This window comes from Patiria miniata, unplaced genomic scaffold (assembly GCF_015706575.1).
Source record: "Patiria miniata isolate m_02_andy unplaced genomic scaffold, ASM1570657v1 HiC_scaffold_6, whole genome shotgun sequence".
NCBI lineage: Eukaryota > Metazoa > Echinodermata > Asteroidea > Valvatida > Asterinidae > Patiria > Patiria miniata.
Genome location: NW_024037073.1, coordinates 8,111,855 through 8,183,943, shown reverse-complemented (window position 1 = coordinate 8,183,943; position 72,089 = coordinate 8,111,855). Strand labels below are relative to the sequence as shown.

The following is a 72,089-nucleotide window of genomic DNA, read 5'->3' as shown; positions in this document are numbered from 1 at the left end:
CATATCTTCGAAGTCCAAATAATGATATCAATTACAATGTTCACCTTTGGATCTCTAATGCTGTGACGTCATCAAACCGGAAGTAGGTGTTACCAATACGTCTCAAACCGGAAGTTAGGTGTTATTGATACAAACTATTATATTTCCCATATTTTCATACGTTATTTTAACTTTACAATGAAAAGTTATAGTCTCTGAACTCTATCAGTATTCACTAACCGTTTGTGACTGATGACGTCATCAAACCAGAAATAACTTTTTGGTGCACATAGAATGTTTACTGAAATTTATCACACCGTTTAAGATATCTTTTTGAAATATTGATTGTACTTGAAGGGATTTAATTTCGTGATCCTTTTTTGTACATATATTCCTAAGTTAACTGGGCAGTGTATAATAAAAAAGGCTCTCCGCCCTACCACTCTGCGTTTGTAACTCAAACTCTAGTTCTTTTTTTTTCTTTTTTTCCGGACAATACTTCTCCGCAGGTTTTCTCCTAAACCGTATATGGTATGAACTTGTAACTTTCAATATATATCGACCCTCATCCGATGTGGTGCATATTACTCTGACGTCATGATGACGTCATCTGGTGTCAAATTACAAGCGATTTTAGGTGAAAAAGGGTCCAATTACTTTCACTTATAACTTTTGAACAGCATAATCAGTGATTTTTATATTTTGTAATCAAATAGACCATGAATTGATTAACATTTCTTTTTGTGTACGTGAACTCACTTGACCCTTTCTTCCGGGTCAACCGGAAGGTTAAACTTAGGTGAATTCAAAATGAAGACTTTAGCCTAAAATCAAAACAAAGCAAAACTTCTTCCATACGGTTTACGGTATGATCATAAAACCCAGTGTAAACTTGTACCACGTTACGAAGATACTATATCTTTTGTTACGTCATCATTACGTCACCCTTGTGCTATTTTTTTGAACACGCGTAAAAACATGTTTTTAGAACTTGCAAAATTGTAATTTTTACCCTATTTTTGTCCCTCAAAAAGTCAACTTGCCAGGATTCTCAGAATATTTTCATTCTGGATTTGATCAGAGCCAACATTGGTCTTTCAATATCTGGTGAGAGAAGTTTTTGGGAATCGTCCCTCGCTAGTTTTCCTCTCATATCTTAAATGCAGACAATTACTCTTTCGTGCCATTCTTTCGTTAGCTTGGAGCAGAATTTTATTAGCCCATGCAAAGACAAAGAAAAACATTAAAAATACATTTATTTTTAGATGTTAAGCGTATGTTGCATAAAACTCCAAACTCCATACTGAAGTCTACCTATACGGTTTCTATTTTTGAGCTGCCATATTTTTTTATATGCAGCTCCAGACATGCGCTTCAAAAACTAGACCATGTCTTCCGTGTTTTATGTAGGCCTATGTCTGCCGAGTCAGCAACAAAGTTCATATAGTCTAAGAGTAAACAGCGATCAAACTCTTTTTTTCATTGCTTTAAAAAAATTCCTTTCAGGCATTTTCAGCAAAGATGTGTTAAAGTTTCTGTTTTTCCTTCTGTGTAGAGAATATATAAATATATATATATATATAAATGTATATTATTTAGTTGTATTCAATAGAAAGAGCCAACGAACTGAACCTTTTGTGATATGTGCTCAACAACTCATTCCTCAGATTTCAATTTTTGTTGCTGTTGAGTGATCGGGCCGCTCTCGATCACCCTTTGTTTCTGTAAGATATATTTTTTGTTCATGGTGTAATTGGGTGATCAAGCACAACCCGATCACCGTTTAGTAAACTAAATCACAGCGCTTACATTATTATTACCCCTGATCATTGGGCCTGTTAGGCGCAAGGAAGCTAATTCAAACACAATAACCACCCCTGCTCCGACAGGTAGCCATTTACTCCTCGGTGGACAGAAGCAATGAGTGACAAAGTGCCTTGCCCAAGGGCACACGCACCATAACCCCAGGCGGGACTCGAACCCACAACCTGCCGAATTACCCGCAGACCACGAATTCAATACTCCAAGACACGAGGACGGCCACAGCATTCAACAGATATCAAACTAACCACCGGTTATGTGTTATTTTGCAGCGTGTTTTTATTACTATAATGCAGTTCTATTTGCCCTAAATAAATGTTCTTTTGTTCAGCCTTCGGCCGACATTGCATCTTTTGGACAAAAACCCCCAAAGAAAACAGCCCCCAAAACGGCATGCCATTCACAAATTGAACTATGAAGAAATTCAGACATGACGGTTTTTGCTCGCACGATACCACGATCAGTGGTGTATGGCTCCGCAAAGGAGTTGTCAATCCCCCTCCCCCCGTGTGCTTATCGCGGACAGATCAACTACACGACAAGCTTCCATAGTGTTCTCAAACTTGACCTTGTGTCTTAACTGAGCTGTCTAGGAACAATAAAAAAACATTAACTGGTAAACGCTTGCTGAACTCCTAACATTCCGTTAACGACGTAAATGGAAAGTTTACAATTTGTTTTCCTGAAAATCGAATCGTAGCGAGGATTGTACAACAATTTGTGATATCAACAACATTTGTTGATCAAGCAAAATATTACAAATTTTCATTCTAGTTCATTTTTTTTTCTTTTTGGGAATCGTCCCTCGCTAGTTTTCCTCTCATACCTTAAATGCAGACAATTACTCTTTCGTGCCATTCTTTCGTTAGCTCGGAGCAGAATTTTATTAGCCCATGCAAAGACAAAGAAAAACATTAAAAATCCATTTATTTTTAGATGTTAAGCGTATGTTGCATAAAACTCCAAACTCCATACTGAAGTCTACCTATACGGTTTCTATTTTTGAGCTGCCATATTTTTTTATGTGCAGCTCCAGACATGCGCTTCAAAAACTAGACCATGTCTTCCGTGTTTTATGTAGGCCTATATATCTGCCGAGTCAGGAACACACTTCATGTAGTTTAAGAGTAAACAGCGATCACTGTCCACTTTTTCATTGCTTTTCATAACTTGGTTGACTGTCTGGCTGTTGAAACCAATAATTGATCAATGCAAATTATTATTCAAGAATACAAAGCAGGAAGACAATTCCTTTTACGCATTTTCAGCAAAGATGTATTAAAATTTCAGTATCGTGTTCGTTTTTTTCGTGAGGTTGTAGACTATGCCGTAACTAACAGTTCTTGTCCCCGGACACAAACCCGCTTGACCTTTACTTCCAGTGTTACCGGAAGTGCAATAAAAACCAAATATAACTCAAATGTGGAAGCATTTTACTACAAACAAATATATTTTGCAAGTGTTTAGTGAGAAATGCTAGACACAAAAACAGTGTGATGACGTCATCATCCAAAAGGGCGCCCCCTAGTGGCACATAAAATAGTGTTTGTTTTCTTTATTTTGAAAACCATCCGTTCAAATTTTACCAAATCGCCCCTTGATATTTGTTGATTAACCACAGATAACTTGGCAAGATTTCAAATTCATGACGTCATCAGACCGTAAGTTACTTCTGTGAGAATTTGAAAACGATCATATTTTAAATTTAATTCTATCATTTGATCCATGTCGTATATCTTCGTAGCCCATATAACGATATCCCTTACAATGTTCACGTTTTGCTTCCAAATACTGTGACGTCATCAAACCGGAAGTTAGTTGTTATGAATTCATACAGTTATATTTTCCATATTTTCATACGTTATTTAACTTCACAACGAACATTTATCCACTGCGAACTAAATCGGTATCCACTTCCCGTTTTTGAATTATGACGTCATCAAGCCGGAAATAACTTGTATGAGTACAGAAAATGTTTACTAAAATTTATCACACCGTTAAATATGCATTTTTTGAAAAAAAATAATTGATTGTACTGGAAAGGATTTACTTCGTGATCCTTTGTTCTTACATAAACATATTCATACTCAATTCGGCAGTGTTTAATGAACAAATTGCCTGCCCGACCACTCTGCGTTTGTAACAACAAACGCGAACCTCTGGTTTTACACTTAAGTTGTGGGACTTTATTCGAATTTCTTAGTGTACGTTTCATTTTTGGAGGAGAAGGGATAAAATCCTTAAATTGTTCAGTTTTTTTTCAATGTTCTTTCGATGAATGATGTACATAGAGATTCTCTTCTTTGTTCCAAGGAGGGAATCCCGAGCTCACATAGCATCTCGGAATAACTGTTATAACCACCGCGTCCGGTGATTTATTGTATCGGATGATCAAAGGTCAATTTGTGGTCAAAATTGATCGTTTCTATTGAAAAGTACAAATTCGTTTCCCTAATTCTTCATCCGACTATTAAAAGCCAAACTTGGTCAGTTGCATCATGGGAATTTTCATAAATATATGGTGGACACAAAATTGGGTCAAAAGTTTAATACCTTATGGTCAGTAGGGGTCATAGGAAATATGAACAATGCATAGACGAACCACACAGAAAAAATAGAGAGAAAAGCGTCAGCGTAATAGCAAGAAAGAAATGCTTGATAGTTGTCGACAAAACCCTGTATGCAAAAGACTGATTCATATACAGATCAAAGTGACTGGTTTATTAATTGTCGTTATCTCTTCGTTTAAAATGGAAAGACATATACATTTCCTGAATTCAATTGATTCTCTTATCGCCATATAGGGATTGACGTTGATAGAAACGCATTTAATGACACATTAAGTTGTCCTGAACATTGGCGTAGCGAGGGGGAGGGGGCAAGGGGGGCACTTGCCTTCCCCAGGAAAAGCAAAAAACAAAAAAAAAGGAGAAAAGGGAGGGAGGGGAAGGGAAGAAGAAAATTGGAAAAAAGGCGAAGGACGAATCATATTCTGTTAATTTAATGTACGACAACATGGACGGTTTTTAACAAAGCGTGGAGTGATGTCTATATAGCACCCCTTTCTTGATTTGTCCACGGCCGGTAATTTCTGCCTTCGCTTCTGATGTGTGCTTTGCCATGCCCCCATCGAGAACAAAATTCTGGCGATGCTCATTGTCCTAAATACTCCCTTCGTCAAACTTGTTTACTTGGTACGAATCGAAAGCCAACAAACAAATGTTGATTTCCAAAACTGTTTGTCTGTATATACGCTTATTTGAGACCGTTGAAACGCAATCAAATGCGCTGGGGCTTATAAACTGTCAATAAGAAACCATATCAGTACATGTACTGCAACCTCTTTAAATAAAATGCACACTATTATTTGTCTAATTGAATGAACAGGTTGTGAAACTTAACTGCACGGGGAAAGCTGTATTTTCTTACTTGGGTGCATTTTAGGGATTCATCGAGAAATCGCATCTAAATAGCATAATTAAAATGTCTTTGAACGGGCACGAGGTTGGAACACATGAAAAGCGATAGAAGAGAAAAAATCGAAAAGAGCGCTCAGTAATATGTCCGAGACGAGAAAGTAAATATGAATTGTAAAAAAAAGGTGAGAATTCCTGGACTTCACATTTTGTTGAAAGTACACGTGGGAGGTGTTTAACTCAGGCCTATACCTTCGCCTGCAGTGTGCTTAGTCAAATCGAAGGGGAAAGTGCACACGGTTCAATAGAAAAACTAATGCTCCCTCTACAATAATTTGCTCTAACAGTGACGAATACCACAGTATTGCTGTACGGGCCACGAAGTCACTTGGTGGTGCGCCTTTGTTACTGCTTTGTTACTTACTACGTTACTGCTTTGTGCAACCGTCATATTATTGCATTATACATATCAACGCTTTGCTTTGTTAATGAGCCTTTGCTGTTCACAGTCAATACAGAAACTGACATTTTATGGCTGCCTGCATCGAAACATGAACCGGATTACGGAAAAAACTAATTAACTAGCCACAAAAACAAGACACGACTTGCCTAGTCTAGCTTGACCTGAAAGTTTTAGATCTGATCATAATATCCTCAACCACTTAGTAATTGATGCAGTCACCTGAAGACAAAAGGCTTACCAATTCGGGTCCAGCAAAAAACAAAACCAAAACCAAGCGGTTATATCTGAGAAAATGTAATGGAGTGGATCGCCCCGTCGGCCCGTATCCGTCGGGTGAGGTGGTGATAGTACTGTGGACAAGCGTGACAAAGCCCTAAAATTATTTTTCAAATTTTTTTTTTAACAATCTGCACAATCGTTGTTTCAAATTTTCAAAATAAATTTGTTTTTGTCGTTTTGTTTTGTTTTAACTGAACACGTACGCACACACTCAGATCACTGAACGTTAACTTTGACTTACCCAGTCCTACAAGGAAAACTGCCGAAAATGCGATGAAAATCATTGCTTTCATGATGCGTTGTGTATGGCTGTGTAAGATCAGGTGACTCGCAAACTATAGGCCTAGGTGGCTGCTCTACAAAATGAATTGAAAGGGTCCCTTTTTATACATTTCAGGGATTCGCATAAATATGGAGCAAAAACTGAATTGATAAAAAGAATACGCTATGACATTTTGAAGAAAAAAATGCAAAGAACCAAATATCATTTCACCGGAACTACACTTTTGAACTATATAAAAGCTTAAGCTCCGTGAAATTACTGATATGTATGCCATTACATGTATTTCTTAACAGCTGTAGGGTTAGGAATGAATAAGTGTATTAAACAAAATATGTATTTTAAATTTCAGGCTGTTTACAAGTGATCCGTAAAATTAAACTAATGCCTTTTTTCAAATCCATATCACCTGTTACATTGTCACGAATCATCTGCAACATTTACCACTGACAATGACCTATTCAATCTCGCATGTCATTTCAAAAGAAGCATTGTGCTGACATTCAGGCCGTCTCTCTTGACTTGGTGCAAAACGTGCTTTTGTCGGACGCTAAATGTTGCAATATCGTCAACTTTTTTCTATGACAGATTTTGGGTTCGCTTACCAGGCTTTACACTTGTAAATGTGGTGATTTTTCCATTGTGAGGTGGTATCTAAGGTTCCAAAAAAAATGAGTTTCAATCGTTCACGCGTCACTTTTTCGCTTAAGATTTCTAGACATTTGAAGTTTGCACAGGGCAATAAAATACTTAACATAACACCCCACGAGGCGATATTTTACATACAATAGATTTCTTTTCGCTAGATTTTGTTGTTTTGATAAAAATGAGCAATTTAAAAGCCGACTAAATAGTATTGTTTTTTTTATCGCTCGCGATACATGGTACCAGACCTCAAAAAAGGTGACTAATTTTCTGAGATCGTAGTTACGTACTCATTATATTTTGAGAGCAGTTTTTGGACGATATTCAAACGCGGTCAATCAAGGGATAACAACAAATCTAGCGAAAATTTGTTCACAAATATGATTAGGCCCACTTGATGTGGGCCCCCACAAGCAATACTGGTTACAAGGTAAAAGACGAAATTCGTCCAATACCCACATCAACAGCTTTATCTCTATAAATTGCCAGAAATCACATGAAATGTTAATAATCCCAAGCGCAGCACTTTAAACTTCCTACTTCAAAAGCCAAATTTGACTCGCATGCTTTCGTTTTTCTATTACATGCATGAAGTCATGAAGCATGAAGTCTGCGCACGGAAATTACGCACATTGATACCGGCGGTGAACTGTATACCCAAAATACCCCAAATTTGGCGAAAGCGATTACATAAGCCGTCATCAGCACCCTTTGATATATTGCCTGGGTACGATCATAAATTTCCCGGGAAAATACATGGGCTACGTCATGTACCCTAGTTTGGCGCTAAGTTCGTTGAACAATAAAATAAAACCTTCCAAATTTTAGGACGACGTACGTAGGCGTTATTTTCTGCAATAGCGCCAACAAGTGTTGATACTTCCGCATTTTCAGAAACGTTCTCAAGCAAACTGACCGTCGTGCTTTAAAATGTCACCCATGATACGGTAGATGAGTGGATGTTGTTAATTCTACTGTGGAAACTCGTGCTGAAACCTCCAGAAATTTAGATGATACAGAAATAAGTAGGGATCGTTCAATGTAGTAACATTGATATAGCGTATTGTGAAATGTCTTCTTTCAAAAAAGTAGTTTAGAAAAACTGACTCACAGATAAAACACTGTGTCCAACCCCACAGAAGGCGCAGATGACTCATTGACGTCTAGACGTCTTGCTCCCAAGTTAATGATTTAGTGATCCCTTTGGTTATGTTTTGATATCTTTACACGAATATTCTGTATATTAAAATCCTTAATCGTTGGCTGGCTGGCTGGCTGGCCGGCTCCCCAACTCACATGTTGATTGATCCCTAACTACCAGGCTGGTTCCCAGACCACAATTTTCTGACTATTTTATTTCTGACAAATCTTAGGTCACGTAACCACAACCTCGGCTTCGTCTCCATTTCAGCTTTGCCTAACTTTGGAGATTCCTGCTCAATAACAGTCAATGTTGTTTTCTTACAGAAATATCGAACTGTATGATATGAAGCAAGCGTTGTTTTTATTTGTTCGGAACATTAAAGGGTCTTAGCCTCTTAATGATAAAGCCACGCCGGAAACGAGGCCGTGCTTTGAAAAAGGGCCATCATGCCGTGGCGACTACCTGACGTAAGATTTTGTCAGAATAGTCAGAAACGTTGGTTTGGAAGCAAGACTACCTAACTACTGGTATAATTTGTGACTAAGGGAATAACAGTGTGAGGAGCCGGTCTTCACTGCGTGATAATGACCGGGTGTGGGGGTGACCACAGCGGTCACCCCTAGCCCAGGTGGACTCCCTTCCTCCCTACGTAACGGAGGGAGTCCAGGGTAAAAAGTGCTCAAAACCGAACGAAAACATTTCTGACCAATAATTTCAATATTTTTACCTTGTTGGAGAAGCTATTTTTTACGTCGTAGTATTCTATGTGTCCTTATCTGTTGGGCTGATGGGTTCAGGAATTCCATATGCGATGCTGACTGACGTCAATCAGGAAAATAAACTCTAAAGCAACGTTAAACTTGTACGTGTTTGTAGACTCTTTTCATCAGTTTCTCACCGCCGAGTCTATTCTAGTCGGCGTACATGTACATGACGTACGTCTGTGCAGCGTGTAGTCTGGTTCCCTAGACCGGACAATTATTCTCGACGCTCATCACGTCTGGTCCGGGGGCCAGACTATGCAGCATGAATATGCAGTGCGCACGCGCGATTTGCTTAGTAACCACTCTCATACGCACGCGCACTTACTTGAAGGCGCGGTCGCTAATCCAATTACCGAGCGTGTTTTCGCGCCAGTTACCAGAAACACGTTTCGGCTTTGGTCATTGGTTGAGCGTTTTCGTGACATCGGTTGGCTGGAGTGACGTCACGGTTCCAACCAAAACTAAACAAATGAGGGCGCCTAGCGTGCGTGCGCGCTTTCGTACGCACGTACATTGTAGTTTGTACATGACGTACGACTCTGGGAATAAACTGATGAAAAGAGACTACAAACACGTACAAGTTTAACGCTGCTTTAGAGTTTATTTTCCTGATTAATGTCAGTCAGCATCACATATGGAATACCTGATCCCAGCAGCCCAATAGGTAAGGATACATAGAACATGTAGGCGTGAAATAAGCTTCTGTAACGAGGTAAAACATAACAAAACTCTGGTAAAAATGTTGGGTGGTTTCATGTAGAGAATTCTTGCCCTGGACGTTAGTCGTATTGCAATGAAGACTTCGTCCAACCTGGGCTACGGTCACCCCCACACCCGGTCATTATCACGCAGTGAAGACCGGATCCTCACACTGTTATTACCATTAATAAATACCCTTTTAACCAAATAAACAGTTCAAATGCTCCAATTTTGTGACTTTCTTTCGGCGATATTTCCAGACTTTTTTGTGTTCATGTTCATGGGCCATATTTTAGCTTAACAGCTATAACGACGTAAACTCAACAGAAACTGCTGCCGTAGCGAAACAAATTACAACAATGTTTTCATATCTTTACCTGATGGAGGAAGCTGAAATCTCGTTTACACATTCCTTGTGTCCGGAATTACAAAGATGTTTGGTTTAGGAAAGGTAAATATGTCGGTGGGTGAAGTGTTCAAAGAAAATAAATCGTAGACCTACGCTTTCGTCGTAAACATCCTCAGTATATACTGCACTGCCGTACGATGTCGTTTCAAAACTTCCTTACGCGCGCGCACGCACGCATCCCTAGCAACTGTGTTGCGTACGCGCGCGTCAGTCTCACGCGATGGGGGTTGAGCGCATTTGCAGTGCTCAATTGTTAAAAGCTACCGCAGGACTGTTACTATATTTTGACCAATCATTGGCTTGCATGGGGCTGAACGGGGCTGGATCAATGCTGGTTCAGGGGCCATTTATTCGCTCGATCTTTGAAGCCGGTCCATTATCACCGTTAATGCCCGGCCACGTGATCGAGTCTCGACCAATCAGAAACCATCAACTCTCGAAGGTATTTATTAATGACGTATGAAAGTATGGAAAATATACGTGTATTTATTCGTAACCACTAACTTCCGGTTTGATGACGTCACAGTATTTGGCAGCAAAAAGTGAACATTGTAATGAATATCGTAACTTGGGCTACGAAGATATACGACATGAATCGAATTTTAGAATATGGTCGTTTTCAAATTGTCACAGAAGTAACTTCCGGTCTGATGACGTCTTGAATTTGAAACCTTGCCAAGTTATTTTTGGTTAATCAAAGAATATCAAGGAGCGATTTGGTAAAATTTGAACGGATGGTTTTCAAATTAAAAGGAGCAAACACTGTGTTATGTGCCGCTAGGGGGCGCCCTTTCGAAAGATGACGTCATCACACTTTGTTTTTGTCTGGCATTCCTCACTAAACACTATCATAATTTATATATGTGTAGTAAAATGCTTCCGCTTTTGAATAACATTCGGTTTTTATTGCACTTCCGGTAATACCGGAAGTGAAGGTCAAGAAATGTTTCTCACGGCATAGTCTACAACCTCACGAAAAAACGAACACGATACTCTATTTAGTTCAAAAGATATAACGCAAACTATTTTGTCAAAATTTGCCCTGAAATCGCTTGTAATTTGATACCTGATGACGTCATGATGACGTAACAAAATTTATAACATCTTCGTAGCATGGTACAAGTTCACATAAGGTTTCTGGGTCATACCGAAAAACCGTTTGGAAGAAATTCTGCTTTGTTTTGATTTCAGGCTAAAGTCTTCATTTTAAATTCACCTAACTTTGTCCTTCCGGTAGACCCGGAAGTAAAGGTCAAGCGAGTTCACGTACACGACAAAAAATGTTTATCAATTCATGGTCTATCCGATTACGAAATACAAACATCATTGATTATTTTGTGCAAGAGTTATAGGTGAAAGTAATTGATCACTTTTTCAGCTGAAATCGCTTTTAATTTGATACCTGATGACGTCATCATGACGTCAGAGTAATATGCACCACTAGGGATGAGGGTCGATATATATTGAAAGTTACAAGTTCATAACATTTACCGTTTAGGAGAAAACCCGCGGAGAAGTATTGTCCGGAAAAAAGAAAGAAGGAAAGAAAGATTTACTAGAGTTTGTTGAGTTACAAACGCAGAGTGGTCGGGCGGACAGCATTTTCATTATACACTGCGCAGTTAAGTTAGGAATAAATGTTTATGTAGAAAAAAGGATCACGAAATTCAATCCCTTCAAGTACAATCAATGTTTCAAAAAGGTATCTTTAACGGTGTGATAAACTTCAGTAAATGTGCACAAAAAAGTTATTTCTGGTTTGATGACGTCATCAGTCAAAAACGGTTAGTGAATACTGATAAAGTTCGGAGAGGATAATTTTTCATTGTTAAGTTAAAATAACGTATGAAATTATGGGAAATATAATTGTTTGTATTAATAACACCTAACTTCCGGTTTGATGACGTATTAATAACGCATAACTTCCGGTTTGATGACGTCACAGCATTAGAGATCCAAAGGTGAACATTGTATTGGATATCATAATTTGGACTTCGAAGACATGACAGGGATCAAATGATAGAATGAAATTGAAACTATGATCCTTTTCAAATTCTCCTTAAAGTAACTCCCGGTCTGATGACGTCATGAATTTGAAACCTTGCCAAGTTATCTGTGGTTAATCAGAGAATATCAAGGGGCGATTTGGTTAAATTTGGACTGATGGTTTGAAAATTAAAGAAAGCAAACAATATTGTATGTGCCGATAGGGGGCGCCCTTTCGGATGTTGACGTCATCACACTGTTTTTTTTCGTCTTGCATTTCTCACTAAACACTTTCATAATATATATGTCTGTAGTAAAATGCTTCCGCTTTTGAGTTATATTCAGTTTTTATTGCACTTCCGGTAACACCGGAAGTAAAGGTCAAGCGGTTTTGCGTCCGGGAACACGAAATGTTTCTCACGGCATAGTCTACAACCTCACGAAAAAACGAACACGATACTCTATTTAGTTCAAAAGATATAACGCAAACTATTTTGTCAAAATTTGCCCTTAAATCGTTTGTAATTTGATACCTGATGACGTCATGATGACGTAACAACATTTATAACATCTTCGTAACATGGTACAAGTTCACACTAGGTTTTATGATCATACCGTGAACCGTTCGGAAGAAATGTTGCTTTGTTTTGATGTCAGGCTAACGTCTTCATTTGGAATTCACCTAACTTTGACCTTCCGGTAGACCCGGAAGAAAAGGTCAAGCGAGTTCACGTACCAGACAAAAAAAGTTTAACGATTAATGGTCTATCTGATGACAGAATACAAACATCATTGAAATTTAGTTCAAGAGTTATAGGTGAAAGTAATTGGTCACATTTTTCAGATAAAATCACTTGTAATTTGACACCCGATGACGTAATCATGACGTCAGAGTAATATGCACCACTTCGGATGAGGGTCGATATATATTGAAAGTTACAAGCTCATACCATATACCGTTTAAGAGAAAACCCGCGGAAACGTGCCGTACGGAGAAAAAAAAGAAAGAAAGAAAGAAAGACTAGAGTTTCGCGTTTGTTGAGTTACAAACGCAGAGTGGTCGGGCGGACAGCCTTTTCATTATACACTACCCAGGAATAAATGTTTATGTAGAAAAAAGGATCACGAAATTAAATCCCTTAAAGTACAATCAATGTTTCAAAAAGGTATCTTTAACGGTGTGATAAATTTCAGTAAACATTCCATGTGCACAAAAAAGTTATTTCTGGTTTGATGACGTCATCAGTAAAAACGGTTAGTGAATTCTGATAAAGTTCGGAGAGGATAATTTTTCATTGTAAAGTTAACATAACGTATACAAATATGGGATATATAATTGTTTGTATGAATAACACCTTACTTCCGGTTTGATGACGTTTTGATAACACCTAACTTACGGTTTGATGACGTCACAGCATTAGAGATCCAAAGGTGAACATTGTAATGGATATTATTATTTGGACTTCGAAGATATGACAGGGATCAAATGATAGAATTAAATTAAAACTATGATCCTTTTCAAATTCTCCTTAAAGTAACTTCCGGTCTGATGACGTCATCAATTTGAAACCTTGCCAAGTTATCTGTGGTTAATCAGAGAATATCAAGTGGCCATTTGGTAAAATTTTGACGGATGGTTTTACAATTAAAGAAGGAAACCTCTATTTTATGTGCCAATAGGGGGCGCCCTTTCGAATGTTGACGTCATCACACTGTTTTTAGCGTCTTGCATTCCTCACTAAACACTTTCATAATATACATGTCTGTAGTAAAATGCTTCCGCTTTTGACTTACATTCAGTTTTTATTGCACTTCCGGTAACACCGGAAGTAAAGGTCAAGCAGTTTTGCGTCCGGGAACACGAAATGTTTCTCACGGCATAGTCTACAACCTCACGAAAAAACGAACACGATACTCTATTTAGTTCAAAAGATATAACGCAAACTATTTTGTCAAAATTTGCCCTTAAATCGCTTGTAATTTGTTACCTGATGACGTCATGAAGACGTAACAAAATTTATAACATCTTCGTAGCATGGTACAAGTTCACATAAGGTTTCTGGGTCATACCGTGAACCGTTCGGAAGAAATGTTGCTTTGTTTTGATGTCAGGCTAACGTCTTCATTTGGAATTCACCTAACTTTGACCTTCCGGTAGACCCGGAAGTAAAGATCAAGCGAGTTCACGTACACGACAAAAACTGTTACGCGAATAATGGTCTACCTGATTACAGAATACAAACATCATTGAATGTTTAGTTCGAGAGTTATAGGTGAAAGTAATTGGTCACTTTTTCAGATAAAATCACTTGTAATTTGACACCTGATGACGTAATCATGACGTCAGAGTAATATGCACCACTTCGGATGAAGGTCAATATATATTGAAAGTTACAAGTTCATACCATATACCGTTTAAGAGAAAACCCGCGGAGAAGTATTGTCCGGAAAAAAAAAGAAAGAAAGAAAGAAAGATAGAAAGATTAATCGTAACAGATCCAAAGAGTGGTCGGGTTGTGCCCGACCACTCAATTAATCGGAACAATTCTAGACAGTGGTCGGGTTATGCCCGACCACTCAATGAGAACGAATCCAGACAGTGGTCGGGTTGTGCCCGACCACTCAACAAAAACAGAGACTAAGCTACTCATTTTGAGATGCTATCACATGTTTCTGTACTTAGGTCCATCCTACAAAGCATTTGGCACCCTTAATGTTTTGCCACCTCGGGTGGTACCAATATCTGGTCTGGCCCATAGACTATTGGCGTGGGTCTCAGTATCGACCAATGGGGCCGGCAAAAACGGCGATATTTATCAATTAATAACTCGTGAAAGAGGCTTTTATGCATTTTTTTTACTGCACACCATAATGGGTGGGAACCTTATTATTATTTGTGAGGGTTGAAAAGATTAAAAGACATTGCTAACACCAGTGTTACAGCTTTCAAATATGCACGTAGCCATGCCTATTTTTCCAATTTCAACGAAAAATAAAGAACATATCACAACGATTTTTAGCACATACTTGGACCATTATAAGGGAAATAAACCCTGAAAGTTGCATGCAGATCTAGATACGGTCTTCCAAACGGGAGAAATTGATTTTCAAATATTTCGCCCGCCAACGTCAACATGCCTGTGTGCATGTAGTTTCATTCAAAATAAAGTGTTACGCAACCTTTAGAAATCGCCATTCGCAACCACACGGCTGGTAAGTGGATACACACCCTCTCCGTGTTAAAAAGAATTGGCTGCGGTTTGGCATAATTACGTTTCGTCTTGGAGTGTATCATAGTGCGTCTACCTCCTCATCTGATGAAGCCTGTGAAGGTAAGTCAAGTTGTAGTTCAGGAGCATATCTAGGTTCGTTTGCATTTCATGCATTTTGTTCGTTTCCTATAAATAATACCACTCTAAAATCCAAACAATATTTAACTAGAAAGGCGAAGCCGCCATGGCTCGCTGTTGAAGGCAGGAAGGAGGCTGAAGGTAGGGTTGGGGATGGGCACGATGGGGATCAGTATTCTCGTTGATGTGCCAGGGTGAAGGGATCAGTTTTTAAATGTCAACATGAAAAGTCAACAGATGACCTAATAAATACATGTTATAGGTTAGTTATGGGGAAGTTTTCCATTTTTAGGGTAATTAGCACCCAATTGTGGAGCCTTTTTGCAGCCCCCACAGTGTCTTCTGGTCGCCATACTTGTATTGCCATGGGAAACTCTTAATGTGTAGTCGCCACAAATGCGGAACAAGAATGGGTATACATGTACATGTAGACACAGCACCATCACCACATGCCCCAAACCTTACCCCATCCCCAACCCGCCCCCTCCCCCTACCCACACCCATCCCATCCTCCCCCACCCATCCCCACCCCATCACCTACACAACCTAACCCCACCCAAACTCCAATCCCTATCTCCTTTCCCTCCCCTGACCCCTACCCTCCCCTACACCCACCTACCCTATCTTCCCCCTATCCGTTCTTACCCACCACTACACATCCCCACCCTAACCCCTACTCGAATCCCAATATCCCACCCTATTACACTCTTCAAGATAACATGAACAATATTCATGCACAACCTTTTCACAACCAACGATTTCGTTAATGGCACTCTGTATTTCCAAACTTCAGTCATTTGACTGATTGTTGGGATTCAGCTATTAATTTCCTGATTTCTCCTGAATGACGACAAGCTAGACGGAACAATTTCACGTGGTGTTTAGAAGCAGTACGATCTTTATGATAATAATTCTATAGATACTTTTGGGATAACTATAGAGTTAAGCTACGGTAGGGGGCACCTGTGCAAATCAAGATTTCCGATCGATGTTAACTAGTTACATAATATTGAATAAAGTTTTCTTAATGGTACATGGGATGCTTTTCTTATCGTTTGTGGCAAAACAATTCCGCAAAGTCATGTCAATAGACCTGTTGACATTGTAACCAAGTGGTTACCACACATGTTTAGAAATCAGAGAAAATGAGCACATTATTGTTGGGGGGGGGGAGGGGTTTGTAAAAAGATTATGTTGCTAGCACCTCGAAATCAAAGGTCGATGTTTTATATGTTGAAAAGGACCCTCTCTTGTACCATCCCTCAATCAGTAGTATGGACATGATTCTTATTCAGCAGGTTATTGTATACGTGACATTGAGTTTCCAGACGATGGATAATTTTCGCAAATGTGAAAGAGTATCGTCAAATGTTAAAAAAGGTCAGGTACTCTCATGTGGTGACCGTAGCACAACAACATAACTGCTAAACCATTTTTTTACAAAAAATCTGCCAAAACATATTGAGATTAGGTTTGGAGAAAAATGAGGTCCTTGGAAGAGTGCACTTTGTGTTTTGATTTGTCAAAACACGATTTTTAGCGTAATTTCTACATTTTCATTAAAATGCTTTCAATGCTGTCCATCCAAGAAAACAACCATTGGCATAAAAAGAAATCACCGCTGGAGGGCGCTATACTAAAATATATATACCAAACTATATCTGACTAGGGCAACATTGTACTTTTTGAGATTCTCTTTTCAGCAAAATCCGCAATAATATAGTACTCAAAGTGAAAAATCACATTTATGTTCAAAAAGAAACCCAAAACAAACTATATTTTGCCCAATGTAGGGAATCGTGCCCGAGCGCGAGCAAGGCCGACTTCATTCGTTTTTTCCCAACTTTTATTCATTTATGCATAGTGTAAAGTGACGTATCCAATTTGCATTATATCTGGGTGATTTACAAAATCCTATGTAAAACATAACTTTGTTGATGACCTTTGTGCTTCCCGCGAGAGGATCGACGGTTTACTTTCATCTTCGTCAACAGGAGAAGGTAGTCCTTAGGTCAATCCATCTCAATTTATTCGGGATAATTATTGTATAAGTTAATTCTTGTCCATTTTAATATTGTTTACATGTCACTGCGAGATTATTACTTCAAAGTTCTTTGGCTGGATGAACATTTATATACATGTAGAGGTGTTAGCCATAGCGTATACATATTGAGACGAGTGATTCGTTTCTCTATGTAATACTTGTGTATTTTTATCGATGTACACTAACTTCTGTCAGCATTTTATCAATTTGTCTGGAATACCAACCACAACGGACAAACGTTGTGCATTATGTAGCGGGCACGCCGTTTAAATGATTAGATTTAATGACGCCAAGGGCAATCAAGACAAACAGAAAGAATCAGGAATCAAATTTTCTCATGAGCTTGCTACCGAACTTGTTTACAAAATGAATTCTGGATTACACAATCGTTCTGGATTTTAACATCTGAATCTCAATTTTAACACACAAAACAAGTGTTACAAAAACATATAAGATTCCATTTCCAGGAGCTCTATAATTGTACCAAAGTTGTCAATAATAAATTATATTCACAAAGTTGGTTTTCCTAAAGTACCGTATATATACTTAGAAGTTGAAAGTGCCTTATATGAAAGTTGCAGTCATAGAGGTCATAGAGGTTATCAAGAATTCTATTTGTTATTCTGACCATGGGAAACTCATGGATTTTCACCAATTGAACACAATGGGATAAACACCATGGGACACCATGAGAACACAATGGGAACACCATGGGACATTTTTGTGAGAATCACTTACAATAACGAGTGTTGTAATTGCACATTTTTGATTTTTTCTGCTGATAAGTGAAGTCAAAGATGCATATACAGTATTTTTCATGTAGAAAATGTGTCATTCAAAGAACTTTGGATAATATTGATTCATTTGTTATTATGGTTGGAAACATGCATGCATTTATGAGAAAATAAATTGGGTACACTGTGATAATATGGTACCACTTGACAAGTGGTGTGGGAGCAATAATGGGAACATTGGTTAAACTGCATAAGCCATGACATCGGAGCTGATGCCTAGGGCGGATTAGCGCCTACGGAACACTGGTGCCTAGAGCGCCCTACGGAACACTCAATCCGGTGTCACGGTCTCACTTCTCCGGCGTGCTTGATTCTACGGGTGAATGCGGCGGATAATTGAGCACGTACATGAGCACGATACATGCTCATGTGTCCGCTGTGCTTACTTTTCCTCGGGCTGTGTTATAGCAAACTCACACCCCAAAGGCGGGAGGTGAGATTGTCGCACCGACGGTGGAAGGTACCCCGCCTGTGGCTGTAGGTCTACAAATTATTGGGATAACTTCTTCGGCTTTTGATGAAGACATGTTATATCCTCTACACTGTATTTAGAACTGTACCAAGAAAAACTATCAGGTGGTAGGGCTAGCAACTTTTCTCTACTCTGGTTCTAATTATCAAGAGAAAAACCTGTGCTCCAACCGTCGGCCAAGGAGTGGAAGACTATGACGCTGATAATCACAGCCAACGATGGCCAGTCCCGAATCCTGACAATCTGGTGTACAAAATGTACGGTGACTTTAACAAAATCTTGCCGGAATACAACATCATTTTTTTGTCCTTCTGCCATTTTCTACATGTGTCTGTTGCGTTCCCCGTTGATAGGGTGTCACATTGTGATTTTATCAATTATAGCCCATTTGGAGTCAAATGACTCCTACAACAGAGTAAATGGCCCCTAACTATTATAAAGAGTAAACTTGTAGACTATACTGTAGAGTCAATTTGACTCCCTTCCTCAGAGTCGTTGGTGGCAGGTTTCGCGATTTTTAAATTTCGTTTTATTGATGGCGCGTAAAGCTCGTTTCTACCGTAGTCTTGGCACTGACTCTCATACAACCAGATCGAAACGGCTGGTCTCCAGCCTACGTAGCTATGCTAGCCGCAATCTTGTTGCTAAGGTTAAGCCTACTTGCTATGCTCGCTCAGTGGAGTCAAGTTCGTTAAAGTTTATAAGTTCAGTTTCACAATAACCATTACAAATCAGGAGTAATCAGAGAAAATTTTTGGCATGCACGGCGCCTCCATTTTTCACAAAATGATGTTTTGCTAGTGTACATAAGCCTATGTTTAGAAAAGAATTTTTTGCTGAAGAAACAAAAGTTTGGTTAGAAAATACGTTATAGGCCTTGGACAACTATTATAATAGCCTGTTGTTACTTTGAAACTGTTCATGACTTGATTCCCATAGACTTTGTACACAACCACATCAGGGGAGGCGCCAATATAATTCTTTGCAAATCAGAGTATGTCATTGTTTACGTCATGTCTACTACATGACGTTGTCAACATTTTTATTACAAATAATAATGTTTTGCAATAGTCCCCATAACTACACTAACATGACTATAATTAGGTCATTTTAAACATTGCCTTGGCTCCACTGAAAAAACACTATGACTCTTTGAACGAATTAGCTTAGCCCCATGGGAGAGTCACCGTAGGCCCATGGGAGAGTCACCTTAGCCCCATGGGAGAGTCACCCTAGCCGCATGGGAGAGTCACCTTAGCCCCGTAGCAGAGTCACCTTAGCCCCATAAGAGTCACCTTAGCCCCATAGGACAGTCACAGCGACTGTTAAAAAAGGTTAAGAGAGGCATTGTGACTCTGGAAAGGAGGTAAAAGTACTAGAAACTCTTAAACAGAGCCTTGGTTAACTCCTAAAATGGAATAATTTCGACATAGATGCTGCATGGCTCCATTTGAAAAGTAAGCCTGGATCTGATTTGGCTAGGATTGTTCTCTTGAAAAACGTCTAAATGGAAAGATTTGAAAAACAAACCCATAAATAACAGGTGCTTTGCCAATAGGAAATGCGCCTGGATTTATGTTTTTTCCCCAAAATCTTTCCATTTAGATACTAAGCGCTCTTTCACGAATACATACATCTCAAAATACGCCTAATAGCAACTTAATTATTCACTTTCCCTGGTATAATTACACTTCAACTCGGAAACCTGTTGTTTATTAAGAAGAACACGCTCATTTCTAAAAGGAGAACGGAGGAAACCAACCATTCCAGCGAAAACCAATACATTTAGGTATGAATAGAAAACCTCTGGCAGGCTTTTGGCAGCCATGGATTTTGTTTTCACGAACAACGGTTCACAGAGTGAAGGGCGGGCTAGGAGAGTATCACTGCACCAACCCGACTCGCCTTTAGATCGTTTGCACTGCACCTATGTTCGAGGTATGTATTTTTCTTCAGGTGTGCTTTTGTTGAGGTATGTGTGTTTGATGTTTCGTTGCAATATGTATTTCATGTTTCGGTCAAATTCGACATTTTGTTGCAATATGCATTTGATGTTTCACTGTACATTTTGATGTTTCACGATGCATTTGATGTTTCGTTCAGAGTCGTGGTCTTTTTATAATTTACTAGACCTAGGAAGTCTGGCTATTCTGCTTGAAGTCTTTTATGAAACGACATGGGATCGCGTCAGGTCAAAGAACCAGATATGGGGCTTTTTTCATGAGTCGGCCATATTGAATTGAAAGTGAGGTAAAATCTTATTTTTTGGAACTTGCGAAGAGAAAGGAAAGCAAGTTAATTCCTAATTAATTCCAGTCTGCTTCAATGAATAATTTTAAATTTGTAATTACAAATTCCCTAATGTTAAAAGCCAGATTAAAAAAACCCAGTAAAAAAGGCTGCCTTGTGCCTGCATAAATAGTGTGGTGCCATCCAATTGAACAATTAATGACATACGTTCTGGAAACTTGACAAAAATGGCCAACTCGTGAATAAGGCCCATACTGCAATAACGGCAAAGTGGGCAATTCTGTATTCGTAATACATGAACATGTACATGTAAATGCTGGTACGTCCATGGAGCTTCCTTAGCCAAGTTCCCACCTGTCCCGTCTAATGATCTGGTTACCGTAACTATTCCAAAACCCGTGGATAATTTGTCTACGTATAAGCTAAACGGCGACAGTGTTGGGTACATGCATTTTCATACACCTTTTTCATACATACACATTTCCACACTGTCTACCGGGAGTGTCTACCGAGAGTGGTTAAAGGTATAGTCCATCATTTGTAATTTGTGCATTTTGTTCGTTTGAAGCAACAAAAGTGCTCAAGATCTAAAGAAGGGTACTAAACAACTAACCTGATGAAGTTTCAGCTCAGCTTTAGCTGTATATTTTGAGAAAAACAACATTCTAGGTTCTCGATTTCAAATCAAAAGTTGCTGAATTATGTTTTGAATTGGGCCTGAATCCAGCGTCCGAGACACGTTCTCACTGAGCCGATTGCAGCTATGCGATGTCACGCACTGATCCGACGAATTGTAGCAACCGAAGGCGCGTGTGCGTCGTGCCAATGCTTGCGCGCGCTTCGCCGAATAACAAAACGAACTACTAATTTGAATTTCATACGGTGCACCGTTGGAAAGGCCTTTTTTTGTTGATTTCTTCAAAATGACAGCTTGCCGGATAGAATAATTTCACAGGGAGTTCATTCCCCTTACTATCTTTCAACCAAGTATGTTTTTCAACAATAATTACGCCAGTTACTTTTTGGATAGCTGCAAATGATGGACTCTGGCTCTAAGATCATGATGTAATACCCTCGACAAAAGAAAAGCATTATTTCTGCAAAATAGTACCATAATGATTGCTTACATCGGCAAATTGGGTACGTTTTGGGCGATCACTTCGTTCCGGGTACAAGTCCGTACCGTTTGCTTTATTTTTACAATATTTTCCCATTCGAACCATAGAGCAATATGTGTTCCTTGCTTTTAAAAACAACAACATTATTTCTGCAAAATTCTACCATTGTGATTGCTTATACAAATTGAGAACGATTTGGACGAGCACTGCGTTAAAGGTACCCAAAAATACCGTTTGCATTCTTACATTATACTCAAACTTGAAGCTTGTGGACAGACAACAAGGTCGTGTGCGTGTTTATGCTGTAAATCGAGGACATACATTTCACAACATCATCGATGAATAGAGGACAGGAACCGAATAGAGGACGACTTCGATTAAAGACGAGTACAAAGCCAATGAGAGCTGTTGCAAAAAGGTTGACTATGAACAAAGGAAGAGGAAAGACGAACAACAGAAAATCCTTGATTTACACCATAAACAAACGTGGGTGTCTGTGAGTAGGCATTATATTCACTGTATGGATTTCCAAACAAAAGAGGTCCACATAAACCAGGTAGAGGCGACGTCGTGTGGACTTGGGCAAGTCCACACAGTGTTTCCCCATTTCTGGAAAACAGGCTTAGAGGCATTTTTAGGTTAGGCTTATCTGTGGCAAAATGAAGAGAAACACTAAAGGGAATCATAGAAAAAAAATTGGGTTGAAAGTGTTTTCACAGTGAGAGTAAAATGAGTTTATTTCAGAGCTTTTTCTTAACTACACGAAAGCAAGGGAATGTCCACACTAGGTATGTAACGTAAACATGCGTGTATGTGCTCGATCGGCCCTCGGAAGCTGCGGGCTAACGAATTCGTGTTCACACTGATATTGTTGGTGAGGTGACTGTTACATTTCTCTTAAGAATTACCAAATTTTATATATATGATATACTTATTTAGACCTTGTGGGCATGGACATTTTTAATGTATGACTAAGGCCATTATGTTGACAACGCTACTTTTATTTTGAGCTTATTTGAAATTGGACCTATTTTGACCATTGACCCCTTAACTGTAGGTCAGACAAGGAGATCAACATGGACATGTTTTATTGTATGACCAAAGCCCACATGTTGACAGCACTACGTTTGTCTTTTGAGCCTGCTTTGAAATTTGAGGTTATTTTTACCTCGACCATATGATGACCTTTGACCCCAGTTTGGTCATGTGACACTTAGGGTTGGGCTACTGATACCTTTGATAAATTTGGTTGAAATCGGTCAAAATATGTAGGAGCAATAGACAATGTCACCGTTTGTTAGTAACGGAGAGAAATGATGATTTTTTTGAGCTGCTATCCTGCAGCTAAAAACATCACACACATATTGAACATATTGTAAAACACTTAATTTTGCAACGTTTGACACGCCATAGTCGCATAGCCTACTCTGCCCCTATGCAAGTACTACTAGCTAGCTTTACACTGGCACTGGCAAGTGGCAAGCCTCTATGAAACTATACGTACTGTACATGCAAATATGACAACTGGCACGTATCGTGCAACTGATAAGATCATAATTACGCCACAACCTTTGTACTAAAGGAACCAAGACATGCAAGATGGCCTCTAGATTTGTCGGGTGCGCTGTGGCTCAGGTTTTCTGGCCAGGGCTGGTCCGTAGATGTTCCCAACACGCGACTGGTCTGGCCAAGTCAACGAGCAGGCTACGCCACTACGCACAGCCATTGTGGCGCTGGGTCAGTACACACCAGCAGCTTTAGGGAAGCCATTGTTAAGATCATACTGTAGCACACAGTTACCCAATGCAGTGTACACTGCCCCACCGCAACCACTGGCTAGGGAAGCACCATCCCTTGGCCATGGCTTCAACACTCTAGCCAATGTAAAGGTCGACTTGGAGAGAAAAGTACTCAATGTTTCCTGGGAAGGTAGCGGTGCCAAGAGTCAAGCTTATCCTTTCGTCTGGCTGCGAGATAACTGTCACTGTCCGCAGTGCTTGCACCCTACGGCACTTGGACGTCAACCAAGTGCGCAGAAGCATCTAAAAGTCGACATTTTGGCGGACGTCGTCGAAATCTCCAACGAAGGGATGAGTGTTATCGTCCAATGGGACGACGGCCACAAGAGTGAATTCCTATCTCATTGGCTGAACTACTTCCGCTTTGACCAATCACCGAATGACAAGTTGCTGAATCCGAAGCCGACTCTTTGGGGCTCTGACGTCAACATCGAATGCTTTGAGTTTGATGACTTGCTAGCGGAAGACCACGCCCTCTACGGCTGGCTGGCTGAGCTGGTTACTCAAGGTTTCGCTGTCGTAAAAAAACGCCCCACTAGAAGCTGGTCAGCTGTACAAGCTGGGAGAACGGGTGTCCTACCTTCGACCAACATTATACGGGTTCGTTTCAAACAAACCAATCTAATATTACAATGTATGCAAACACACGAGGCTAACTTAAAAAAATAACGATACATTCGACCGGTTTATTTGATAAGTGTAAAAGTCAACTCATGAAACCGACAGTGTTTCAAATTAAATGTGCCCTAACCCAATATTCCTTTGTCCTTTTCCCACGAATTTCGGTATGTTTACAAATTAGACCACGAGCAACGAATATTATCTAATTGCGTCAGTACAATTTTGCCTCTAAAGGGGGGGGGGGCTGTGACCGATGTCTCCCATCGTGCGAAGATATTACGATAACGTGTCTCCTTAATGGTACCATTACACAAAATAATAATAATAATATACTCTTTTCGCCCCAATAGGGTGACTTTCCCATAGACTTGTGCACAAACCTAAACTGTCACCTAACCCAAGTTTACCTTATGTTTTTTCCACGAAATTTAGTATTTATACTAATTGGACCATGAGGAATCGATCTAGATGGTTAGCGACAGCAAAATTCCTTGTCCTAAGGGTCGTTTTCATAAAAGGGCGACAGTTATTTTGTCGCCTCAATAAGGTGTATCGCCCTATTGTGGACGGAGTTCGCAAAACCTGTCGCCCTATTACAGTAATAGTAGTAATACTTATAATAATGATAATAATAATAATGGTACCTTATATAGGGAGACATAAAACTCCCCGATAACCCCAATTGAAAATTCTCCCCTTCCCAGAAAGTTTAAATTATATTGTCGACGGACGGATTCGTTAAGCATTTGTCGACACTAAAATTTGTTATAGAAATTGAAGATATATAGGGAGACATTAAAATGTCTCCTGAATGACCAGTGTCATCGTAATGTGAAATAATCCACTACAAAGCAAGTCTCCAAGGCAAAATACCATGATGGTATGCACAAATCTATATCACTTTATCTATATATTCAACCATCTATGGGACCACTAATACAAATTCTTGCTAAAATAGGATAGTATCAAAGCACATAAATGTACACTTTTAAATACCCGAACGAAAAAACCACTGCAATATGAGACTAAGGGTGACGTCTTTTCTTTCACGAGTGTCATATGAAACTTGAGAGGGTTAAGACGGACAATGGCGTTTTTTTACGTATTTTTCTGCAGGGTAACTTGGCACGTGAAGAGCAAGCACGATCCGGGCAGTATTGCCAACACGTCTGGTGCCTTAGTAAGGCACACTGACTATACGTACATATCGCGAATGCCAGGGGTAAGATAATAAATCTTTATCATGCTGCCACCATTTTAGTTATGTTCCCTGTATCCAATATCAGTACTCAATGATAAAGTTGTTTGTGCAAAAAGGAACCAGACTGTTTTTTTTTTCAGTCTTGCTCTGGTTATGTTGATTTGAATGGAAAGAAATACGATGGCCGCAACATGATGATGGTCTATTGTTTGGTCATCCACACCATTTCACACAATTCTCACGTATACCATATTAGCAAATGTCCCAGCCCAGTATCCTCTTATTTGTATCTGACTGACTACTGACTGCCGTGTGAGTTGGGCAGTGCTACCGTTTTGGACTCCCCCTTAACGCCAATGAATGAGCTAAATCCGGCTCACGGTGCATAAGATGCATGTAGGCCTAATCTCTTCCAGTAAATAACAATTCTAAAGAACTGGATCAGAATGTTTACGATCTGGGACACATTTTAATTGCCTGGTCTTGTTTGTATTTTCTTTCCTTTTTGTTTTGTTTTTAATTTCTATGTTCTTTTACTCAAGACGGGAACTAAGGAAGTACAAGGTACTTTGAGTTTTCCAATTTTCAGATGGTAAACATTTTTATCAACTATATTGGTGAGCGAGCCATTTTCTCACTGATGGCAAAAGTACCCTGTTAATTGAAATAAAAATGGTGGGCAGCCTTGTTAGTCAGGCAAATCAAATATAAAGTAAGGCTTTACTTTAAATGACTAACTGGAAGGAAAGTTTGCATAATCTTTGATAGCAACAACTACTTAGTCAGACGCAATGAAGAGGGGCATATCATACAGGGGCAGCATCATCGAGGTTTATTTAGGGGTACATGTAGAGAAAAACAGAAGGTAGTGATCAATCAATTATCAATGGCGTAGTGTGACAAAAACCACGATCTCTATTACGGCATAGTTGAATACAGTCTAGTCTATGAATAATCGTTTGTTCTGCGCTTTTCTTGTCCACCCTTGATTTGAATCTCATCTGTTGCAGTTCGCTACTCTTAACTGGCTTAATGTGTGCCCTGGTGTTCATTGCAGCGATTCAGTAATTTTTTCCACAATATGGAATTTTAATATTGTAATAATGTAAATGTTGAAGTAAGGCAACAAAATAACTTTCAAGGACCTCGGGTTCCCGTTTGTTCGTGCCCCAGAATGGCGACAAAACAGCGCACTCATAAGGACGCTACTATTGCTTTTGCGAAAGCGTCCCCTTAAAGGTTTACCAATCGATGGTTGACAGAAACTATAACCTTCATGAAGCTTAAACAAAAAGGTCATGCCATTCATATGGTACTGTTTGTCTCATATAGGGCGCCCTCAGGCGGCCCAAAATATATAACCCAATACAAAATTCGGCGTTGCTTTGCTTTCTCGCTTCATTTCACCGTTTTGGTTGAGCCTGCACAGATTGTTCACTCTGGTTTGCAAACGTTATTGTCTTAAGATAATTTTGATTACAAAAGAACAGCAATTATTTACAATTTTATGTAAGTACATACACCAATGAAGTAAAGCACAACGATGGAGAATACACAATTTTACACGCTGAGCAATGGGAACACATCAACCCCCACTCACTGCGCGTTATGAAGCAGTACTCTAAGCCCATGGCGCGCCACGCATATAAGTTGCACTGTAAGTTTGTTCACCCTGTTTACGATAGTTCATCTCATGAATATTCAAAATAGGTAATACCAAATATGGACAAAGAGTTTTTTTATGTAAGTACATGACCGCTCGAAAAAAAGTCAGTCACTGCGACCACTCGCGCCACTGAATAGTTAGATTTTAACTATTATTATTATTAATAATAGTAGTTAAAATCTAACTATTCAGTTTTCAGGTAGCGACCACCAAAATGCTGCTTTTGAAATTGTAGCTGCACACATCTTGTCAACCGCCGATTTAAAAAATATACAACCGAAATGATCTGTATACCATTATGTTTTCTAGGTGCTCCTCCTCCATTGCATAGAGCAGGCAGCTGGGGAAGGCGGTGAGAGTCTCTTAGTTGATGGCTTCAAAGTCGCCCTGGATTTGAAGGAAATTGACCCGGAAGCATTTCGGCTCTTGACGACCTACCAGTTTGAGTATACGCACAGGGACACCGACTGCTTTGGTCGCTTTTATATGCATAGTAGGCACCCTGTTATCAAGTAAGTTAGCGCATTTGGAAATACCGCTTTATTGACACTACACCAAATCTGGTATGCAGTAGATGGTACACGCTTTTATGGCATTTCCCTGGCAAGCGACGGAGTCAATCGAACTTTAAAGAGAGTCATAGTTACTAGTTAATGGAACCCAGCGACTCTGTCCAAAAGGACTCCATTTTCAGTGTTCACCTACACCCACGTACGGTCTTCAGCTACTCCTATTCCAGAGTCTTATGATTCCCCTTTTTGGTGCAATTTCAGCTCAGAAAACGTCGTTGATAGAAATGTACGACCGTTCCCGACAGGAACTCAAGTCTACAAGTGAACAGTTGGGGTTTGTGGAAGCTAGCACTAGAAATCTAGCTGTCTCGTTTGAGAATCATGGTGTCTGTGATAACACCCGGTTGTATACCCTTTTTACAGATTGAATGAACTTGGTGACGTTGAGCAAATTGCCATCAGCAACCATAGCCGGGACCCTATGCTGAGAGCCCCCGTTGACCAGATCCAGCCGATTTACCGCGCCTTTGACAAATACTTCAATATGCTTCAGCTGCCAGAAAATCTGCTACAGTACAAACTACAGAGAGGTACAATGATATGCCTGAATTTCACTCATGATTATTTTGAAGACTTGGAGGGGTTGGCTTGGAACTCGGGCCTCTTAAAGATATGTCTTGTTTAAAGGGAAGGCACGGCAACAAATAGCAGCACGTCGCCATAACCGTCTAAGCATTTTTGTTTTGTTTAAATATTACTTAACAAAGGTTTTATTCCCTCCCCCTAAGTATAAATTGTGGGAAATGAAATCGAGACAGCGTCCTTATGCTGCCTTCGGTCGCTAGAGCGGGGTTCAGAGCATTTCAATGTTTACAGGTTACTTACGATTACTTGTTGTTCATCCTTGTTTGCAGGAGACATACTTACAAACGACAACCGTAGAGTCTTGCATGGCCGTAATTCCTTCCAGGTGACGGAGACGAACGCCCGGCATCTTGAGGGAGGCTACGTGGAGTGGGATGAAGTCAACTCGCGACTGCGTGCATTGGCAATGCAGTTACAGAAGAATAATACTGACGAGTGAAACACACATCCTAGAAATATGCCATTTTGTTTTAGCTGTGTAATTACACCATTTAGATGTGAATCTATATAACAATAACAATAAAATTATAATGATTAACACAAATTTTAATATAACCGATAATCATACCCTTTGGGAGATATTCCCATAGACTTGTGCACAAATAATAATCCAACTTTTGGAAATGTTGGTATTTTTAGTAATTGGACCACGAGCAATCGATATAGCCTGTTTGCGACTGTAAAATTTTGCCTCTAAATAAGAGCTGAGGTATAAGGAGACATTGAAATGTCCCCTTAAAGTTCCACACGTCTCCCAAATGTATAACCTCTGAGCAAAAGTGTCTCCCTAATGGTTCTTTTTAAGGTAGTAAAGCTACATAACAAATCGCTCACGACGCAGTGCAATAACAAGTTAGAAACTATCCAAGATTCAAACACTTAAAGCTACACAGTAATTAAATTAAATTCAAAATTCCAAAAATGCCAAGCACATCAGTTAAAAACTATTCATGTATGGATACAAGAGCCCAAGAGCGATGGAAATGTGCAAAACACGATACAAATGTACACTATTAAAATGTACAACACATTAAAAACTAATAATATTCCCAACTAAAAAGATAAGTTTTAAGACGTGATTTAAAAAGAGTCAGGGAGTTCAATTGCGCAAGTTCCTTGGTATTGTTCCATAGCTGTGGCGCCACCCCGCAGAAAGCTCTTTCTCCAGCTGATTTCAGTTTGACTGCTGGGATATTGTGAAGAGTTGTGTCAGGTGATGACCTTTAGTGTATGGTATCAGCAGATCAATTAGGTATGGGGGGGGGGCAATGTTCTGGCATCGGGCCTTTTAGGTGATCATAATTAGCTTGTACTGAATCCTGCGAGTAACAGGCAGCCAGTGTAAAGTTTGAGAACCGGACTGATCGTATAAACCTGGCAAGAGAAAACAATTAGGGTGGTCCAAAATGTAGGCCGAGTTATAAGTTTCGTGCAAAGATGACATAATTGTACCTGAAATATCAACTTTAAAAAAAGTTAAATGCCGTCAGTACACTGAACAATTATCAGAGAAAATTACAAGGTCCATTTGATATGAGATAAAGTCAAAGGTAAAAAAAATTATTTAAAAAAAATCAGTTTACAACCTGTTATAGAGGGTCGGGTTGTGGAATGTGAAACATCTTAACAATTTTACTCATGGATGTAAGATTATTCTTAAAAGTGATTTGTTTGGAGATATTTGGGGATTTGTTCTTCTTATCTGAACTTTGATCGTCTTTTTTCCTGGTACCACCTCAGCTGAAATGGGCAGGGAGGGGTGGGGGTGGACCAAACTGAGGCATTTCGCCCCAACTTGCTCCCCGACTCTAAAACCCATTGCGAACATCCCCGTGACCAAATAAAAGAGGAGTGGACAAAGAAAAGTCAAAAAGTCACAAACCGTGCCTATAAAACAGAAATGATTGTGAGCAATAAATCTAAAGGAACGGACATGCCACATGCACTTGTTATCGGCTCGCGATAACCAGGATTAATTCCATTCCAATGCATTAATGAAATAATAACCCCTGATTATTATTTTATTGATCCGCAGCTTGCGGGGGCTATTATTTCACAGTCAAAATGTATTCCAAGAATAAAACTGAAGATGAATAAACAGTAAAAACTGAACATTTGCCTCTCGTTTGTACTCTTGTCATCTTGTTGGTTGCGATATTAATGGAGACACGAGCCCTATTTACAATGTACTCCGCAGAGGGGTACGCATTTCCACAAAGTTTTTTAGGGTAAAATCTGATGCTTTTGGTGGGCGACGAGTGCGCGATGATTTAATGGCATCCGTGCATGAACATAATACCTTGACAATTACCTTGAAGGCCACCTCCATCTTCACGTCCTGTAGAAGAGCAGTTAAGGAGGCTTCATTTGCCCATTAAAAACTCAAGTTACTTAAATTCTGCTTGAAGCAGAGAAGTGTGGGCATTTGGATGCCACTCTCGGACAATCGGTTCTAGCTATCCACTGCCCTCCGGCTGTAGAAGTGCTTTCTGACATCAAGTCTTGGTCTGGATTTTGCTAGTTTCCTCAGCTAGCTGGTACCTGTAATATTGAGTCTGGATTGATCCTGTCAAAACGGTTTTCTCTCGAACTCTGCCGCCAGATCATGACTGTGATTTGAAAGAGTCCGAGTACTTGGACTATATAGTTTCAATCTACCCTTTCCAGGATAATGAGTCTTAGTCAAAAGGCCTGCAATTAGCCTAAATGACTTTTCCCTTTTTCAAATTGTACGGAGCTCCGGAAGACCGGGCGGATAAATGGCGAAAGTTTTATTGTTTTCTCTCGAGTAGAGTCCGAGTACTTGGACTATATAGTTTCAATCTACCCTTTCCAGGATAATGAGTCTTAGTCAAAAGGCCTGCAATTAGCCTAAATGACTTTTCCCTTTTTCAAATTGTACGGAGCTCCGGAAGACCGGGCGGATAAATGGCGAAAGTTTTATTGTTTTCTCTCGAGTTGAAAAGAGGGTAGCATGTATACCCCGTGCTCTTCATAAAAAATGATATTATTTCTCCGAACTAATTTTCTATTTGTATGTTTTCAGTGGCGTAAATCTGTGTAGGCGAAGTGGGGGGGGGGGGGGGGGGTAGGGGCTAACACTGAAGTGCCTGGATTAATTTTACCCAAGAAAGGATGAAAACTGCAACTACCCTAAATTGGGTTATTCTTTACCCAATTGTTTGGGTTATAATTTCTGTTAAATTAAAACAAAATTTGTGGCCTTTCAAGACCAAATTTAATTTGGTCTTATATGACCATTTTTTGGGTTGAATTTAACAGAAATTATAACCCAAACAATTAGGTCAAGAATAACCTAATTTGGGGTAGTTGCAGTTTTCACCCTTTCTTGGGTAAAATTAACCCAGGCAATTTTTCAGTGTGTTGCAAGGTCAACTGTTTACGTACAGTCCATGCGTGTATAATACTTTTAGGTAAGTATCGAAAGACCAATTCTAGAAAAGAATCTGTATTCGCGTTGGTCTATCATGGAGTGAATCCTGCACGACCGCTTGCTCGAATGTAGGCCCTACTCACTGTCTAGTAGCACCGTCAAAGACGCTCCTACAATTACGACACAAAAACGATCATCGAAGGTATAGTCGTTTAAAGGAAATCCCTTAGTTGAACATGACCGCTTTCTGGCCGAATTTATGAACATGACGAAAGTGACGAAATTGATAAAGGTTCATCTCAAACGGCATTTTTGCTGTGTCACAGTCGGGTGCGTGAGTCAAGAGTAGCCCATCCAGTTCGTTAGTGTGACGTCATCTCAATTCAACCATGCGTACTTCACGTTTATCCAATAGGCGCTGGTAATCAGTGTTGCGCGCGTGTATGACGTTTTTGCTAACGAACCGGATAGCGTTGTTCGTAACTATAGGGAACTTGACTGGCTCAGGTTTTGCGTGATGACCAACCTCGTCCCCAGGATGTAGAGCTGTACGCGCCCACCACAACCCTGGTATTGGATCTTTTGCATGTGCAAGATTTTTGAACATGCATGTGCAATACATTAGCATTTGTTTTGCGTGCGGTGTCGTCGTCAACTCGCGCTCCGTGAGTTATACAAAGCAAGAATTTTTTTCGAAGTTAAAATGTTACAGTGTTATCCCACCAAAATGCAGTATCACGCTCAAGTACACGACGTTTGAAATTCAAGCACAAAACGTTTATAAGCTGAAGCACACGACGTTTGAAAGCTGAAGCACACGACGTTTGTCTGTCCCTTTTAGAACACCATAACATAGTGACCCAGATGCCCCTACCAGCATGGGCGTCGCGAGGGGGGGGGGGGGGGGCAAGGGGGGCTCGAAGAGGCTCGAAGACAAAGTGGTGTAAATTTAATGAGTTGGGGGGGGGGGGAAATGTCCCTGCCCCCGTCTCAAACTGAGAAATCGAGAATTTGTTCAGAAATACAAGATTTTTTTGGGAAAAATATGTTTTGTCCCCCTCTAGAAAAAATCCTGGCGACGCCCATGACTCATATAGACACCTAATGAGAGGCGTCCTCTCTGGGATTCCACTGGTTGTTATACCGTATACTTCGCGTAAATCGATATTAATTTTCAATCACTTCCAATATCAGAGCCTGATTTCCTGAATTTATTTTCCCCATTTGTTACATTACGGTGAATAGTGTTCTAGAGGTTCTAGGGGTGATATCTTGTAGGGTCTGTTAGAAATGAAATTCAAAGAAATGCAGCGGTTCCTATTTTTAATACTAACATGATACACAGGCTTTTTAACAAGAGCTGTTTTGGCGATCTCCGTTACCAAAACAGCAAATTACGCGAGAACTACTTTTCGTACCTTTAACTCCCGAAACAAAGTGCGCGTAGGCTGGACCGTTAAACTTGAATAGCGCCCTCAATCAACTATAAATAACCACCCAACTACTGATCGTCATTGACACTGTACAAATTATGCAATCTATACAATTCTTTCGAATCACAACAGCAACGAACCCTCTTTTTCTATAATCATCCAAATATGAACACACGTAATAAACAGGAGCTCTTTCGGCGAACTACGTTGCCGAAACGGCTAATTATGGGCGAACTACTTTTTGTACGTTTAGCCCACAAACCAAACCTGCGCAGACTCGACCGTCAAACTTTTTTTCCAATCACTAGGGGCCTACAGTACCAAGGAATTCGAACATGCCTCATTGGGCGATACACTTTTGACAGCGAACATTGTTCATGCATTTGGGGTTTGATCCTTCGGAAACAACGCTTCGCGTCGCTCGCGTGAAACCGAAACCTCTCCGTGCAGACGTACACCAAACCGGGGATTGGGGACGACGCGCCGTAACCGGCCCGCCGCCCGCCGCCCGCCGCCCGCCAGCCGGTGCGGTTTCGAAATTTCTTTGGACAGACACTTTGAAGACCTTTTCGTAAAGATGTCACCCCGTGCTGTTTACATACTTTTTTCTAGGCTTACTAGTTTGTGATTTGCATCTTTTGTTTTAAAGAGAAAATGTACTTTTATTCCAATTTACGGCGTCTGTAACCCTCTGAAAAGGCGTTTCATTTTGCACATGTTTTTAAATCTGGGCAAATTTTTATCATGATTTTACCACCATGAGTTTATAGTTTAGTGGCATCCATGACACACATTAAATGTATAACATGCCGGCCAAATCACAATTTGTATGCTTAAATTCTTTGCTATTAGAGCGTTTTTACTGTACCTTATAAATTCTCGACAATAAAGGACAAAATAAGGGGCAAAAGAAAAACAAAAAGTTATGTGGTGTTGACCAAGCATTCAGGGGTCGCGATTGGTTACCGACTCCCATATAGTACTCTTCCTGGGTCTCGGATTCCCCGGCCCACCACACCTCCTTCCCTGTCCATCCATGTAACCCCGGAGGGCCAAGCACCGTTAAGGGAGGAAACGAGGCGACACCCTATGCCTTGCTGCCGAGACAGCAAAAGAGCCCCGTACCTATGAGTAGATGCATAACCTGGACTTCGCAGACAGTCCCAGCCGGCTACTTAACTGATTAAGCTAAGGTCGGTTGGTATTTGACGACGGGAAATTAAGACTCTTAAAGTAAATGACTGAGCGCGTGTATTGAAAACCAAAAATTACACCAACAGGACTCGAACCCCGGACCCCGGGTCTGTGGACGACGAGCCTAACCACAAGGCCATTTGCTTGATTGTCATTGGTGTCGGAACATTATCGTTTTAAATACAGGGCCCATGCCTATAAAACAAGCTGTGTTTTCTTATGGATTCCTCGACCGTGTTCACATGTCTGTTGTACAATGCACACATACGTAATCGTATATACATCATACAATTTTATCATGAGTTTGGTTTAGTGGCATCCATGACACAATATGCGGTCCAATTTGCATGAAATTGGGTCCTAATATTGCTCTTTGCAATAAAGCGCAGGCATCATTTTTCAAAATGGCGATGGGCCATTGGACTGCTTATCGGGCTGACATTCTTTGATGGAATTTTTTCTCCCATTAGTCATTGGATAATTGAACAAAAATTTAACAGAAAATAAAAGATAATAAAATAAGCTTTGATTTAAATGGTGTCTCAAACACCTCTGAGAGTTGTGAGTACTTTTTTTTTAAAAGAATTTACGGCCAAACTCGTAATTATCATTGAGGTCTACGGAAGTCGATTTGTAGGTCTTCACTCATATAGACACATAATGAGAGGCGTCCTCTCTGGAATTCCACTGGTTGTTATACCGTTTACTTCGCGTAAATCGATATATTAATTTTCAATCACTTCAAATATCACAGAGCCATTAATGCTTGATTCTAATAATTATATTACACAATCCCCATTTGTTACCATTTGGTTATTGAGGTTCTGGGTTTTTAACTGTCCTATATAAAACACACGTATTTTCAACACGAGCTGTTTTGGCGAACTACGTTACCAAAACAGCAAATTATGCGCGAACTACTTTTGGCACGTTTAACTCCCAAAACAAACTGCGCGTAGGCTTAACCGTTAAACTTGGATAGCGCCCTAAAAGTAATCACACAACCTTTTTCTGTAATCGTATTATGAACACACGTAATTAACAGCAGCTACGTCGCCAAAACGATAATTAAGTTCGAACTACTTTTCGTACGTTTAACCCCCAAACTAAACCTGCGTAGGCTTGACCGTTACACTTAAATAGTGCCCTCAATGGTCCTGAGACGTAATGACGTCACGCTTTGTTTACCTGTGCGCTTTCCTATGAGAGCCAGCTCTCATAGGAAAGCGCACTTTCAAACAAAGCGTTACGTCATTACGTCTTAGGTCTATTGACTGAGAGTATCGCCACAAATGATCGTCATTGAACAATGTAATCGGTTATAGAATTCTTTCCATTCAATACGGTTCCAAGAAACACGCCTTACTTTCTCTTTCAACGTCGGGCGTTACACCATTAACAGCGCACTCTGTTACGTAATTATTAACGCATTCATTGTTACGCCGAATTGCAGTACTCAGCTTCACTCTCGATGGAGGAAGACCCCTAACTATTCCTCTTTTGTTTCCCTACTTGCAATCAACAATTCGTTTTAGGTCGCGCGACCCTTCAGTCCGGTACTGGTCTCGCGCCCACGTATATACAAGGCTAAATAAAGAACATAGTGGGTTTCTTAAGGGTGGTCCGTGTTTTATTACGGTGTGTCAAACTTTTTTGTTCCCCGAAAAAGTGAGTCCAAAATATTACGCCCCAAATTTAATATAAAAAGCAAGAGGGAAGGCTCTTTATGGCATTGGTGCTGGAAGCGCAATTTTAATGATGTACGCATTGGCTGCGTAAAGGGTTTTGAGTTTGGAGCAATGGCCCCCATTGCCCCACCCCCTCCCCAATGCGTCGTTGCGTATGTGTGTCCCAATTAACCTGTGGCATGTTGACAGAGCCAAGGTCTTAACCGATTTTTTTTTCTTAGTGAGTAAAATTTCAGCAACCTCCAAAATTAATGCATGTATTCTTGAGTTCATCAGCTCGCTATATGCGGTCCAAGTCATTGATTCGTGTTTTACACAAAGCTGCGATAAACGGGGAAAATTTATTGCGGGAAAAAAAAGAGGTCATGATATCCGTTTTTTTTTTTTTTTTTAAATCAGGAATAGTAAGCATGGCGAAGATATGAACCTATAACATCCCTGCCCAGTTTATGAACAGTAGATTTTAGAAGGGGCTTGGAAAAAGTGTTCTTGATGGGGCGTTTCTATTTTGTTTCAATACCGTGTCTCGCTTCCAATGCAACAGACCCGAATACCGTCCAATAATGTACAGGTTGATCGGGTAAAGCGGTGTGTGCCCGGCCATGGGCGTCGCAAGGGGGGGGGGGCAAGGGGGGCGCTTGCCCCCCACCTGGAAAAGCAAAAAAAAAAAAAAAAAAGGAAGAAAAAAAGGATAACAAAGAAAAGAAAAAGAGGCGCGAAGTCACACTGGTGTAAATTTAATGAGTTGCTCATGCATCGTTATGCGAAGTAACATGGACGTCAATGATCCGGTAAGTACACGTATCAGCCCAATCAGGACAGTTTATCAATTACTTTGATGTGTTGTAACTAATATAGGGTGTTTTCTGACGATAGTTTTAACTATATCATTTTTTTAATTTAGCATTCTCTTGTATTGTTTTTCTCTTACATTTTATCACTACCTTTTCATCGTAGACCTCCGCAAGTATTGGACCGACGCGGGTTCCTTGGCATGCCCTCCGCTATATCAGCCACCGATCAACGGACAAAATGCAGAGCGATACTACGGTGCGCTGCCTGACTCTCACCAATGCTAAAACATAGTCAGACGGAAAGTCCTGGTTGTTTGGGGGTTAGTGTGAAATGTATCGCTTTGAAGAAAACATTGCCTTTCGCAAAGAATTGTGTGCTATTGTATCTGTTCCTTATTACCTTCAAAAAGCCATTTCTTTTTCAGTAAGAATCAGATTAAAATAAGAAATACGTTTTCGTATTAAACTATGATACATTGTTGTCGAATTGGTATGTATTTATCACAGGTATCTCGCGTGATATGCCATCATTAACTGCCTGAGCGGCCTAACAGCTGCAGTTACCAGCGTCTCCAGCGACTGTCTTGCAGTTGATTGTAGCGGTACGGGAATGGCAGTGTGACCACACAGAAGAAAGAATTGTCATCCACTGCATGCAAGCAGGGAGTATTCTTGTTTGTAGCAACAATGTAAGCAGATGTCTATTCTGCCTGAATAAAATGAAAACATTAGTTTAGGCCTACACAATAGACCAACAGTGTCAAAGTTAAGTCTCTTCGGTACTGTACTATCCTCTGTATCAATTCAATTTATTCTTGAGCTATAGGCCTAATGGTATGAGGGCCTGACTACAGATCATTCCTAGCACGCTATTACTGTACATTCAGAGAGACCCCTTTAATGGCGAAAGCATTGCGTCAGCTATTGTATATAAACAACATGCACTATGTTATCGCCACTGATCCGTGCACAAAATTATGAGCGTACACGCCATGGCCCATTTTGTTTCCATTTTACATTCAACAACGATGTAGCAGCACAATGCGTGCGTCTTAGACACATTTCCGAATTAATATCAATTAGGTCTCTGTCTTACAGTTCCTAAAATTAAATTAAAATTATCAATGCATGTAGTTCAATACACTTGGACAGATGGAGTCACAGGGCACAAACAAATTCCATCCATTTCCTCTTCCCCTCTGCATTAAAAGCAGGGTATCAGACAAAAGAAATGGGTGAGGTTTACTCTAGACTTCCATATTAATAATTCGAGCATCTTTAAAAGCTTCGTTTTATCATCGTGCCGCCTCCATTAGGCAAGGGGTAATTATTAACTAATGCATCTTCCAATTAAGATATGGAATAGTGCGTATGGTACTTGTGGTTGCACTTAGGTGAAACGGCTGGACAACATGCTTAAACACGGCTGGACAACGGCTTAAACACCGCGAAAAACCTGCTTATCTAACTGTTATAAGAAAAAACTCGGGAGACAAAATTATTCAACGAAATATCTTCTCAAAACGTACATTGATAAACTGGAAAGTGATTTCACCGACAGCAGCTGGCTACGTGTGACTGATGTAACTAGACGGATATAATTATCTGCCATCTGTTGAGGACTGCGGACACCATTTTCTAACATTTCTTTGAGACGCCATATTTGGATGTGAGGTACGAATTAACGCATCTGCTAACCACCGGTGTCAGTCCAAGGGGCAAGGGGCCCGGTAATAACCGGAGCGCGAACCGGTCGTGGCATGATCCTTCTATCGCGCATACAACCATCGCAACGACAAACGGCGAGAAATGACAGAGAGTGAGTGAACGCTGTGATTCTATAAGCCGATGGTCAGGCTTTTGTCATATTGAAACAACATGTCTAACCAGATTTCTTGCAAAGGAGGACCTCTGCATCTAACTGTTGATTGACTGGATCACAAGACCATTGCGTTAGTTCTTTACCTGCTGACAACTGCTTTTGAGCTGATGTTATAAATCACACGCATAGAAAACAACAACACACAATGTCGATGAAAAATGCGACTTCATTGATTAGTCTCGGAGAAGCGCAAACAGATGTTTGGGTTTGCCAGATCATCGCAGCAGAAGGTGTCTTGGGTTTCCTAGGAAACCTCTTGGTTTGCTTCGTCGTTCTGCGCGTCAGGTTTCTCCACACCATGACGAACTATCTCCTGGTGAATTTAGCTGTGGCCGATATGCTGCTATGTCTCTGCACCTTTTTCCATTACCTTTTTGCGTCTAGCAGGTGTACTCTTATCAACATGGTTCCATCAAGCTCTCTTGGGAGGGAACTGTACTGCCGGCTTGTGGCGTCCCAGTCACTGATCTGGGTGTTTTTCAACGCGTCCGCTTACAACCTGTGCGTGGTGACGCTGGAAAGATACATAGCTATTGTACATCCACTCAAATATGCCAGGAAAGTCACAGCTACAAGGATGAAGACACTCGTGACTCTGCTCTGGATGCTTTCTGTCCTGTTGGCTCTGCCTTTTCTATTCACAATCGAAGCCAGCGATGATCTCGACAAAGCCTGTTCTGACATCGAGTACCCCAATCAAGCATTCCCCATTTTGCTTAGTGTGGTATTGGTTTCATTCACCTACATTCTGCCCGTCATAATGATGAGTTGGGCGTACTACAAAATGCAGGTTACTCTCAAAAGACAAGCACAAGCTCTGAACCTACAATGCGCGAGGGCAGCAGCGGTTGATCTCGTGATTGCTAGACAGCATGTCATCAGCATGCTTACGATAGTCCTGGGTGCTCTCATTATTCTCTGGACACCGGATAATGTCTGCGTTATTTTATGCTTGTATCCAACAAGCGACAGCACACTTAATTTCTGTGGTTCAGAGAGTTTCAAGTACATCAGTGGCATAACCAGTTTTCTGATATACCTTAACTCGGTGGTTAACCCCATCATCTACGAGCTGAAGTACAAGAAATTCCGGAAGGGTTTGAGGGCGGTTTTCTGCACTTGTTTGGACGAGCACGGCGGCAGTAACAGCGTGGATGCCGAGATTGCTCGACGCTGAAGAGTTGTCACTGAGTGGTGTTTTCATTTAGGACCTGCTATAGAGTGGAAGTCACGATATTTGCAATTTATACACCCCTAGTGTATTCAGACCTCTGCTTCAGAAACAACTCGTTGACGTTTCTCACGGTATGCTCCGTCGCTGTTCAGGTGACTGTCGGACTATGGGGAAGAAGGGTTTACGGAGAAGGCATGTGTGATGCTTACTGATTTTCAACAAAGAACATCAAGAAACATTAAGACACAATTTGGGCAACAGTTCGGACAAAATGTCGTCGCATTGAAATGTTAAAAATTGCTTTCGTCCTGGGTTCACGAGAGCGAAGAAAATCAGCAGAGCTACTTTCCGCACGAGTGGAAAAAAATACCGTGTGATTCGAGGTACCCGTCCACCAAAGTTTTTATTCTGTACCAAAAAGCCCACTTAGGCCGGCAAGTAATGCCAACGATGATTTTAAGGCCTTTTTTTTAATTAAAGAGCGATTATTCCTGGAGAAAAATTGAGAGAAAATGACCCGAATATTTGGACCCCTGTACATTTTAATGGACCACTTTTGCTTCTTCATTGATGGGAATGCGTGCAAAATTATGAATTTATTAGCAAGAAGGTCGATGGCGTGGTCGCATAATGATATTGTCAGTTTGAACTCCACCTAGCTCCCAAACTATTTATAGGCTATCAGCTTCGGTCCAAACATTGGGCCACCGGTATCAGATGTTCAAAATGAGCAACGCTCATAGCAATTTTTCGTAAGGTATGCCCATCTAGAGTTGGAAAGTATGTGATAGCTTTGCAGTGTGAGCGGTGTCAGTTTTTTGGGTGCTATCACTTTCAAAATGTTTTTTTTTTCAAAATGGCCGTCAATATGCTAGTCTGATATCACCCGTTATCACCCGTTATCCACGGAGCCAAGTCTCCTGTATAGGCCTAACATCTGGGGCCAATTTCATAGAGCTGCTTAAGCATAAAATTTGCTTAAGCACAAAAAAACTTTGCTTAATATAATCAGGTTACTGGCCAAAACTCCATGCGATGTACAGTGCTTGTGACTGGTATTTGGCTGTTGTTTACTTAACATAATAATCGCATGGAGTTTTGGTGGGTAACCTGATTATAATTATTAAGCAAAGGTTTTTTGTGCTTAAGCAAATTTTATGCTTAAGCAACTCTATGAAATTGGCCCCTGATATTATGTAAAACATGCAAATTTATGCCATCTCGCGCCTCAGCTAATAGGAGTCGACTTTACTGAATCCCGATGTCATTTATTCCCAAATCAGGACTAAAACTGTGATTAGTCAATTATAATCAAGTGTTACAACAGCCGCGCGCATACATGTTGCGTAACACAATAGCGCGTGACCAACGCTTTTTTGCTGTGTTTAGCGGGGTTTTTTTCATTAGGAATTGTAGTCTAGTATGTCTAGACGCGACAAAGGTGAATAACCGAAGGCCCGACATTAACATGCGTCTGCTAATTGGTCAAAATCTAGAGTTCAAGATCTTGCGTTATTAATCAGCAAATCTGTTCCAAGTATAGACCGTGGCTTTTGCCACTGTTTATTACATAAACTATACTAATATGCGCGTCACCGAGTTATTATATATGATAACAAGCATGTTTCCCTCGTTTAAAAAAAAATATAGCACACAAAATTAAAAAAGCTGCCACCGCTACAATGCTATTTTCTAACTACAAACCTTGCAAAAAAATCACAATGAGCATTATTCTCCTCATTTGATACCCACCAAACCCCCAGGCTAATTGCCTGTATTTAATCCAGTTATACAGAGAGCCCATGAAAAGGTGTATTCCTGTTAAGAAATAAACAACAGAAGGGGTATAAGAAGCAGCACTGTTTTCACTCATTGTGTTTTCAAAACCAATTCATTCATCTTGCATAATTTGGCCCTGAATCGTGTAATTGAGGATATTTTCGGAAACCCAGCCTAAACCAGCGCCTTAAATTAGCATTTGCACCGCTAGCTGTTTTTGCAAAGTTAGCCTACACATTGACTCAGAAGTGTCAACGTTATTTGGATATAACTCTTGTTTATCCATTATATTCCTACTCAGACACAAACAATGTTTTCAACTGAACATTAACGGTTTGTTTGATCCCTCTGGCTGTAAGCCGGAGGGGGATATTGCGAAAGCGTATTCTTAGGTGTGTCTGCGCGTGTTTATGGTGTAAATCGAGGACACACACGTGCAACATAATCGATGAATTGATGGGGATGTGAAGGAAGTGATTGAGTACGACAATTTGTACTAGTTTTTTGCAATGTTGAAACTTGACAAAAATAAAAAGTTAAAGAAGGATGTTTCATCTGTAATAGGAACTCGGACCCTAAACTCCACAACCACCCCTTGGTTTCAGCAATGACTACTAACGGATATTTCAATGCAACTTTAATTTTACACTGGACCTCCTTGTAAACCTGATTCCAAAAAAAATGGGAGCAAGAAAATATTGATTTATTTTTTAAAATTTCAGTCATGGAATATAGATTTGTACATGTAGACCAAAAATTGAGAGATGGTAGCCAGATATGGATTGGTCTCCTCCCCCCCCCCCCTTCCCTCTTTGTGATTCTCCTTCCAACCCTGCATGTTTGTGTGTCCCCTACATGTTTGTTTCTTGTTCCTCTGTCTTTACCTCTAAAGAAGGCCTGGCAAAGGCTGAAATGTAATGCCACTTTATTTTTGTTTAAGGTCAATACCATTACATATACTATAGAAGATCGATGAACCATATTTGCCTGATCTATCTTCTGTTAATCTGCCCGCCGTCATCATCGTCATTAGCATGGGCGTCGCCAGGATTTTTTCTAGAGGGGGGCAAAAAAAGTTTATGGGCCAAAAAATGCTTGTATTTCTCAACACATTCTCGATTTATCAGTTTTAGAGGGGGGCAGGGACATTTTGCCCCCCCCCAACTCATTAAATTTACACCACTTTGTCTTCGCGCCTCTTTTTTTTTTTTTTTTTTTGCTTTTCGGGGGGGGGGGGGGGCAAGTGCCCCCCCCATGGGCGTCGCCAGGATTTTTTCTAGAGGGGGGCAAAAAAATTTTTTTGCCAAAAAATGCTTGTATTTCTCAACACATTCTCGATTTATCAGTTTTAGAGGGGGGCAGGGACATTTTGCCCCCCCCCCCCCAACTCATTAAATTTACACCACTTTGTCTTCGAGCCTCTTTTTCTTTTTTTTTCTTTTCTTTTTTTTCTTCCTTTTTTTTTTTTTTTTTTGTTTGCTTTTCCAGGGGGGGGGGGGCAAGTGCCCCCCCTTGCCCCCCCCTCGCGACGCCCATGGTCATTAGCCTATTTGAGAATATGGCCGACACAATAGAAGGGCGCTGTCACAAACTGAATGTGGTGGGTGAGATGCACTTTTAGGATTCATGGCTCAGTGCGCACGCCTCTCTGTGTTTTGTACCGTGCCAGCATCGGCTGTGTTTTGTATCGCCCGCATCGGCTGCTTTGCCGGGTGATTTACTTGAATATTTTAGTGATCTACAAGTACGACATATTGCCAATATTTTAATCGTTTATTGTGATGGCCGTAAACAGCATATAGCGATTAATGGAACAAAAGTCTTCTCGACTCATGCAAACGCAATTGACATTTAGGAAGGAGACGAGGCAGGCAATTAGACTCTATTTTTGTGTGACTATGGCAGTAGCTCAATTTGTGTTTATCACAGATGAAAAGGTGAATACATGGCGAGTCAAAAAGAAAGTGACCGAATGATAAAAACAAGAAACGGCACGCTCCATTTTGTAAAAAAAATATAATAGGGATAAAGAACGTTATTGAGTAGTAACTGTGAACATTTCCCGTAATTTGCATACTCTATTCCCAAGTCGTGTCTATTTTAATAAAGAGATCACAAAATTCAGCTGTCCACCACTAAACCAATTTAACGGTCTACGAATTGATAAATACCATTAACAAAATTAATGAAGAGAAAAAAAAGTTTTCCCGCCTCCACGAATAAGGAAAAAATTGAAAAGGAAAATAGAAAAAAACTCACCAATACTTCTGGGGAAAAAAGAGTTGAATTGTTCCCCATATTCAAAACAGAAAATCTGACAGTAAAAATAATGTTTCAGTCTTGATTCGTAAGATTTAAATCTCAGTTGTATTTGGAATCAATGAGGATGGCTTTAAAGTGCTTGTTTCAACAGACCATCCCTCAATAAAAACGAGAAATAAGAAGACGAACAATGGTTGTTGGATCATGCCTCACTCACTAGAAAGTGAAGAGAGACATGTCTATTAGCATCACACTGCAGTCACATTTGCCCTCAACTGATTCTTTACTTAATCCTAAAAGGGCCGGGGGCGGAACCCGCCCCCTCACTTTTTGGCTGGTCTTAACTCCAGCCGCCATCTTGGATATTTCCTTGGCATCGGATTTTTTTTACTGTTAACATCTAAACAAAAAATGGTGTATGTTAGTTTGGGGGGGGGGGGTGCACGGGGGTCCCCCATACACCCTGACAGTGATTATGAAAGCGACATCGTCACCCCTTTCCAAGATACACCATCCCAGCTATTAAAACCAGCCAAACCAGCCCCAACGTCGCAATCCTGCAATCGTCAGTCACCCCCACACCTGAGTGACTTTGTGTCATGAATCAAGACAAAACCTTTTTTCTTTGGTCAAGTTATAGTCAAACTGTATTGTCACCTACTACCTATACATTTTGGCTTTATTGGTTTCATTTTATTTTCAAAAATGTTAAATTTATGCAAACGTAGCAGTTCAGTTCACAATTTTCTCGAAAACAGTGTTTTTCTTTCGTTAAATTGCTTGTTTATACTCATTAAGTTGATTTCAGTGCTAAATTTAAAATAGTTGATCTACATTGAGAAGAAAACAATTTCCCTCAATATGTTATTAATAGGTTTGTTTCGAACAGTTGTCTTAAAAAAAAGAAAGAAGAAATGCGCTGACCTAGGTTTAAGTATTGCATGTGACAAAACCCATAGTTTCTCATTAATTTTTAATGCTTCTATATAAACACACATGTTTAAATATGCCCCAAATACACCCTTGTACAACTTTAATCGCATTTTGGACTTTTAACAAGTAATGTGGAAAGGGTTCTAATATTGTATTATATGCACTCCATACATATGTACCTGATGACATGTTACAGATTGTCCTCTATTCAGTTGTTCAACACACTTAACAGTCACCCGCTGCCGAACCGTGCGTGTCTCCCATTGATTCCAAGCATTCGATACTACACCCAACCCATTCCTTGTAGGCCCGGCCACATTGTCCATCCCTTATTCTAGTCCGACGTCCCATTGGTCTGACGCCCCATATAGGCATGATTATAGAGTTAAGGTTAGGGTTTATAACCTATTTAATTCGGAGGGAAACCGCGTGCAATTTTGTAAATTTATGTTAATATTTAATATGTTTGCAAAGCAACGTCATGCAGGTTAAGAATGTTTTGAATCACATTGGTACATCGCTCTACCGCAAGGTGTAGTACCCTTGCAGTCTCAACTGTCCCATTGCCATTAGCAAATTTCGTACATGCCCGATCGATAACAACTTACTTATTTTCTCTGTGGAATGTTCTAAACATTATATAACCATGCATTCCTCCATGATAATACACAGCCGTAACCATATTATACGAAAACGTTCTGCAGAGGCCTCCGTATAGTAGAATCTGACCTTCAAACAACGCCACATTGCCTTGAACCTGTATTGCAGCATAGCGTTGGCTGTTTTACAGGTGGAAGTCTGTACTCAAGGAATAACTGTATGCAAGGTGTGACGGTAAGTGGCATACAATATGGGATGACGGGAACTTTGCCTGTTGTACTAGATGCACATTGACATGTATCTGTAGATGTACATGTACGTAGACATACATTATTTTGCGTATAACTTTAGGCTAGAGGGCAATGGTAATAGCATAGCCTGGATAACAAAGACCGAACAATAATAACAAAGAACAACCTGCAACGCATAAGTCTATTGCACTGCAGTCAGACTTTGTTGACATTTACATGTGTATAGCCCCACATACAGTGCATAACGACAATGCACGTCCTTCGTGTATACAGGCAGTGTACGTGCCTTTGCGAATGATCATACAAAATATATGGGCGTATCAAGGTAGTGTCAAGGAGTCAGCGATACTTTAAGGCATAGAAAAATCCTTATTTTTCTCGTTTAGCGCTCGAAGAATGTTAGCTTAACAAATCATACCAATAAGGTAGTGAACAATTATTGACACTTAAATTTATATGAATTTCTTGTGTTCACTTAAAGCATAAACCTCTAGCTGTGCGGGCCCGTTTTCGGGCGAGAATCCCCGTAAAATGGTCTTTTTTTCCCGATCGACGTACGTTTCGATCGAGTCATAGTTTGATAACCATGCGGTCTTTTTCAATGGGGTTAAACGGTTCTATACAATTTAACTCTTTCTCTTCCTCATGATATATGTTATTTTTTTATCTTCAACATGATCTACGTCATGTCGGCTTTGAAAATGTGAAGTTTTCATCATTTTCCCCGTGTAAACGCACGTACCGATTGAGCGCCCTCGCGTCGGCTCTTTTGACTGTTACTCCTGACTGGAGTATCAAACTGTACGGGGTTAAACGGAATCGAATAACTTAGCAACTCTTCTTTCCTAACATGTAAAACTTGTTTTGATTGGTTGAAAAAAAAACCCGGCGTCCTTTCCACAAAGAATTAACAAAGTGGCCGATGACAACTTTCGATCGATAAGGCACTGTACGAGACGACCGTAACATGAAAAATGGTCAAATGTGACCACTGTCCGCACTTGGACTTTCGAAACGGGAAATTTTACCAAGACTGCGTGGTAGAAGCATGGAAGAATAAAAACACCATGGTAGAAGTGACCGAGATGTCACAGTCACGCGCACACTGAGGAAATAAAATGCCGATCGCATTTTTTTCAGCCCCCGAGACGCACAGTATCACACGCTAATAAAATGCACAATAGAATAGTTACATACGATATTATTTCATCTTGACACTATAAATCTGGACGAAAATGCTTAAATTTCTGACGCATTTGTAATGAACTACATCGAAGCCATGCCGCTGTACGATGTTCCGTGCGGCAGCAGTTCCATTGGTAATCGCCGGTTCCCACCGCATGCTAACAGAATTGAAGCTATGATGTAGGACCGGAACCAGTGACTACGGCCTACGTACGGTGCCATGTGCAGACTACACGGCGTAACAGGACAAATTTGGATCGTATAAAACAACAACCAAACATCGGTGGAGAAAAAGAATAACTGCAAAGTAATTCCCAGAACGTGATGTTGATCTTTTCTGTGTTTTTTGGCCGTTAAAATATATTTATAACGAGATTTTACCGCTCGGACTTGACACACGTAGCGTACGTGTTTCCACAAAATGTTCGGCCACATCACGTGTGGGATCGTGCGGTCTCTGTATGCATTCCTCCATGATGATACTCGCATTTGGGCTGGATGTATGCTTTCCCAAGCCGCTTTTACCGACTCGCACTGTCAGCACTGGATTATCGTCTCGGCAAAAGTGACCTGGTCATACAGTTTTCCTGGGCGCCTGGTCAGTTTTCCTGGGCAGCAGTTGGCCGGTAAAAATAACCGCTGGACTCAGGAAGAGTAACTGAGAGGATAAAACGTCCCAGGCTGTCCGCACTGGACTTAAAATGGGAAAAGTATATAGTCTCGGTAAGTTTTACCAAAAAAGTCCAGTGCGGACAGGGCTTAAAGTGCTGATCACGCGTTTCATGATCTTGGACTCTGCTCATCACCTGTTTACAGGACATGTTTTCTCCAATTCTACTTTAATTAAGACATTTAAAAACTATCCATTTGTAAATTTGGATTATAACTGTGGTCTTTATAGGAGTTAATTTCATTTCTAAATAATGTAAATTTGGATCTGAATACTGTTCACTTCAAGGAAGTTATAGAAATTTGTGATGGAAAGAACGTGCATTTGTTAATTGGGCAGTACCATTGTGTTTGTAAGGAGGATATCCATGCATGTACATGGAAGTGTACGTCGGATTTCTTGAAGGAAACAAAAATGTGAAAGGATGTTTATGTCAAGCTTGACAAAATCGGACAAGATTGTACTATTAGACATACCTTTGCATTGATATGTGCACAAATCCTATATGTACATTATCATGTATAGGTTTGTTTAATCCATTTTATGAATGGAGGAGCCGGGCCAAGGGCGGATCCAGAACACAATTTTGGGGGGGCCAAAAAAAAATTTGGTCCCCCCAAAAAGTGGGTCTAAAAAATTACGGCGTGGGGTTCGGGGCTCTGTGGTGCGATCTGAGGCAATTTCTGACCACTTTAACCAATTTTTTTTGAGGAAAAGATGGTGGTGTGCTCATTGCCTGCTTTATTGCGATGTCACATTAAAAAAAAAAAAAAATGGTTTCGTTTTGGGGGGGGGGGGCCATGGCCCCCTTTGGCCCCCCCCCCTGGATCCGCCCTTGAGCCGGGCCACATTTAAGGGTCGAACGCAGTTCCAGCTTTAATCCGATTATGTAGCCCTGGACCTCTGTTTAATACTATGCGCGCCAGATTTAAACTGTGAAATTTAGTGAACAAAATTGGGGGTAACGAATGAAAAATACGGAGCGTATATTCGCACTATGGCCCGTTCAATTCATGTGCATGTACTATGAATAAGTCATGTACGTTGAATAAAAAAAACTGGGTGCACAAAGAATGTGTTTGCATATCCCCCCAAAACTTTTATTCTATCTGGCTTTAAAATTGTAATTTTCTAGTTTGTCGTGTAGGCCTAAACCAGATAACATTGTTTTTTCCTTTGTATTTCACAGCAAAATGGCGTTGTCAGTTCCGAAAAGAGATCCTTTTTCTAACCTGCCTTATGAGTTGAAGGTTCTCATACTTCAACATCTTTCAGTTGAGGACCTGTGTCACGTGGCATTATGTAATCGATCCTGGAGAGAAGCCACCAATGACGATGCTCTATGGCGCCCTCTTTGCCGAGAGAAGCGATGGGAGAAGTTTGATGCAGTCGTTGATCTTTGTGTTGAACCCCCGTTCATACCTTCGTCACCTCAACCTGGCGGGGATGGAAGCGTTGGTGACAGTGTCACCTTTGCCTCTGATTCGGTTGTCACTGGTTCAAACTGGCCAGGGTTGGTAAATACATGTAGATGGAAGGAGATATACATGAAGGCACGACATCTTGAAGGAAATTGGAAGAACAATCGGTATCATGTTGTGTCGTTCGAGTTTGGTTCGGGTGGCTACAAGGATCACATATATGGCAGCTCTGAACCTGAGTTGATAGTATGCAGCCTAGCTGGTGAAGGGAATAGTCTTGCCGGTGCTCTATCAAATGATACTCTGCATATCTGGGATATCTCCAACGGTACACGTCGACATTTCATCAAAGTGGGCATCAGTAAAGGAAAAAAAGCACTGCAAATGAAAAATGGGATCATAGCTGCAGGATGCATTGATGGGAAGATTCGTACCTACTCCGCCCAGACCGGAGAGCAGCTGCAGGTCATGTCGGGGCATCGTCTGGATGTGTTTCGTCTCTTCTTCGATGGTGACACTATCGTAAGTATTGCCGGGAAGTCAGACAGGGATATGGAGGTATGTGGTGACAGTGATATGCGGGTCTGGAATGCTATAGACGGTACATCTATAGACGGTTTCGTCTTTGAGAGCACCTCCGATGACGTCCGACTGGTTTACGTGGACTATCTTGACAAGACAGTTGCAGGTGCTTACAGCGACCGTAAGATTCGATTATGGGACGCACAGAGTGGTGTCTGTAAGCAGACAATTTTCAGTGATGCAAATAACATGATTTCCTGTCACCTTGGGGACGGCATCGTGATTAGTGCCAATTCTGGAAACGCAATAAAGATATGGAACGTTGAATCGGGGGAATGCATTAGACACTTTGACGTACCTGGTGTGGACTTTGAGTATTGGGACTCACACGATGAATCAACGCACTTTGAGTTCAACGGCGAATTCCTCCTCGCCACATCGGATTACTCGAACATTAGACTGTTCAATCTCGACGGCAGATTCATTGGAGACACCAAGTCGCACGAGGAGCGCATGCTTGAAATCCGTTGTATCCTTGGCAATAAGGTCATTGCGTCTGAAGAGTGTAGCTATGGTGCAGGCTCGATGTACCTGTGGAGCATTGACCACCCTGAGCATGGTTTCGAGTTGATCAAACCGTTGAGAGGTTTGATGAATGACGATGAGGTCAGTGCACTCTATTCAGCAGCGTGGATGAGCGAGACCAAACTTACATTCGTTCGGTACGTTGAGTACGAAAAGGAGGGGTTTGAGAACAAAATCCAAATACCAGAGATCGTTGTTCACCATTATTGGTGAAGAAGTGCATGGCAAGGATCGTCAACTTAAGGACTATGGAGCCACGAGACGTACACAGTATGATTTTGTTCACTGACGTTATTCTTTTAAACATCCCAGGGAAAAAAAGACGCTGACCGGTCGTCCTTTTTCTTAATCACCTTCCTGTAAGACAGGAATGTCATCAATATATGATGAATTTCATTAGAGCTGCGAATCGAGTTAAAAACATCATTAAGCCATATCTCACAAACACAAAATGCAAAATTCAAAACTATTTTGTAAAATGTATTTGGTTTGTAAGGCACAACATTTTGAACAGTGTGTGACGTCATCTGACGTCATCAAAAATGCGATTTACGTTTGTAACAAGACTTTGGATTTTTTTTAATATTCCTCTACCATTTCAGTTTTGTAAATGTCTAAACGTTTATTTCATGTATTTGAGAACGAAATTCATTTAAAAATAATTTGTGCACTCAGTCTTTTTTTTATTGAATTTGTATACTTTGCTTTCAGCCTGAGATGAACAGTTTCTACATCCATGTGCATATATAACGAAAGATGGTTCTTAGTATCCAAAAATTCCCTCTCCCCTTTTTCAAGGGAATCGTAAAATATTATTCAGACCGTCGATTAAGCTTCTTTCTTCGCTTGGATTGAGAATTTGCTGCAGATATGAAATAGTTTCAGGAATTCTGAATGTGTAATTAGGGATTAAGAATGTTTAATCCTGTCGACTGTTGCAGGAGGATACAAAATGTGATACATACCTAGTAGGTAGATAATGCCAGATATAATTCTTCAGCTATGAGTTGTCATGGTTACAGTGCAAACCGATTCTAAAACACAATAACAATATACAGTAACAATATAATTTTGTCATTTTTGTAGAATAGAAGTAAAAATATGCAATAATGAGTAAAAACGTTTCATGTTTTCTTTGCCCGCCCCATCATGTATAAACTTCAGACTACAATTTATGGTCACGTGACCAATAACACTGCATGCTGAAAATACATAGTGGCTGCCTTTGGCCGAACTATCTGTTTGCTTTGTTTCGGGGTTCTTTTGTGACATTCGAATGAAAAATATTTCTTCACCATGTGTAGTCCTTTGATGCAGATTTGGGTTGAGAAAAAAAGGACAAAACTCAATTTTTTTAAATTGGTCCTCAAATTTAGTATAGCGCCCTCTGATGGTGATATTGGATGCCAAAGTTTGTTCAGTTGGACAAACGTTTTTAATGAAAAACGTTTTAATGAAAAAGTTAAAAATTATGCCTTACTTCGATTTGTGTCGGCGCGGTTTTCAAAATTTTGCACAGTGACTACATGAGGGCACCTGACCGTTTTGTTGAATCTGGCCTGTTGAATCTGAAATTCGTTGTGTTAGGTCAGATAGATTCTGTGCCATATACCATTGGCACGCTGTTATAGCAACATTACAAACTTGTATCAAGTATGATCCTCAAGGGATTTTGACGGATTTTACATTTTTGATATTTGTCTGTCCATCCGTGATAGGCTTGAGGATATTTTGTTGAGCCAGGGTTTGCATCGTCCAGAACTTACAAGGCCATTAGGTATGCATACATCCACATCCAGCAGAATGCAGTATCGAAATGCTTCCCAGCATTCATCAATTCCCGTAATAGCAAAAAAGAACCGCCGAGTCTTCAGCAAGGAAATTACGCAGGGAATCAGAGTTGGTTATCACAGTACCTCCAGACACGCCTGCTTGGCAGAGATCTGTATTTCTCTGGATACGTTAGAAATGATGAAATCACAGTAGTCAGATTTGCCACGTGGGCTGTTTATACTAGAGATTTTTAAGTAATAAAAGACTTGCTCGAGTCTGCCGGACTTACCAAATTAATAGAAGACTTGCTGGCAACTGCCAAGGCTTACCAAATTGATAGAAGAATTGATCTTACCTACCGAGGCTTACCAAAATGATAAAAGACTTGCTTGCCACTACCAAGGCTTTACACCAAAATGATAAAAGATTTGCTCAAACCTGCCGAGGCTTACCAAAGTAATAAAAGACTTGCTCGCACCTGCTGAGGCTTACCAAATTAATAGAAGACTTGCTCGCAACTGCCGACGCTTACCGAATTAATCAAAGACTTGATCGCCACTACCGAGGCTTACCAAATTAATAGAAGACTTGATCGGTACTTCCGAGGCTTACCAAATTAATAAAAGAGATCGCTACTTCGGAGGCTTACCAAATTAATAAATTACTCGCTCGAACCTGCCCAGGCTTACCAAATTAATAGAAGACTTGATCGCCACAACCGAGGCTTACCAAAGTAATAAAAGACTTGCTCGAGTCTACGGAGGCTATACCCTATTAATAGAAGACTTGCTGGCAACTGCCGAGGCTTAATTACCAAATTAATAAAAGTTTCGCTCGCTACTGCCGAGGTACCAAATTAATAGAAGGCTTGCTTGCACCTGCCGAGGCTTACCAAATTAATAGAAGACTTGATCGCAACTGCCAAGGCTCATTCAATTAATAGAAGACTTGATCGCGACTACCGAGGTTTACCAAAGTAAAAGAAGACTTGCTTGCAACTGCCGACGCTTACCGAATCAATAGTACACTTGATCGCACTTACTGAGGCTTACCAAATTAATAGAAGGATTGATCGCAACTGCCGACGCCTACTGAATTAATAGGAGACTTGATCGCACCTGCCCAGGCTTACCAAATTAATAAAAGACTTGATCGCACCTGCCAAGGCTTACCAAATAAATAGCAGACTTGCTCGCACCTGCTGAGGCTTACCAAATCAATAAAAGACTTGCTCGCAAATACCGAGGCTTACCAAATTAATAGAAGTCTTGATCGCTACTTCGGAGGCTAACCAAATAAATCAAATATTTCGCTACTTCGGAGGCTTACCAAATTAATAAATTACTTGCTTGCACCCGCTGAGGCTTACCAAATTTATATAAGACTTGCTCGCACCTGCCGAGGCTTATCATAAAACACTTGATCGCCACTACCAAGGCTTACCAAATTAATAGAAGTCTTGATCGCTACTTCGGAGGCTAACCAAATAAATCAAATATTTCGCTACTTCGGAGGCTTACCAAATTAATAAATTACTTGCTGGAACATGCCCAGGCTTACCAAATTAATAGAAGACTTGATCGCACCTGCCGAGGCCTAACAAATTAAAAGAAGACTTGGTCGCATCTGTCGCAGCTTACGTAATTCATAGAAGACTTGATCGCCACTACCGAGCCTTACCAAAGTAACAAAAGACTTCCTCAAGTCTACGGAGGATATACCTTATTAATAGAAGACTTGCAGGCAACTGCCGAGGCTTACCAAATTAATAAAATTTCAGTCTCTTGACCTTCACTAACCACATCAATTCCTTCCACAGAACCATCAAATTCACATCGGAGTTCTCAGCTCACTAAACCCACTTTCTGGATGTCACCGTCCGCAAGCAAGGCAACTCACTAACCACTGACCTGTATTCCAAACCCACAGACACCCACCAGTACCTCCACTCCTCCAGCTGTCATCCCAGGCACTGCAAAACTGGCATAGCGTTTAGCCAGGCACTCAGACTCAGAAGAATTTGTTCTAATGATTCCGATTTCTCCCGCCATACACAGATACTGAGGAACAACTTGGTGGCCAGGGGTCAAAGCTCTCGCCAAGTTCATCGTGCCATTGCCAGAGCTAAAGCTATCCCCAGAAATCTAGCTCTCACGGGAAAGGCCCCTGATGCCATGGCCAAACCCATGATTCCCTTGGTTACCACAGTTCACCCCAATCTCCCTCCCCTTCGCAAAATCACTAATGACAATCATCATATCCTCCATACTTCAGATCGCCTTGCCAGCGCCATCCCCAACGGCCCCACATTGGCTTACAGGCGTCCTCGAAATCTACGGGACTTGATTGTTCGAGCTGAAGTCCCTTCCTTAGATGCATCCCCTCCCACCCAGCATGGTACTTTCAAGTGCAGTTCCAGATGTGTTGTCTGCCAGATTCATATCCAGGAGTCTGACTCCTTTTCTGGCCACTCTTCTGTCACTACCCACAGAACCATTGGTAACATCACTTGTAACACCTCTAATGTCATATATCTAATTTCTTGCAGGGTCTGTGGAGTGCAGTATGTAGGTGAGACTAAGAATACGCTCAAGAAGCGTTTCTATGCCCACCGGTCAACGGTCAACACCAAGAAACTAGACACCCCTGTTGGTCATCACTTTAACCTGCCTAACCACTCCATTTCTGATATGATTTTGCAGGGCATTGTATCTCTTGGCCATCGCAAGGACTCAGTTTGCCTCAGCAGAGAGAAAGTGTGGATGAATCGTCTTCGAACTATTCAACCACATGGTCTCAACATCCAACTTGGAAATGACTAATCCTTTTCTTCCTCCATTGTCTTCTGTTACAGATAATCCATCTGGTCTTCCGTGTTTGTGTTTACCCATCTTCCCCCATCTTTCATCCCTTTCCACCTCAATACTGTTCCCCCCACATCATCCCTTCACTCTCACACTCTTTTGTCCGTTCCCACTCCCTGTGACCTTTGATCCTTCCCCTTTCTGGTCCCTCCCCTGTTTACACAAGACCCCTTGTGGTTTGCCATCTCCCTTTGTTTCTTTGTTCTCTCATCCACCCTCCCCTGTATCTTTCCACACCTTTCACACCTAATCCTCCTTTTGTGTTTCTTCTTTCAGCCCCATGCACCCCCATGTTAATGTATGTACCTCTGTCATTTCTGTTTTAGCCTCTAAAGAAGAACCTGCTAAGTTCGCAACGTCAGGCCACATTAATTTTAAGATTCAAATTAATAAAAGACTCGCTCGCTACTGCAGAGGTTTACCAAATTAATAGAAGGCTTGCTTGCACCTGCCGAGGCTTACCAAATTAATAAAGGACTTGATCGCAACTGCCAAGGCTTATTGAATTAATAGAAGACTTGATCGCCACTATACCGAGGTTTACCAAAGTAATAGAAGACTTGCTTGCAACTGCCGACGCTTACCGAATCAATAGTAGACTTGATCGCACTTGCTGAGGCTTACCAAATTAATAGAAGACTTGATCGCCACTACCGAGGTTTAACAAGTAAATGGTTTTGACCGCACCCCCCTCCGGAAGAAGCGTAATAACATTCTGCGCCTCATATCCAAAAGACAGAAGGAAGTTGCAGTGGAAGAGGCAGATGCCCTGGCAGACCAAATCACTTCAACCGATGACTGTCGCAAAATGTTTCGTGCCGTGAAGCAGCTTCACTCAACGAAACCCACCCCGCCTATCATTGTCCAAGACACCGAAAGCAACCTCATGGGAACGGACTAAGGCAAAGCAAGAGCCATTAAAGACTGGTTCCAGCAGCAGTTTACCGACCAACAGGACGAACCGCTGCAACCATTTGAGGGCACCCCACCGCCACTCCAGACTCCCATTACAGAGGAGGAAGTCAAGACCGCCATCACCGGTCCAGACGGCATCAACAGCGAGCTCTTCAAGCACTCCAAAAACCTTGTCTCCCGCCCACTGGCCAAAACCATCAACTCATCGTGTGAGCATCACGTGATCATAGAGACACTAGGAGAAGGCACACTAATCACTCTTCCCAAGCCAAAGAAGCCCCCTGGCCCACCAGCCAACCTCCGGCCGATAGCCCTGCTGAACAGCATAAGAAAGATTTTGTCCATCATCACTCTACGCCGCATCAGAGACAAAATCGACTGCTTCACCGGACCATATCAAAGTGGTTTCAAAAGAGGCAGGAGCTGCGCAGACATTGTATGGCACAACGTACGCTGATCTCAGTTGTTATGACAAGGAAATGAGACTTCCACAAGATGGGCATTGACATGTCGCGAGCTTTCGATACTATCAAGCGGAAACGCATCCTAGATGTCCTACTACAAGCAGGCTGCAACGAAGATGAAGTAAGACTAGCAAGATCACTGTTAGCAGGGACGAAGCTCAGGGTCCGTGTAAAAAACGAGCTGTCAGACTTATTTGAGACCTCAATAGGACCCCCCAGGGTGATAGCCTATCACCAGTCCTTTTCACCTGCTACCTTGCTGCTGCACTCTCATCCGTCTGAGAAAGCTCCAACAGGCCCAACCCACCGGTCTCCACTGCCTAGGTCTGCCACTAGAAATGGAGTACGCAGACGATGTTGACTTCCTGGACAAAGCAAAGAAACCCCTGGACCATCTCCAGCCAGTAGCAGCGGAGAAACTAAAAGTCGACAACTTGTTCATGAACGAGACGAAGACAGAGTTTACTCACGTATACCTTGCAGAAGCCACGGAGACAGACTTGCACGGTAAGGATGTCCGCGGCAATGAGAGTTGGCGCAAGAACAAGACCCTAGGCTCCTTACTGTGCAGCACTTCAGACATCACAGCTCACTGCATTCAAGGCAATGTAACATTCCACACGTTACGGAAACTCTGGAGCCGGCGAACCAAGATCCCGCTGAAGGCAAGACTCCGTCTCTACAACGCATACTGCGTATCAATCATGCTCTACAACTGCAACAGCTGGACAGCACCCAAAGTCATGTTTGACAAGCTGGATGCGTGCCACCGCAGACACCTCCGTGTCATCACAGGTCACTGCTGGCCAAAGAGCCTTATCAGCAACCAGGCACTATACGAACTGTGCAATGAAGAACCCCTCTCATCAAAGGTCACAAAGCAAAGATGGTCAATGTTAGGCCATGTCCTACGTATGAACCCTGACACACCCGCTCAGAGGGCCTTAGACTTTGCCGTTACTGGCTCTCAAGCCTACAAACCCAGACGAGGACGGCATTGACCGAAGACCAATGTGCAGGACTGATTGCGGCTGCGGGATATCAAACCGTCTACCGCAGCTGCAGTACACAGTATATATATGTACACTGCCAGTGTAAACTGTCATATTGTCATCATTACATTCAAATTATTCATCCACACAAATGGAGTACCCTTTACCACGGTATGAATTTTTAAAGCACCATGTACAGCCGTGTGGTTGCGAACACGCAGGCGTGCAGGTTGTTAAGCAAAGCTAATCCGATTAAGTAATTAGACGCTGTAACAGAGCATTGAAATTCGTGAACCCCACGAAAAACGTGGCGCTTTTAACGTTGTGTTTCTCAGAAAATATGCTCACTCTGATTGAAATGTTAGATTATAACGGAAGGCGTAATACTAAACTTCATGTCAGTGAAAAAATAAATCGCCGTCATCGATGAAAAAAGTCAATACTGGTAAAGCTGACCTTAGAGTCGGGAACAATTCGTTCGAAAACATCCCCAAATCTATATATCTATATTGATTTGCAGGAATTCCCCAAGTTGATATTTCACGCGTAGTTGGACATATCATGTAAGTGTACTCCGAATTTGAGTTTAATCTGTTGTTGCAAACGCAAGTGTTACACCTTGAACTATCTTCAAGGAAAATTTTGACGAGGAATTTGTGCCAACCAAACCCACGGGCATGCTTTTACAGCCATGTGGTTGCGAAGGGCGGTTTCTTTAAAGGTTACGTAACACTTTATTTTGAATGAAACAACATGTACACAGACACGTTCACGTAGGCGGGCGAAACCTCTGAAACTTAATTTCTCCTGTTTAAGAGACCGTATCTTCATGCAACTTTCAAGGATTATTTCCCTTATAATGGTCCAATTATGAGCTAAAAATCGTTGTGATGTGTCTATTATACTTTTCGTTGAAATTGGAAAAATAGGCCTGGGCTACGTGCATTTTTGAAAGTTGTAACACTGGCGTCTGCAATATCTTTAAATCTTTTCAAGACACGCGAATATTAGTAAGGATCCTATCCATTATGGTGTGTAGTAAAAATGTGTTTAAAAGCCTCCTTCGCAAGTTATTAATTAAAAAGTATCACCCTTTTTGCCGGCTTCCAATTGGTCAATGCCAAGAATTGGACCCACGCCAAGTCACGCCAGGTGACCCTAATGAATATGTTAATATGCCCGTTGTTATTGTGCTGCCGGTGAAGCATGAATTTAGGTTTTATGAAATACGGACTCATTGGTGGTATTGCGCATGCTCATGCATAGATAATTAGGAGACGGACCGGTCACGTGAGAGGGTTTAACCATTTAAAGGGGAAAAGAGTCCGATTTTCATACGAGTCCGATTTTCATATGACACCAGGCGAAATTGGCCAACGGCGCTATGAAAACCATGCACGTGGGTTGGGTAGTCAAAAAACTACTCGTCGAGATTTTCCTTGCAGATAGTTCAAGGTGTAACACTAGCGTTTGCAACAACAGATTTAACTGAAATTCAAAATGGTTGGAGTGTTCAACTACTCGTGAAATAACAGCTTGATTAGATTCCTAGAAATTGTGATAAATATATTATTTGGGGAAGTTTTCGAAATATTTCTTCCCGACTTGAAGGTCATCTTTACCAGTAACCAGTATTGACGTTTCGGCATCAATGGCGGCGATTTTTTTTCACTGGCATGAAGTTTAGAATTTCTTCTTCCGTTATAATTTAACATTTTATTCATACTGAGCATACTTTTTGAGAAACACAGCGTTCAAAATGCCATGTTTGGGGGGGGGGGGTTACGAATTTCGCTGCTCTGTTACAGCGCTTATAAGTACGTCATCGGATTAGCTTTTCCTGACAACCACAGACGCTTCGCCTTCTTAAGCAAAACTCATTTAGCGACGTAGGCGCTTTGGGTGACCTATTTTGGCCCGGCAATACTTACATTGTAATATTTATTAGCGCCATCGGAGTGACTTGGTGTGGGTCTCGGTATTGACGAATTGGAATCAATAACTCGTGAAGGAGACTTTTTACTTCACGTCTTAATTTATAGGAACCTAATTTATATATTATTAGGGAGGCTTAAAAAGATTGACAGATATTGTAAACGCCACATATTATAACTTTCAAAAATGCACGTAGCCAGTCCTACATTTCCAATTTCAACGAAACTGAAGTAATGAACCTATCACAACGATTTTTAATACACAGTTGGATCATCATAATGTAAATGAACCCTGGAAGTTGAATGAAGATACGATCTTCTAAACGGTAGAAATCAGTTTTCAAAGATTTCGCCCGCGAACGTCAACATATCTGTGTGCATGTAGTTTTCATTTAAAATACAGTGTTACTTTACCTTTAGAAATCGCCCTTCGCAACCACACGGCTGGGTATTATCGTTCCACACAGGCCTCCGTATAGTAGAATTCGACCTTTGAACAAGGTGCAGCATTGGCCATGTTCATATCATACACACACACTGGTTGAACTTGTATTGCATGGCGTTGGCTGTTACAGACAAACGGAACTATCTGTACGTATCGTACGCATAAAACTGCAAGGCAAGACGGTAAGTGGCGTTATAGGTTAATGGAACAGTCCTGTTGTACGACTGTTCAGACACCAATCCAAGCTGACTTGAATACCATTCTTATCAACGTTCATTTGTTTGTACATGAGAACTCGTTTTTTTGTTTTCAAGTATTTTGAACAAAAAGTGCATTTGTCAAAAGTGATTGTATTCTCATGTTTAAGTTTCAGTTTTTATCAATTACCGCCACAAAATTATTTCATAAATGTTCATCTCTGTACGAGTACACCGAGTTCCACTAGTCCACATGTTTATTTGAGATTTTAGAAGTGAGAGGTCAGTTTCTAGCACGATATTTCTCATTCACGTCATGCTATTTTTCGGTTTCCGTAAATCAAGATGTTAGTATATAGCATTATAAAGGCCTTTCCGAGGGTGATTTTCTGCAGAAAGCAATGAACTAAATGTAATAAAAAAAAAAAATCCGATTATTAGACGCTATTTTTCATATTCAAGGGGTCAGGACGCTCCAGGCGCGGTTCTACGGGGGGGGGGCTGGGGGGGGGGGGGGCTGTAGCCCCCCCCCCCCCAAATTTTGTCTAGCCCCAAATAAATTCCGTAAAAAAAAAGAAATGCATTAGCAAAAAGAAGGATTGTGATGTACATGCGAACGGTCTCCCCCTAAAGAAGAAATAGCCGTGACAAGGGTACATTAGTTAACATATTGCAAGGGCGGATCCAGGAGGGGGGGGGGGACCAAAGGGGGCCATGCCCCCCTCCCCAAAAAAAACGAAACCATTTTTTTTTATGTGACATCGCAATAAAGGCAGGCAATGAGTACACCACCATCTTTTCCTCAAAAACAATTGGTTAAAGTGGTCAGAAATTGCCTCAGATCGTACCACAGAGCATCTAGAATCCAAAAATTATTAAGCGGGCCCTGAACCACACGCCGTAATTTTTTGGACCCACTTTCTTGGAGGACCAATTTTTTTTTGGCCCCCCCAAAAAAAATTGTGTTCTGGATCCGCCCTTGCTATAGTGTGAATGATTTTAGGATTTTATTGGCGCTGCCCATTGAAAATATGGCACGAGCCCCCCCCCCCCCCACCCCCCACCCACCACCCCACCCCACCTATTGATTTTCGGAGGCCTAAGTGTCTGGAAAAAATAACTTGTCAACATTTCAGCACGCCTCCCTGAAAAAAATTCTGGATCCACCGTGCTAGCCCCCCCCCCCCAAAAAAAAAAAAATATTGGTTCTAGAACCGCGTCTGGGACGCTCTAAATATCGCTTGGTATTTCACACAATGCACTGATCCTTTTTAATACTAAACGTGTCCAAAGCTATACAAAAAGCACATCTGATTCGTGAAATGAAATGAAACGAAATGAAAGCCTCCTTATAATATTTACCACCACGGTCACCATAATTTCAAAACAGAATGAGTGTTTACATTTCAGCTGTTTTGTGAAAGGCATTTTCTTATGCGTACCTTAAAGGGAGGGGGTATATTATACAAATATTGAGTGGCTGAGAGTAGAATGGGAGAAACATTATCGCAAGGTGAAATCTGGACTTCTCCATTTCATGAGGAGAAGCCAAGTGAACTGGAAATGTCCAGATTTTACAGAGCGATAATATCCCTCCCATTTCACAATTTGAAGCCACTAAATATTTGTTATATATAACTGACATTTAGATCATTGTCATTCCATTTTTGAACCTTATTTCAAATTTTCAATACGAAATTGGGGGAAAATTAATTTATTTCTTCCAAACCATACACCCCTTCACGAAAATGCAGTGGCTCTTTGGAACAATACGCTCTACGCGCAACGCTGAACGCGCACACCAGCAGCATTTTGCACACCAAATATTGCATCATGGAACAGAATGATCCTAGACTAGGCCAAGTCTGGGTTGCGCTCGGTCTGTGCCTATAAAGTAAATCTACTCACAGCGCATCGCATACGTCCTTACAATACATAACGCGCGCCCTCAAAATAACCCGGCCCCTTTAGGGTTAAAATGTTGAAAGTTGTGTTTTTGAAAAATCAATGCTTTCAAACAAATATTCCTACGTGACGAGACGTGCAAAGCACGCAAGCGCATTACTTGCGCGCCCGGCGTGCAATCTACGAAATGCCCACGCAGTACGCTCTGAATAGCCAGTCAGCGTCACTTACGTCATCATCACGGCCAGGGGTTAGTGTAAGGAACGAAGGAACGCGCACGCGCCCCTGGAGTCGAGGCTGACCATTGATTTCCATATACACAAAGACAGCAACCCAGACTTGGTCAACCTCGTGCCCCGTGAGTACGATCTTGCTGCGCCATGTTGTTTCCCATCATGCCTTGCGCGATCGTAACCCCTGGAATTGTGTGATTTAAATGTGCCAAAATACGGTACATTATAATTAGGGCTGCAGTTTATCCGATTTACGCGCCGATGCCATCTTTAAAATGTTGAAAGTTGTGTTATTGAAGAATCAATGCTTTCAAACATAAGGTTTGGACATTGTGTATTTTAGCAAAAATTTGTATTACAGATGCGTACCGCTTTCGTCCCAGTACAACCGCAGATACAGGTTTTTTTTTTAGCAAAAAAAAACAGGCTGCCATAATCCATAACGTACAGGCATCGCGCAGTTTTGAATATTTGTACGTGACGTTACGTGCAAAGCACGCGAGCGCATTACTTGCGCGCCCGGCGTGCAATCTTCGAAATGCGCGCGCAGTACGCTGTGAATAGCCATTCAGCGTCATTTACGTCATCATCACAGCCAGGGGTTAGTGTAAGGAACGAGCACGCGCCCCCGGAGTCGAGGCTGAGACTTGGTCAATCTGCCAAGCGTACGCGCTGGTTTGTTCCACGTTTGTACACAGTCTATAGAAATTAATTCTCGATGTGATTGGCTTCTACCGATTTCGGTAGAAGCCAATCATATCACAATATTTCAGGTAATGAGCGTTTTTATTCTTAAAACCGCGCGCAGGTTGTTTTGATATTATTCCTAACACGCAATTAGCCTTGTCTGTGTGTATTCGCGCAGCCAAAGTTTCGCGGAGAACGCACACGCATCCCATGGTGAGGAGTAGAAACAGATACACGCACGCGTACGTTCGAATGCTTTGAAACGGCTCTGGGTACGCACAATACGAAGCGGTATCAATGGATCTCAATATTTTTACAGGTTAAACCCACTGATCTCTATATAAAGACTGGATAGCGGATATGCATACAACATTCACACAGTAGACTTTGCATATTGACCAATTCGCCCCCGGTCTCACGAAGATGGCCGCGTATATACGAACGTTCTACGCGTAAATACGCGCGCGTTGTATCAACAGTTGACGCGCATTTTGGTCACGTACACATATTATGATGTTCTAAAAAGGACACATTTCCGTAGTGATTATTATTTCAAAAACGCCGAAATAAGTGATTTGCGGCATTATAAAAGTAACCACGACGTAAGAAAAATTGTAGTAAACCTTAGTCAGTTGGTCAGTGGTGATGGCCAAAATATAAGTCAAGTGAACCGCGACATTACAAAAGAAATCACGCTGTCTATAAAGACGGCAACTTGTCCTTTGTAGATCACCAGCCGGTCTCACCAATATGGCGTCAAATTCGTACATTGTGCGGCTCTTTATTAGCTATCCAGTCTTTATATAGAGATCAGTGGTTAATGCCAATAAAAATTCCCTTTTGTTTCGAATAACATTTGAATGTCGTGTTCTTTATAAATTCAATCCAAGAGCAGCTGATCTTAGCATTATCATCCAAATATAATGTGTTTGAAATCTACAGATTAAGTTTACGTTTTTAAAACGTTTGCAGTTGTTATCCAGCCTTCCATACCTACTGAAAATAATAAACGAGTCTTCAAAAATTGGTTACTTTGATTGGTCAAGCGAGGTTGCTGCATATGCATAGAGATGGTGTTGCATATGCATCGATGAATACAGGCGCGTGCACGCGAGGGGGGGGGGGGGTGCTGATGGCAGATTGATTAAGTCGGAATTGCAAACTTTTGCACCACATGTATGCACATGCTCTGCAATACATGCACACACATGTACGTTTAATACGCGTGCTGTACAATGTATAAGTATGATAAAGCAGATCAACACTTAGTCAAGAAGAAACTGGCAGATGCATCAAGGGAATACTTCTCTGGAGTCCCAGACGACTCACCAATAGAGGACAACTGGAAATTCTTCATTCAAGCCATCACCGATGCCATGACGCTTATTCCCCATTTTACGGACAAAGGGAAACCTAGCCACCCCTACATCACCCAGAAAATCATCAAACAGATGAATAAACGAGACAGGTTGTACAAGAAAACAAGAAAAAACATGAACCCAGAAACATGGGTCAGGTACAAATCCAAGCGAAATGAAGTTCAGAGGATGCAGAAAAATGCACATAACATCTACATGAACAGCGTCATAGGAAGCAGCCTCAAAACAGATGGAAAGAAGTTCTGGTCTTTCATAAGGTCACAGAAGAGGGAATCACTTGGAATCCCCACTCTCAGGGTGGCTGATAAAACCTATGCTTCAGATATGGAGAAGGCTACAGGCCTTAACGATCAGTTCTCCTCTGTCTTCACCCATGAGAGTGACTCTGATGATCTCCCAGACAAAGGTCCGTCATCCTATATCCCAATAGAGGATCTAACAGTTAGGCAAAGTGGAGTGCTGAAACAGCTGAAACAGCTAAAAACCAACAAGGCTAGTGGTCCTTATAAGATCCCGGCTCGTATGCTCCATGAATACGCAGATGAAATTGCACCCATTCTAACTCACATCTTCCAGCAGTCTTACTCTACTGGTGAGCTACCATCTGATTGGCGTAATGCTCGTGTTGTAGGTATCTACAAGAAGGGCAGCAAGAGTGATCCAGCAAATTATCGCCCTGTTTCCTTGACATGCATATGTTGTAAAATCATGGAGCACATAGTCCTGAGCCACATGGCTAAGTACCTTGCTGCAAATAACATCATCATCGACAACCAACATGGTTTCCGTGAGAAATTGTCGTGCGAAACACAACTCATACAAGCCGTTGATGACTGGGCCTTTAATATCAACAACAAACATCAGACGGACGTCTTGTTTCTAGACTTTAGCAAGGCCTTTGACAGAGTGGCTCATCGCAAGTTGTTGCACAAGCTTGAATACTACGGCATCATAGGCAGAACCAAAGCATAGATCCAAGGTTTCTTGAGTGGTAGGACCCAGCAAGTTGCAGTCAATGGTACCCTGTCTGCACCTGCAGATGTCATATCTGGAGTCCCCCAAGGCTCTGTACTTGGCCCTGTTTCTTTTGTACATCAATGACATCAGTGAAGGTGTTCTGTCAACAATGAGGCTTTTTGCTGATGATAGTGCAATCTACAGGTGCATCAAGTCTCGTAGAGATCTTGAGACTCTCCAAGCGGATCTCCAGGCGGTCTTTGAATGGGCTCAGAGATGGGACATGAGTTTCAACATCACAAAATGCTGCCACCTCTGCATGACCCTGAAGAAGAAAAAGCTTGAACACACCTTTACAATCTCTGGCCAGGCCATCCCGCATGAGAAGAAATGCAAATACCTTGGAGTCACCATCGCTGATAACCTAAGCTGGAACACTCAGGCAGAAGCAGTCAGAGCCAAGGCTTCAAGATCGCTGGGGCTGATCAGACGCACCCTTGGAAAATGCAGCAGGGAGGTCAAGGAGACAGCATGTAACACTCTAGTAAGACCACAACTTGAATTTGCCACAAGTGCATGGAACCCATACACAATCCGCAACATCAGAATTGTTGAGAGTGTCCGCAACATCAGAATAGTTGAGAGTGTCCAACGCCAAGCGGCACGTTTTGTCATGAAGGACTACCACCAGGAATCGAGTGTGTCTGACATGCTGACATCACTGGGATGGGACACCCTACATGACAGACGTCTCCTCCATCAGGTTGAACTCCTCTACAAAATTCAACATGGCCAAGTAAATATAACTACTCCGCCGAACATCGTCCATAGCACACGATCAAGCCGACACAGCCAGACCAATCAACATAACCTCATCTACAGGCAACCACTCACCAGAGTTGACTGCTACCTCTATAGCCCTTTCCCAAGAGCTATTCGGATTTTGAACAGGCTACCAGTGGCTGCGGTTACTGCGACCACTTTGAAAGAGTTCCAGACAGAAGCTCTCCCAACTATAAGAGGGATGGAGCTACCAGTTGTATCTCTCAGGACAAATTGACAATACCACCATCCGATAAGCACCCTTACAGCACACACAAAGAGCACACATGGAATCGCAACTCACCCTCTCCAGGACAGCAGCAATGCTTTTAGGAGAGTACTCTAATGCAAGATGCAAGATGCAAGATGCAAGATGTACATACAGTGTGTGCGCATTGTTATACGGCACTGAAGTGGAACGCGCGCTGAAGTGTACCTTGTCGGGCATCTGGAAAGACGTAAACTAAGTGATGTTCGCTACTTTTTTTTTTAAGATACCGACTTAAGGCAATTCCGACTTGAGTCAAGTCTAGAATGATCCTGACTGTATTTTCCATGAGCGAATGGAACTTTTTGAGCCCAGGCGTGAATGGATGCAATGACGAATGTCACGTGATGTGAGTTCCACCCATCAAATGACAAGGATCTGTATGTCCGTTATATAAAAGGAAATGAAAGTATCATTTGCATGGCCGTGATCGAACAGTGTGTGCATCAAATATCTGTTGTTAATAAATGAGAGGTCTGCGGTAGTATGTGTGGTTTCTGAGGAGAACCTGTTGGATTAACTCGTCGTTTCGAACAGTATGCTCTGTTCGTCATCAGGAGAATGTACAAAAACAAATACCTGTTGTTGTTAAACAAATGTAACAACTGTAGCGCTGTACACTAAAAAAACAATAATTAAAAAAAAAGCAAAGATAAAGTCATTAATAATTTAAATAACTATCAGTGCCGGGGATGGCCTGGCGACATGTACAAAGTGCGCTCAACCTATGAGTGTGAGTTTAACCTGTGAAAACAACACAATTGAATCGTGTGCGTTGTTTGCATGATATGAGCATCTTAAAAATGCCCCTAACGAACAGGTGCATTTTTTTGATGGGCCCTGCAAAAATGACGGGCACATTGTAGGGCGATAGCACTGCACACCATGTCTTCGTACGTACATATACGTGAGTGGCATGCACGGGCACATGCATTTTGTACTCAACTGAGCAACCATCACTGCACTGTATGTGCCGGGGGGGGGGGGGTTGACGACATTTTGTGAGTTTAACTTGCGAGTGTGCGTTCACACCGTTGAATAATGTGCGTTGTTTGCACGAGCTGCAGTTCTCAACTGCCCCTTCCGAACACGCACATTTTCGACTGGCCCTGCACTAGTCTATACTATAATTCAAGGAATCTCTGTCTGTCTGTCTGTCCGTCTGTCTGTCTGTCCGCCGATTATCTCCAGAACCGGCGGGTGCGTTGCTCGGGACAGCAGAATGTGCAGTGCCGAGTTTGAAGTGGTTTGGACGAGCGGTTCTCGAAAAAGCTGCAAAAAAGCAGTATTTTCTGAAGCCTAGCGTGGCAGTACAGCTTAGAACATAACACCACGCACTGTCGTTCTTTTCAATTGTTTACGTCATGTTAAGCTAAAGCGCGCGTGCTCAATATGACGCCAACAATGCAAAAAAGACTCGGGCACCGTGACGCGCCATAACTTTATTGCACACGCACGGGCATTGTAGGGCGATACTATTGTCCAGTATGGGTGAATGTATAGCATTGCGTACCATGTTACCGTTTGTACACCTACGTGGTGGCTGCACGGGCACATTATTTTTGCAGTCGACTGAGCGACCTTACTGCAGGACGAGTGTGCGTTCAACCTGTGAAAACAACACCAATGAATCGCGTCCGTTGTTTGCACGAGCAGTTCTCAAAAACTGCAAGCATGCAACCAATACCTGCGGCAGGCAATTTGCGCTTCCCAAACAAGCACATTTTAGACAGCAAAAAAGCGGTATTTTCGGAGGCAAACGTGGCAGCTTAGAACATAGCACCACGCACTGCCGTTCTTTTCAATTGTTTACGTCATGTTTGAGCTAAAGCGCGCGGGCTTAATATGACGCAACAATGGAAAAAAAGGACGGGCACATCATGGGGTTCTTTTCAATTGTTTACGTCATGTTCGAGCTAAAGCGCGCGTGCTTCATATGACGCAAGCAGTGCAAAAAGGACGGGCACATTGTAGGGCGATAGCACGTACATTTACGTGAGTGGCATGCACAGGCACATGCATTTTGTAGTCAACTGAGCAACCATCACTGCACTGTATGTAGGCGGTCGACTGAGTAACTCTAATACAATATGGTATCGCCCTACAACTACGCCCTACAGTTGTTGGGCGGTACCATATTGTCCAGTAGGGTTAAATATCAGTGCCAGGGGGTGACGACTTTTTGTGCGTTTTAACTTGTGAGTGTGCGTTCACACGATTGAATAATGTGCGTTGTTACACGAGCTGCAGTTCTGAACTGCCCCTGCCGAACACGCACATTTTCGACTGGCCCTGCACTAGTTTAAACAATTTAGTAAAAAATAGGTTGCTTAAAAATAAAAGTCTTGTTGAGAATGAGTCATAAACAGTAATACACATGATACCCAGTGGAAAGAGAGGGGGAAATTGTTCAGGCCATCTCTGAACCTACACATGTTCCTGCACAGTAAGCTCATAAGCATAATATTGTAAACTGTCAAAAATGTTTCAGCCACTTTTACGTTTTTCCCTGTGAAGCACATGAGTGGTGCTAGTAATCAGAGAATAAACTGCTTTAAACTGTTAGATATCTGTATGATTTTGCCAAAAAAAGAGAATAAAATAGTTCAGCGACTGTGCACAACGAAGTAATCACGATGGGTGCATGGAGCAAATCTTCTTTTTACCTACCTACCATGCGAGGCGCCCTTCCCCATCATGATCTCTAGGCATGTAATTCCTGTTCTACTTTTTTTTGTTTAACAATCTTTGGTTTTACAGAGGTATAGACAGGAGAATGATACAATATGACGTGGGCATAAAAGGAGATGTACATTTACATAGACGGTATTTATGTCTATTCAAAGGAATCTATTTTTAAATAGCTAGGAGAATGTTGGCTCAAGAAACAACCAGTGCAGCAGCGACAGAACAGTTTTAAAAATGGGCCAAAGGACCGGCGACCAAAAGCGGCTGGCCGTTGCAAATTCGAAAAGAGGGGTGGGGAAGGAGAGATGTGGACCCCAAATCAATGCTAGTCCAACCCTTGAAATGTTTTTTCTTGTATTTTTCAGCGATGGCGCTGTCAGTTTCGACAAAAGACCCTTTTTCTAACCTGCCGAATGAGTTGAAGGTTCTCGTACTTCAACATCTTTCAGCTGAGGACCTGTGTCGCGTGGCATTATGTAATCGATCATGGAGAGAGGCCGCCAATCACGATGCTCTATGGCGCCCTCTTTGTCGAGAGAAGCGATGGGAGAAGTTTGATGCAGTCGTAGATCTTTGTGTTGAACCCCCGTTCATACCTTCGTCACCTCAACATGGCGGGGATGGAGGCGTTGGTGACGGTGTCACCTTTGCCTTTGATTCGGTTGTCTCTGGTTTAAACTGGCCAGGGTTGGTAAATACATGTAGATGGAAGGAGATATACATGAAGGCACGACATCTTGAAGGAAATTGGAAGAACAATCGGTATCGCGTTGTCTCGTTTCATTTTGGCTCAGCTGGCTACGAGGGAAACAAAGAATATGTCGGCTCTGAACCCGAGTTGACATTACGCAGCCTAGCTTGTGACGGGAATAGTCTTGCCGGTGCTCTCTCGAATGATACTTTGCATATCTGGGATATCACCAGCGGAAAACGTCGACATTTCATCAAAGTGGACGTCAGTAAAGGACAAAAGGCCCTGAAAATGAAGAATGGCATCATAGCTGCAGGATGCATTGATGGTAAGATTCGTATGTACTGTGCCGTGACTGGGGAGCAGCTGCAAGCGATGTCGGGGCATCGTTTGGAGGTGTTTTGTCTCTTCTTTGATGGTGACACTATCGTGAGTATTGCGGGGAAGTCAGACAGGGATAGGGAGGTACGTGCTGACAGTGATATACGGGTCTGGAATGCTAAAGACGGTACATCTCGTTTCGTCTTTGAGAGCACCTCCGATGACGTCCGACTGGTTTACGTGGACTATCTTGACAAGACAGTTGCAGGTGCTTACAGCGACCGTAAGATTCGCTTATGGGATGCACAGAGTGGTGTCTGTAAGCAGACGATTGTCAGTGATGCCAATGACATGATTTCCTGTCACCTTGGGGATGGCATCGTGATGAGTGCCAATCGTGGAAACGTCATCAAGGTATGGAACGTTGAATCGGGGGAGTGCATCAGACACTTTGACGTGCCTGGTGTAGACTTTGAAGATTTGGACCCATATGATGAATCGTTCTCCTTTGAGTTTAACGGCGAATTTCTCTTTGCCACATCGGAGGACTCAAATGTGAGATTGTTCAATCTCGATGGCAAATTCATTGGAGACACCAAGTCGTATGATTTTGCTGAAGAGTACAACCTTTGCATCCGTTGTGTCCTTGGCAATAAATTTATTGCGTCTGCGGAGGTAGGTGGAGGCCCGATGTACCTGTGGAGCATTAACGACCCTGATGCTGGTTTCCGGTTGATCAACCCGTTGAGAGGTATGATGTGTGACGATGAGGTTAATGATGTCTATTCAGCAGCGTGGATGAGCGAGACCAAACTTGCATTTGTTCAGTACTTTGACATGGATAAGGAGGGGTTTTGGAGCATCCAAATACCAGAGATCATTGTTCACCATTATTGGTGAAGAGGAGCATGGCAAGGATCGTCACTTTGAGTCACCAAACTGACAACGCTTGCCAGGCAACTCTTCAGAGGACCACATGCACAATAGATGGACACACTGTCAGTTAGTTTGGTGACGTCATTGACCAACGCTTCCTTGTATCCGTAGCATAACAATCCTAGACGAAATTTACTATAATTATATGCGTTCTGCCTGAAAAATAATATTTTCTACATCCATGCACACATATAAGTGGGATTATGCGATCTTAACTACAATAACAATGGTTTGTTTCTCCCCCCCCCCCACTCCCGCACGGGTTTAAGGAATATATAACTCGCTCATATTATTTACGTTGTCCGCATTTCTAGATATAAAGCGAAATTACTGCATTGTAGCTTTGGAGAATAATGCAGTATCGGTTTACTTTTTTACTTTTTTAAATTTCATTGTAATAAATTGTCCTTGTGTCTAGCAAATTTCAGCTGTTCGGAAAATTTCACTCAGTTGTTTTGAAAGACAAAAATGAAAAGAATGTGGTCTGGACCTTTGATTATGTTCCCATGCCCCTATGCAGTAAGCCATTTTCATAACTCATCTGTTTATGTTCATGGCGTGGTTATTGGAAGAAAATCGTATATAAAGAATATGTTATTCGGAAAAGGTGAAATTAGATGACATAGTACTGTAAATTTATTCAACACCTACCAGTAAATTGCAAGCTATATTCCTTTGTTTTCTCTTCAATGTTTCCACTGTAGTTTTTAAGAGTGTTATTGTTATGCAATAAACATTGGAATTTTACTGCTTTAAACTGAGGCAGTTTATTAGTCTATTAGTCATACTTTAGATGTAGTGCATGCTAACTGAAACTTACTGATTAGCTGGTAGTTTTTGTGATTATAAATGAGCCTTAAGCTTCGTGCCATTTTATGGAATTTGAGTCGAATGTGAGTCGAAATGACCACAAGACATCAGCCGAACAACCAAGAAAGGCTTTAAGCGCGTTTTTTTAAAAAGGGCGTTGAACATCGAAAAAATTGTAAAAGGGGAGGGGGGTCCGCCCCTGCCCTCTGATTGGTGAAATAATTGTTGCACAGTTTTTCTTCATTCACATGCCTTCCGATACATTGGCTAGTAACAAGAAGGATGATTGTCTGATGAAACACATTCGATTTGGAAGATCGTTGTTTTCATTTCACATTGCATTCACTTCACTGATTGGGACAATTTAGACAATAACATCCTAAAATTAGAAGTATTATGCATTCCTTACGTGTATGCCCTTGTAATGAAACGTTACTCGCCTATTTTGTACCTACTGAAATTCAGCTATATTGTCAGTGGTTACTGGTTAACACTAAACCTTATCAATGCTTATTTCGCGGAGTGCATGACCAATTTGTGATCCTCAATTATTCTACCTAGCAAAATCTCTGTGGAGGCTTTATTTTTTATTAAGTTTTATTTAAGCCAGACACATTAGGTCGCATGTATAAAAACTAGCAAATGCTGCGAAGTTTAAGCAAAAAGTAAAAGCATTTACTTTGG

The 72,089-nt window shown here is 41.3% G+C and overlaps 4 protein-coding genes, 1 long non-coding RNA gene and 1 pseudogene across 5 annotated transcripts in view; 5 read left to right on the top strand and 1 right to left on the bottom strand.

Moving 5' to 3' along the window:
* LOC119742487 overlaps positions 1 to 6,307 on the bottom strand; it is a 12,414-nt gene extending 6,107 nt beyond the window's left edge. The window contains exon 1 of the long non-coding RNA XR_005272860.1: positions 6,200 to 6,307. This is a non-coding gene — a long non-coding RNA (uncharacterized LOC119742487). The remainder of the gene's footprint in view (positions 1 to 6,199) is intronic.
* Positions 6,308 to 23,324: 17,017 nt separating this feature from the next.
* On the top strand, positions 23,325 to 30,469 carry LOC119742494 (annotated as a pseudogene).
* Positions 30,470 to 38,849: 8,380 nt separating this feature from the next.
* Positions 38,850 to 39,919, top strand: LOC119742798 (neuromedin-U receptor 2-like). The gene has a single exon (XM_038218970.1). The coding sequence runs from the start codon at positions 38,888 to 38,890 to the stop codon at positions 39,917 to 39,919; it is 1,032 nt and encodes a 343-aa protein (XP_038074898.1). The 5' UTR covers positions 38,850 to 38,887.
* A 5,623-nt stretch (positions 39,920 to 45,542) lies between these two features.
* Positions 45,543 to 56,133, top strand: LOC119742797 (probable E3 ubiquitin ligase complex SCF subunit sconB). The gene is made up of 3 exons (XM_038218969.1): positions 45,543 to 45,724; positions 48,786 to 50,205; positions 55,717 to 56,133. Exons 2-3 carry the CDS (start codon positions 48,790 to 48,792, stop codon positions 56,131 to 56,133), a joined length of 1,833 nt encoding a protein of 610 aa, XP_038074897.1. The 5' UTR covers positions 45,543 to 45,724; positions 48,786 to 48,789.
* A 345-nt stretch (positions 56,134 to 56,478) lies between these two features.
* LOC119742796 lies at positions 56,479 to 57,141 on the top strand. The gene has a single exon (XM_038218968.1). It carries the CDS (start codon positions 56,479 to 56,481, stop codon positions 57,139 to 57,141), a length of 663 nt encoding a protein of 220 aa, XP_038074896.1.
* Positions 57,142 to 59,379: 2,238 nt separating this feature from the next.
* Positions 59,380 to 70,651, top strand: LOC119743483 (F-box/WD repeat-containing protein 7-like). Its single transcript, XM_038219902.1, has 2 exons — positions 59,380 to 59,693; positions 69,013 to 70,651. The coding sequence occupies exon 2, from the start codon at positions 69,015 to 69,017 to the stop codon at positions 70,557 to 70,559; it is 1,545 nt and encodes a 514-aa protein (XP_038075830.1). The 5' UTR covers positions 59,380 to 59,693; positions 69,013 to 69,014; the 3' UTR covers positions 70,560 to 70,651.
* Positions 70,652 to 72,089: the final 1,438 nt, after the last annotated feature.

Excerpts from the sequence above, each read along its gene's own strand:
- LOC119742798 (XM_038218970.1), top strand. The coding sequence starts at position 38,888 with ATGTCGATGAAAAATGCGACTTCATTGATTAGTCTCGGAGAAGCGCAA.
- LOC119742797 (XM_038218969.1), top strand. The coding sequence starts at position 48,790 with ATGGCGTTGTCAGTTCCGAAAAGAGATCCTTTTTCTAACCTGCCTTAT. Across the intron at positions 50,206-55,716 it reads GTTTGATGAATGACGATGAG|GACGAACCGCTGCAACCATT; the intron begins GTCAGTGCACTC and ends ACCGACCAACAG.
- LOC119743483 (XM_038219902.1), top strand. The coding sequence starts at position 69,015 with ATGGCGCTGTCAGTTTCGACAAAAGACCCTTTTTCTAACCTGCCGAAT.
- LOC119742796 (XM_038218968.1), top strand. The coding sequence starts at position 56,479 with ATGGAGTACGCAGACGATGTTGACTTCCTGGACAAAGCAAAGAAACCC.